This window comes from Eurosta solidaginis, chromosome 4, assembly GCF_040869045.1.
Source record: "Eurosta solidaginis isolate ZX-2024a chromosome 4, ASM4086904v1, whole genome shotgun sequence".
In the NCBI taxonomy this organism is placed as follows: Eukaryota; Metazoa; Arthropoda; class Insecta; order Diptera; family Tephritidae; genus Eurosta; species Eurosta solidaginis.
Genome location: NC_090322.1, coordinates 197,489,224 through 197,561,312, shown reverse-complemented (window position 1 = coordinate 197,561,312; position 72,089 = coordinate 197,489,224). Strand labels below are relative to the sequence as shown.

At 39.1% G+C, this 72,089-nt stretch overlaps 1 protein-coding gene across 2 annotated transcripts; it reads left to right on the top strand.

Annotated features, from left to right (window-relative positions):
- Window positions 1–36,119: 36,119 nt before the first annotated feature.
- Window positions 36,120–45,189, top strand: LOC137248907 (ubiquitin carboxyl-terminal hydrolase MINDY-3 homolog). Of its 2 annotated transcripts, none has more exons than XM_067779888.1 (8): window positions 36,120–36,323; window positions 36,761–36,910; window positions 36,988–37,121; window positions 37,185–37,589; window positions 37,670–37,961; window positions 38,021–38,180; window positions 43,606–43,765; window positions 43,831–45,189. In XM_067779888.1, the coding sequence occupies exons 1-8, from the start codon at window positions 36,281–36,283 to the stop codon at window positions 43,975–43,977; spliced, it is 1,491 nt and encodes a 496-aa protein (XP_067635989.1). In that variant the 5' UTR covers window positions 36,120–36,280; the 3' UTR covers window positions 43,978–45,189. The 2 variants fall into 2 exon arrangements, with proteins under 2 accessions (XP_067635989.1, XP_067635990.1); XM_067779889.1 differs by lacking the exon at window positions 36,120–36,323 and adding an exon at window positions 36,548–36,688.
- Window positions 45,190–72,089: the final 26,900 nt, after the last annotated feature.

Sequence of the window (72,089 nt, the reverse complement as noted above, 5' to 3'; positions counted from 1 at the left end):
GGTATTACGAAGAATCTTGCTGTTAATGAGTGGATCCGTAGTATTTTCCTAGCTGACCCTTATTAACCTAACTTCTTTAAGGGAGAAAAAAAAGTTCTTCCGATTTCATTTCCTTTCATGAGGAAAATTCAGTAGAAAAAAAGTCTGAATATATGTTTGTATTGTTCAATTTCCGACAGGTTAGATAATTGATGTATATGGGCAGGACTGTTCAAACATTTTTATATTGAAGTGCAGTACAGTGAAACTTTATTAAATTGACAAAGAAAAAACCTATTTTAAATTTTTAAAGAATTTCGCTGGTACCTTAATGAATAAATTTTGAATTAAAATTTGTCTCAGTGTTACAGTATTTTTGAAAAAAGGTTTGTTGTCAATTTGTTAGTGTAGATTTGAATATCATACCGAAGTGCCTTGGCTAGATATGGAAGTGATTTTTGTTTGCACTTTCATGTGAAGTTCAGGCAGTTTTATATGCATCGAATTTATATGTGCGGGCATATTGGAGTGCTTTGAAAAATTTTTGTTTACATTCGAATGAACTTTTATCTGTGCCTATTCTTCAGAGTGCTATAAGGGCATAGTGGTTGAGCAGCTCTGAATATTTGAATGATTTTCCATCCACGAGAACGAAAAATGACACTGAGGAAGGCACAACGCCAAAAACGGTTTGTCTCAAAACCAAATTTGATAAGGGATGACGGAAACCGTTTTAGTATACATCAATTTTTATTTGTTTTTTCCCCCTCGACGTATAGTCACTTTAGACACAAATTAGAGTACACAAATCTCTCTTCCACATTGTAGTAACACTAAAATATCGTTAAAACAAGAATTTTAGAAATTATTTAATAAAATTCGACTGCTGAGATTTCCTTAGATGTAAGCACATGCTTTGCATAAATTGTTTCCAACGAGATTGGGTTTCGTAACTTAATTTAAGGTACCTTCTTACACGCGCATAGAATTTTAATATTTTCTTTGTTTTTCACTGCTTGAATGATAAAAGAAAGGCGTTGGAATGAACAACAAAAAAATATAGCACAAGCACGTATTACAACAAAATAAGAAATAGAAAGAAATGTCAACGACCTCAGTTTGGTTGGCAGTCAAGAATCGTAAATATTTTCTATTTTAGTTTAACCCAAGCGCAGAACTTTCTTACTTAACAGACAATCGAAAGCTGATTTTATGTTCCTGCATACCATACGAACATTTTCAATACTTACTTTTTTTATTTGTGAGGTGTTGAGGTGGTTTACGAACTGGCAAACAAACAAACAGGCAGGCATCCTGTTGTGAGGTATTTGTGTGTGTGTGTGTTTGCGTAAGTCAAATATTTATTTGCCAGCATGAATCATTTCCGATGCCAATAAATAAAAGAAATACTAACAAATAAAATGAAAACAACATGCAATAAGAAATAAAATGGCAAAGCTTACCTACACATGCATACCCAAATTGACATTCACACATACATATATACATGCGAGCATAAAGCAAGTGATTTGTACGCAAATAAAAGTAAGGAGTTAAGGTGGCGAATGTAATATGAATGTGGTTTACCGTTAAAGTCAATGTATTTGGCCAATTTACATATTTGTACGTTTTTTATACCCAGCTGTACTTGTACACAGGGTATTATAACTTTGATCGGATAACGGTTGATTGTACAGGTATAAAGGAATCGATATGGATATTCTTCCAGATATCAAAATCATCAGTATCGAAAAACAAGTAAAGGTGTCTAGGTTCGCGTGTAACCGAACATTATATACTCAGCGTGAACTTCAATTGTACATTTCATATCAGACAAATTACTTTTCTACATAACACGTGGCACCGCCCGTTTAAAAGAAAAATTTCTCCCCATTTCCTATTACTATAAAATTTGATAAGTGAGATATCATTGATTCAAAACAATTTTTGCTAAGTTATAGCTTACTATTCTAGTCTACCCTTTTAAACTTGTTTTATATCTAAGTTGCCGTGGTCTTTAACCGATCTCGTCCATTTTTTCCAGAAATATTTCCTGATATAGGGAAAATTCGTGTACCAAATTTTATTGCGATCCGATAATTTTTCTTCGAGTTATGGCTCCCGAAACATAGAATATTGCTTAGTCATAAAAGGGGCGGTGCCACGCCCATTTTTTTAAATTTAAAGTTTTTGCTATTTATTGTTATAATTCCACTTGGGAAATGAAATACCATTGATATAAAGCTTTTTTTGCAAAGATTTGGCTTATTTTATTCGTCCACGACCCTTTAAATCTTTTATTTAAAAGTGGGCGTGGTCCTTAACCGATTTCGTAAAAGTAAAGGCAAACTCTCTGCCGAAGTTTTTTACGATATCTTTAAGGATTTTTGATTTATGAATAATAATATTTGTAAAACTGATTTTATCAAAAGTGGGCGGTGCCATGCCATTTTAAAAAACTTTTTCAAATTTTTATCAAGAGACTCAATATCAGTCCACACGTCAAACTTACTAAACCAAATTTGGTGAAGATATCTCAATATTTACTCAAGTTCTCGGACGGACATGACTCAAACAAATTTTTATACTCACACTTCCTTACTTGTTGTACATATATTTAGTTATGAAAGCATTAGATTGGTGTTGAAAATTAAAATTGAATGAAATCGATGAAAAACCATGCCTACTTTTTCGGTATCAAAAATTTCAAAAAATGGAAAATGGCGATTATTCGTTACCAAAGACATACAAGGTAATGAAACTTGATAAATGGGTTGACTTTATGGCGTAAATTTGAAGGTAAGTTAAACTTTGGAAAATAGGCGTGGTAGCACCCATATTCAAAAGAAAAAAATTTTAAGTTTTTCTTATATACACACGAAGTGAAAATTTATAAAATCGATTGACGACCACGTCCACTCAAAATTTTTTCTGTTTTTTTGCCTACTATGAGCAAAAAGTTCACTACTTTATCGGTTTACAAGTAAATTACACTGATTTTCACTTCAGAAGTGATTAGTGGAGCAAATAACGCCTCTTTTTTACCTACTCTTCTCTATAGTACAATTAATTCTATAAATCAAACAATAATCGACCAATTTTAACAAAATTTGGTAAAAGCTCTTTTTTTAAAACCACGCCGGCTATTTGAAAAAAATGAAATCGGTTGTAAACTACGCTCTTTTTTTAAACCTAGCCCCCCGTTTTTCTTCAGTCCATTCGTTAACACAATAACTTGAGCAAATGGAAATGGAGCGATCGAACCAGAACGACGCCCATCCACCTCGTTGATGTCGAAAATTTCGAAGAATAAAAAAAAATGCGATAATTCACTAACAAAGACTAATAAAGTGACGAAACTCTTCACATGGACTATCATTATGACGCGAAAAATTACTAAAGTTTTTCAAATGGGCGTGGCACAGCCCACATTTCTAAGAAGAAAATGTATCATTATCATATTGCAATTCGGCAGAAGTATGTTTCTTAAAAAAATACACGAAACGTTGCCTCTTTTTTTAATTTTTCCTTTAATTGGCGGGCGAACCAAGATGTTTATATCTACTCTGAACGGCGGCCGCAAGACCGATGAATTTTCCTGAGAAGCTCTTGATAGGAGTGTTTGCCAAACCACTGCCGATGGGCTATCATGCTTATAATTTAAAAACATTTCTTTTTTGTTCTAATTTAAAAACTTTTCTCCAAGATTATGATGCTGCTTTTCCCGGGCCTTGAACCAAAAACCTTTTGTTCGTTTAGAGAGGATGCTACCCCAAAAGGCCAGGGTAAAAAAAAATGTTTACAATTTTATGCTACTTTTTTTCGATCCAGTCTAATATGCATGCACAACGTTTCATAGAACGGAGTAACCGGATATCTCAAAGAACTGGCTGTTGCCAATATTGGTCAAACGTGGTTGTCCAAGTTTAACTTTGAAAGTTAGTCGTGTGTTATTTACGTCAGTTTTCGATGATTATAATCAGTAAATAGTACTGAGTTTTTCCCCGCAGAGGGACCCCACTTCTCACAGTCGATTCCAACGTTTCAAAGCTCAACTACTTATAGAGAATAGTACTGGTGTTCGGCACTTTTTAATGGTCTTCTTTTGGGCTTGTACAGGGTATTTTCAGAATTTTGTCTGAACCCATAAGCGATTTGTTAGGGATCTTTTTTGAGGCTTTATCGGTATTTGCTTGATTATAAACCGAAAATAAATCGATCTTTTTTTTAAATCGATATTTTTCCGATTACAAATCCATAAATTTTGATAACTTCGCGTGCTTTGCAGACAGAGTATATTAACTTTGATTGGATAACGGTTGGTTGTACAGGTATAAAGGAATCGAGATAGATATAGACTTCCATATATCAAAATCATCAGTATCGAAAAAAAATTTGATTGAGCCATGTCCGTCCGTCCAACCGTCCGTTAACACGATAACTTGAGTAAATATTGAGATATCTTCACCAAATTTGGTACACGAGCTTACCTGGACCCAGAATAGATTAGTATTGAAAATGAGCGAAATCGGATCATAACCACGCCCACTTTTTATATATATAACATTTTGGAAAACACAAAAAAATGATTATTTAGTAAATAATACACCTGGAATGGTGAAATTTGGCATGTGGACTGATATTGAGACCCTTGATAAAAATTAGAAAAACATTTTTTTTAAATTGGCGTGGGACCGCCCACTTGTGATGAAATCAATTTTACAAATATTATTAATCATAAATCAAAAATCTGTATACCTATCGCAACAAAATTCGGCAGTGAGGTTGCCTTTACTATAAGGAATGCTTTGAAGAAAAATTAGCGGAATCGGTTAATGACCACGCCCACTTTTTTATAAAATATGTTTAAAAGGTCGTGGACGAATAAAATAAGCTACATATTTCCAAAAAGAGCTTTATATCAATGATATTTCAAAGTGGATTTATAACAATAAATAGAAAAAACTTCAAATTTAAAAAAATGGGCGTGGCACCGCCTTTTATGACTAAGCAATTTTCTATGCTTCGGAAGCCATTATTCGAAGAAAAATTAACGGATCTTAATAAAATTTGGTAAACAATTTTCCCTATAGCAGGAAATATTTCTAGAAAAAATGGACGAGATCGGTTAAGGACCACGCCCACTTTTATATAAAAGATTTTTAAAAGCGTCGTAACTAGACGAAGACAATAAGCTATATCTTCGTCAAAAAGGGCTTTGTGTTAATAGAATTTTACTTTCAAAATTGAATTATAATTTTAAATTGGAAAACACTAAAATTTTTGAAAATGGGTGAGGCACCACCCCTTTTACGAGTAAGCAATTTGCTATGTTTCGGGAGCCATAACTCGAAGAAAAATTAACATATCGCAATGAAATTGTGTACTCATATTTTCCTTATAGCAGAAAATATTTCTAGTAAAAATGGACGGGATCGGTTAAAGACCACGGCAACTTAGATATAAAACAAGTTTAAAAGGGTTGCAGACTAGAATAATAAGCTAAAACTTAGCAAAAAATAGTTTTGAATCAATGATAATTCACTTATCAAGTTTTATTGTAAGAGGAACTGGAGAGAAATTTTTTTTTAAACGGGCGGTGCCACGTGTTATGTAGAAAAGTAATTTATCTGAAATGAAATGTACAATTGAAGCTCACGCTGAGTATATAATGTTCGGTTACACGCGAACCTAGACACCTTTACTTGTTAAATCTAACCTTACTTTTTAAAATAGGAAGCCCCTTCTCTATATGCGCCCTTGAACTTTTGTATGGTTAGCAAACAATCATAGGTCTACAATTTTGAAATCAAATATTTTCGAATAATATGCGACTAATATTGTCGGAATTCACTTGGAGCCGTACTCAACCGAAACGATTCAGGGAAAACATGAAACATCGGATTCGATGCCACTGCACTGTTTGACTCATGACACCAATCCGTCGCGCTACAAATACAGCCATCGCCGATATGAAAGGCAATATTTGCGTAGCATTGCTGAATATGCATCGCCATGTGATGTTGCATTGCGACAATACTATTCCTAGAGAAATTTCCTTTTACATAAAAACGCACGCACACACACACATATGTATTAGCGGCCACACATACACGCGGACGAAGCGTACGGCATCTTCTGTGGTCTTATGCATTCACTTAGTGGCATCACATTACCGCCAATGCTTATCGCAACAGAAAAACGCGAAGGAAATAAATTATTTGCGTTCAATGCACATTTCACATTTCTCATTTCGAACGAACTGCGTATTATATTTGTTGCCACAAATAAATGTAAAGGATATCGATGCGAATGCATAAAATTATGCTTAATGAAGAGCAAACAAAAGAAGGCATAACCCTTATGCGGCAGTTACTCACGAACGTACGTACCAAAAACGTGTCAGCTGACACAACCTATCTTATGAGTGTGCAATGTAAACTAAAAACTCACCGACGTGCAACGCCCGTACGTACGTAGCCCGGAACGTAGAAATCACAACAATTTTGATTTTTTCCGTAAGAATGTATCAGCTGATCGCTCTCTCACCAGACAGAGTTGCCTAGTAAACTTTTGTGCGCTAATTTTTGACCGTTTGCAGTTTTATGCAAAAAAACCTAATTAAAGTTTGAAAAATTGTGAAAATAATTCGAAATAATTATGTAAAAGTGCAGATTATAAATATGTAATCTATTTATATTTATTTAATATTAATTCCAGCCTTTTACAACATCAAAAATTTAATTGGAAAAGTTGATGTTTCCATAAGCATGCATGCAAAATGGTCAATGGCAACAGTGCTTATCTGTAAACAATACACACACAAATATGTTATGTACATGTACACAGACGCACACATTGATTCCTACGGGCTTGAGGGTTCGGTCAAACGTATTTCGTACGACAAACTTCCGTACGTACGGCACACGTCGGTGGGTAACTGCCGCTTTAGTCTTCCGTTTGGCTGATGTGTAAGTTGCTTTAAAACATTTATCAGCGTAATGCAGTTGCCACAAATTTTAATGAAGGAAAAATGTTGTAATTTGAAATGGGAAATTGCAAAATTGCCTGGTTTCGTTTTTCTGCGTTGATAATATGTGGAGGAGTGCACATGGAAAGTGTTTTTATTCTGAAATGGTGTGAACGTATTGAATTTCGGCTTCTTACGAAATCGGTGGTAGTATTCAGAATTTCCAAGCATGGAGTTCTCAAATATTAACTAATTTCGCGGAAGGACTATTGGGTTTATAATGGGATGATATTTTTCTCTCTGCGTTTGGTTTATGCCCTCGTGGATCCAGGAAATGTGGTGAAGCAAGGCAGGGAGACACATTGCGTAGAAAGAGCGAACAAAAAACCCAGTGACCGCAGTGGCACAAGGAAATTTTGCTTCGATTATCTGCTTACAAAACAGGCAGCTAGTGATTATACCACGCGACTTTCACACCTAACCTCATGTTTAGGCCACCAGCCTAAATATTTCGGACCACCTTAACACGCACATTAGTTATTTATTTATTATTATTACCGGTAACGGCTAACACCAGCCGAGAGCTAACTTTGAAGGGGAAAAACTCAACGAAAGTTAGCTATCGGCAGGTGCCGCGGACTTGTTCGCGGTTTTGAACTTTCTTTTCTATTTTGGAACGTCAACGAGCCAGCAGCTATCTCACAGGTGAGTTATCATATTACGTATCTTTTCATAGGTTGTGCATATAATTTACGCTATAATCGCACTTTGCTATTGTGATTCTTCTTAATAATTGCGATTTTAACATTAGAATTTGCACTTGGCAATTGTCTGGCAATCAGCCACCAATATTTCTATTTTTGAATTGTAATTTATCCAACAATTTGCGGTCGTCATATTACTAACATTTGCCGTGCACGAATGTGTAATTAACAATTTTAAGAACATTGAATTCGAATTAGTTTGAGAAGCAATTCCCTTTTTGATAATAAATAAAGCTGAGAATTTATATTGTTTATAACGTGAATACATTTGTTATTACTCGCCCTAATTCTTTTCTTTGCTTTCTTTTTATTTGCGACGCACACGCCCGACTTCCCGGGTCCACACTGCCCCGCAAAACATTGGTCCTTACGCGCCGAAGAAATTAATATTCAGACGCATACTCCAGAGAAAACAGCACCTTTTTTTTAAAATTTTTGCCAATTTTCATAGTTTGGATAAAGCGAACAAAGTCGAAAGAAGTTATTTATTATATCCAACAACATAAAAACCAGCGAAAACACAAAACAAGCGAGCACACATACAGCCACAAATCATCACATACAGTCTATTGACGTCGAGATCACATCATCATACAGTCCATTATCACTCATACAGTCCACTAATATCATCGTCACGACATCACATACAATCTTATCATCATCATACTCATCAGTCAAAGTCCATCACCTCATCTCACTGGAAGCAATATTCCACCTGAGAGATATATAAATATCGCCTGAAAAACCTGATATCTCTTTTCCTGACGGTGAAATATACGTTCCCGCCACCTGACTGGAACTTCATTTCGATCTACTGTGCTTGACCCTTCAGCCTTTTTTTTTGCATGTGGAGGCTTTTAAAGTATTTAAGTACCTTTTAGGGCTTTAACAGCATATTGAAAGGGCATTAAGAGTCACGCCACCTAGATGCGAGAGCCTATAACTTGCCAGAGCGACGCATTCACAGAAAATGTGTACCGGCATACAAAAGTATAAGATCTGTATCCGATAGATCCATCGTAGACTACATTGTCCCTTATAGTACTCAGTGAGAGTTCGTAGGTCCTCTGTCCTTAGATTAATAAGTTTGGCTGATACTATTGTTGCTGGAAGTATAAACATTGTAGCTTGTCTTTGCCATGGGCACTCAATCCAGTGTTGTCTGAACTGCTCTTATCCCAGTTACTTGTGGTTTCCCTAGGCTGTGCCTTTGTAAGTCAACAAAATGGCTCTGTACCATAGAATGCTGCTATAGCACCCATGTCTGTTTATTACTTTCATGTGTCTGATGCTCCGTAACCCATTCTTACAAAACTTTGTTTTTGGCTCCCAGATCATTGATGTTGTTGTTACTGTTGCAGCAGTGCTTCGCCCCATCCAATAGGTGCGACCGATCACAAATTGTCATCAATATCCTCTAACGGGAGTACAAGGAAACTTGCTGTTTCAACAGGAGTGGACCATAATGAGAGGGGTGTTAGGGGCTTTGGTTCCATATTACAATTAATGAGATGGTTTGTGTCATGTGGGGACACATTGCAAGCGGGGCATACATTTTGTATGTCGGGGTTGATTCTGGATAGGTAAGAGATTAACCTGTTACAGTATCCAGATCGAAGTTGATCTAGAGTGACGCGCGTTTCCCTGGGGAGTATGCGTTCCTCTTCCGCAAGTTTTGGGTATTGTTCTTTGAGTACTGGATTCACCGGGCAATTCCTGGCATAAAGGTCCGGCGACCCCATTTAATTGCAGTCTGATCATTATTGATTATGTTTATTAATTTAACCTGATTAATCCGAGTTGTTGCCATAACTTTATTTGCTTATTTAAAATTCCGTTACTTGACCGTCACAGTAGCTGTGACTAGAACATCTGAAGCTTACCACTAAGCAGGAAAACAAGAAGAAGAAAATGCTGTGTAAATTACAACTTTAGTTGTGGAAAGCTAAATCGTTTTCATTTTCCGCGAACAGGAAATCAAGAGGCGAAGTTCAAAATTGTGGAGGATAAAATCAAAGTTGAAAATTCAAATAACGAGGCAAAATGAGTATGTGTGTCTGTGTGTAAGTATGCAGATTAGACTTTATAATGCGAGTGTGCTCCATTTCTCCATTCGAAACTCATTAGACATTTAACATGTCTTTGAGTGCGGAATTTGTGTTTTCCGCTTGCCTCCCATATATTTTCAGCTTGCGCAGCTGGCTTTGGTTTTTACGTGCTTTACAATTTTGTGTTCGTTCAATATTTAATTTTTCGCACGCAGTGGTTAAGGGGATGGAAATTCGCTGTGGTTTAAATTATTGTGGTAATTCGTGAATTTATTCAAACACAATTTTCATGTATGTAAAGGAAAACCGTCATGCTGTGGTAAGGAGCTAAGTATTCTTAGAAAGCAGGTTTTTAAGCTGGCGAAAGTTGCCGAAAGCGAGGCATGGTAAGGCGAGGATGGAGATCTGTTGAGGATCGACATACCTAAAATAGACAGGCAAGAGAGTGCTATGATATGGGACGATGATGGTTTGATGACAAATACCAAAATGGAACGGACGATAAAAAAACCAAATTTGAATCGACGGATCTAAATGTGCTGGGGCTGTTGTGAAATGACTTTCAAATATTATTTGATGGTTGCATTAAACTAAACCACGTTCCATACTTTTTAATTGTGGCTCGAAGGCGTGAAAGAACCACTCATCTCCACCCCAATGACCATAAGCCCCTTCGTTTAACATCTTTTCTACTCGAAAGGCTTGATTGATAAATGAATTAGGCTGTGCGGGTTAGGTGGCTTAGTATTTACCCGCGGTATGTATGATTAGAGTAAGGGCGACTACGATTCAATTCCTATACTCTGTGTGCTTGGATGGGACACGCAACAGAACAAAAAAAAAAACTAACGCTGCCAATGAAATAATTAAACAAGTCTGGGAAGAAATCAATTTTTCTAGCAACGAACGCAAAAGTTTAAATTAATACGATTTCAGAGCATGAACCTGAAATGTCCGGACCCGTACAGGGGAAGTACCGATGTCCACCGTTTTGGCTGATTAAGGCCTCGTAAAGACATGGGCTAACATCACTGCCAAACAGGAAGCCCTATAGATGGGGAAAGGCAGAAGGACAATAGTTCCTTGCGACGTCTACCACTATGTTCAGTACATATGAGCAGATGCACAATTCGAAGCCTAGTCATTGGAAAGGACTTTTTGTCCTTAAGAAAATTCAGCCTCCACGATGAAGCATCGCCCAATGGGTTGATGTTGATTTACATCTGCGCGGCTCGAAATATGGTTAACTGTAGAGTCAGATTCTAACTTAAAAATTTACATCAAACTACTTGGCTGTCTTCTAGTCGAAGTATACGAAACCAGATCAAGAACGTTGTGATCGACGGCAGACATTGTTCCAATATCATGAATATGCGTATGCTGCTAGGTACAAATACTGACCCGGACCACTACCTGGTGGCAGTCAAGATACGCACACGCCTCTGTGCAGCGAGGAAAGAGCGCACAGCGAGGAGAATTGTTGACGAAACAGATCGCTGACGACACATCCACACGGCCTTATCCTGCTAACTGTGAGCAATGTTAGACCTGAATATGTAGCCAAGCAGTGGGAGCACATTTTTCTCTTATCACGTACCGCCACTGCGGAAACTATAAGTTCTCAGCGAGCCCGCTAAAGTCACTGGTATGATAAGGAATGATAGGACCACGCTGCGTACATGCGCAGTATTGCGAGTTTTGTGGAAGTATTATCGTGACGGGATATAGCAAACTGAGAAGAAGAAATCGTGAGACAACACTCACTTGTGAATCCTAGAAAAGTACTACAAAAGATTTACGAATACCAAAGCATTGAAGGATAAGAGTAGCGAAGAAAAACAGCGGTTACGCGGGCTGCTCCGTGGTTTAAGAGTGAAATAAGATGATATGGCCCAAAAGATACCACTATCGGATTCCACCAATGGAAACGAAGGATGGAGGCCGCATTCCGCTGGAATAACCAGGGAGAAAATGATTTAAATGCCCTTGGTGTTTTCAACAAGGCCATTTGTGGCAGCGGAGAAGCGACTGGTGCAATCTTTTGGCCTGCCAAATACGTTTAAGCGGTTAAGCTGAAATTAAGTAAGAATGTGGGATCTGGTCCAGAGGCAATTCCTATTCAAGTCTCATAGGAACACTGTTTCCTTTGAGACACCATAAAGCTTTGTTGATACTCTATACTACTTACCAGAGTTGCCAATTTTCAGAAGCCTATACACTCAAAAAACAAAATATTCTTTGAATTTTGTCTGGAGCAAAATGGGAACCCCTGATTGGGCTGGTTTGCCTATTCTACACACCAAAAATGTATTTATACATTAAATACATTGCGCATCAATTGTGAGAGCTCAGGCAGTCGAACAAAACTGAGGCGCCTAGTAAGGCTACATGCATTCTCATTTGCAACAAATCAGTTTTTTCCGCATACAAAATATCCATTCACGCTTCATTAGTTAAACGTGTAAATGGGTTCATATTACCATATGAAATTTATACTTACGAGATATCGCATAACATAAAATGGAACATTCAATAATCAAATAGAACGCCAACTTTGAATACTTCATACATACAAAGCCACTTACATATATTGGCAGATTTACTTAGCGTGGCATGGCTTCATTTATTGACTTGAGAACTTTTGCTGTAATAGGAAAACTTTTTTGCTCTAATGGCATCTGAATTGATTTTCCATATTGCCACACAATTGAATCCGTTCTCATCATATTACGTTTAGGAATATTTATTACACCTAGATTTTACGCATGTTAATACGGATTGCAGCTAAATTCGGTAACCAAGGCTAGAAGTCCAAGAGGGCAACACTTAGAGATATGTTAAGGAAGCAATGAAGAGGTAAGTAGGGAGGTCGTCGACGTCTATGACTAAAGCCTAGGGGCAGACGGCAAGTAGTAACATAGTGCTATGGAGATGCTTCATGAAATATTTGACTTGGCTAGCAAAACGAAAATATGATTAATTGAGAATAAGACCAATATTCTTTTGATTTGTGATTTATACTCAGGATACAGTTCAAACTAAAACCCATTGTCTCATATGTCTCACAGGTGTTGTTTTATGAAAACACTTCTTGAAAGTTTAAGAAGTCTTAAGGGCAAACCCCAAGACAAGTCGCTCATGAGGGTTTTCATAGCGACCATACACTTGCATCGTACAAAGGTAGCTCAAAGATACCAGAGGGCATTGAAGGAAGAGAACACGAAGAGAATGTCCATACTAATGGAACGGGCTCCGATAATTTTTCAGGCGGAATCATTCGCCATAAGTCCGTGTGCAGAGATAAATCTACAACGTTGATACTGAAAAGATACCATGTTGTTGTTGTTGTAGCACCAAGGACACTCCCCGAAGGCCTTGGGGAGTGTTATCGATGTTGATGGTCCTTTGCCGGATGCTGGCCCAGTACGTTCCGGTACCAAGCCCGGTCATCTCGGAAACCAATTTTTATGACCACATGCGACCTTCTAGGCTATACCGCCCTCCCACCCCCTAGATCCATGAGGAGTTCGTGGTCGCCAGAGCCTCGGCTGTTAATGAAACAGGATTCGCCAGGGATAGGTGAGGTTGACAATTGGGTTTGGAGAAGCTATATATTGCGCTGGCAACCTGAAGGGTTGCGCTACACAACCCCTTGAATCTATTTGGCAGTTTAGTTACCTCTTAAAATAGGCATACCTACCGCGGTTATACTCTAACCCTCCAACTCGCTGGGGAAACGAGACCATCGTGGTACTTAGCGATAGAGGCGGAAAGTCTTTGATTATGTGGAGAAACTGAATCACCTAACAACCTGTAACAATATCTGGAAGGGCTGAGTTTTCGGCCACAGAGGGGTGGAGAGCAATAATCAGGCAGACAACCTAGGCAAGAAGGTCGGTACAGCAAGGCTCTTATAGCAGTAGGTACTTACACAAAAGAGGATGAGCTAAGGAAGGAAGAGCTATATCTGGGAAAGCACCACTGCATACCATCCATAGGACCGAGGCAAGTAAAGATATTTCTAGGGAGTTATAAAACCAAGCGGTACAGATGTGCTGTGAACCTCTCTAAACATAAATTAACACAGGCCACTGAAGAATCAAAACTTACATGCACAAGCTGTCCATCTCTGCCAGGAGTATCCTTCTACTCTGCGACAATGCGAATGCCATATTTTATGTCCTGATTGTACTCGGCTTGGACAACGTACTATGAAGAGAAGAGGGTACAATATATTACCTCAAGCAATCCTATTCTAACTCACTCGTGATACCTGTTCTGACCAAAGGCTTCGCTGGCTGATTAATGTTATGGTAACGAATAAAAAAGCTGCTTCCGATAAACGATTCCTACCGACACACGAATTTCGCAGAATAGGAAGAGGAAACCTCCACTGAGTCGTGACGATTAGGTATGCGAAGACTAGTTATTTCCAAGGCTCTTCGATTTTGTAGCTGTGAGCAAAGTCGTAGCCGTGAAGGCGTAGTATACACTTTTTTTGGCCTTCTTATACATAGCATAAAATGCAGATTTCCAGTCCGGAGCCATTTTGCTGCTCTCTATTTTCTTTCCCAATTTGAGGCTAATGAGACCGCAAGAAAGAGAGCTTTATCTGAGAGTTCGTTTGACTTCGAATTTCCTTAGAGCTCCTTTTCAAGCCGGACGAAGCTGATTATTGTTGTTTTTGTAACCTTAGATTGCTTCTCGAAGGTTATGGGGCCTTTAAGAATATGAGTAAACATGTGGCGCATTTGAATCCAGCCCGTTCGGTTGCCAGCCCGACTGTAGCTTTAGAATCGGCTCACGTTCCTTATATGTTCTCCAAAACATGTTTAACATTAAAGGTGGCATCTTTCGTGAGGGGAAGAAAGAGATTGTTAGTGAGAATTACCAAACAGTGCTGGTGGTGTTGCTACATTTCACGTTGCATAACCGTATTAGCTTTGAAAGGAAACCAGACTCGGATGAAGCACCATACAGGAAGCTTCACGCTTACATGGTGCGAGTCAGTTATCTTCTTGCGAGTCGCCTCAGTAGTTGACTTTTTGAATAGATCTATACAATAGCGTACACTACAGCGAATTGCACTAGTCTCGAACTGCCGCAGAACTATTGCTTTAGGAAACGATACTAGTTCTAATTCTGTCGCCTCCCAGTGCTTTCAACTGGCACTTTTAACATTGCGATGTCCTATGAAATGGGCAAAAGAAACGCTCTGCAGATCGAGGGCTGTGAGTCTGTCGGAGTTGCTGCAAAGTAGCTTAATCTCTTGGAATATAGACTAAACTAAATGTAATGCAACTTAGGCCGGATTTCAATACTTATCCTGTCTCGTTGCTCAGCTTTGACGGCGTCAATTTTAAAGTTGACTGTTTTTTGAAAAATCCATCACTTAATTTTCAAGTTGGTTTGACCGTGAAAAGTTTTTGCTTTCTTTTTTTCCAGGTACTTGGAATTTTAATATTATATAAAACATTCAGTGCTTATCACACTGAATCCATTAACTCGAAATTGCAAGAAAGTGCTGAGAAAGTGCAAATACGGCGTTTTTAACAAAAACTGTGTACACATTAGGGTGGGTAAACTTTGAAATCTCCATATTTCGGCTGCCATTTCAAAAACTCCATATCTAAATTGTTTTTTTTCACAATTGCCCTTTTTCAGAATTTATTTCCAAAACGTCCTATCTCATAATTTGTTTCATAAGCGCACTATCTAAAATCAAAATGTATTGATGTTTTGCTCAGATGGGGAGATTTTGAATCAACGTGTTTTCCGATTTAGGTCGATTTGAAACAGCAGTTGAGATGGGGTGATATTCCACTCAGCAGGCAATATGAAACTTGCGAAAAGTTGGAGGAAGCTAACTGACTGAGATGATATACTGGTCGATATATCGGAAGTACTTTTAGATATCGAAACTTTTAATACTTTCTGCTCTTTTTCGAACTGTATGTGCCTAAAATTCGCAAGATTTATGGACCTCTTCGCTTTGGCGATGGCGAGTACTGAAGAAGATTTAATGATGAATTGTACGAGCTCTATGCAGGCATCAACATTTATATTGCATTCTTCGGGTTTGGCCACGATAATCTCCTTCTTGATTAGTCCTCGATAATTAACAGACGTAAAATTTGTTAACTTGTTTTATATTCATTTATTGTAAGCATTTTCATACATATTTATCAATAAATATAAATAAATCTGTTAGCTTACGAAAAATATCCAAATTGAATTCAAACGCAGCGGCTGCGCTGGCTAGGCCATTATGCGAAATATGACAGTCCGGCCAAGTAAGTGTTTCTACCGGACCCCCTATGGAAGCAGAAGTAGGGAGCGGCTCCCACTCCGCTGTAAGGACCAGGTGGAAAACGCTTTAAACTCCCATGGTGTGACCTATTGGCGCCGGTTGGCAGAGAGAAGTAGAGACTAGCGCTCCTTTTTGGACAGCCATAATCGTTTAAATGGTTAAGCGCCAATTAAGTAAGTAAGTAAATAAGTAAGTAATGTGCCTAAACGATCACTAGGATACATAACTGTTGAGGATTGCACTGCCACCATTAGTCTATTGTGCCCTCATCTCCTTCCAAGCCAACTTCTTTGGTGAAACTTAGCAGTTCCCTTGGAATGATAAGAAGTTTGAATGTGAGAATGCTTTGGCGATGGCGAGCTCATAAACTTAGCCCTACGTCTTGAGATTACGTCGCTTTCCAAAAGGATATGTTCCGCCGTCCCCGCTGAGCGCTTACAGAATCAGGTGTCATTCGATTGTATGTCCAATTTCTGCATTGGCTGTTTAGTGTGCAATGTCCTGTAAGAATAGATGTTACAATTCTTAGGTTATTTTTCGAAGGGCCTATGATTGCCCTGTGACCCAGGCCAGCAGTACTACGTTGTGTGTTCCTAGTTGGTTTAGCTTTTTCACTATTGCTTACTTTATTTCGAACGCCGAAATTGCGGCATGAGTGTTCGTTGGAGTATACGCATTGAAGGTTCAGCTCAGCACACTGACTTATGGACTTATACAACATGAAGACGCGACAACCTCCGAAGAGACTTAAGGCCGAGCTTCTCTTCCAATTTGTATGGTGCTCTTTTTAACTTTGCCCACAAATTAGCAGAACAAGACCTACATGGTTTCTGCCGACTCCGAATGGCATCTGCAAGGCAGAAGAATTTTCACTGAGAAGCTCTTCATAGTAGAAATGCACGCGGAGTGTTTCCCAAATCACTGCCGAGGGGCGACCTCGCTTATAAAACCTTTTTTCTAATTGAAAAAAATAACTTTTTTTTTTAATTTTCGATGTTATTTTCCCGTGGCTTGAATCCAGGATCATCGGTGTAGGCGGCAGCAGGCGTATACTTCCGCTTGAAGTATAGTCGGGTGTACTCCCAGAGGTACTGATACTTTAGCGCTGGGTTCAAAGGCTCCAGCTCCAATCCCCTGGTGTTTTCGAGTCATCTGTATACCATACGATGTTGTGTGGGCGTTGAACGCTCTCCAGTCCAGTTTCATTCTATGTAATCTTGTCTCTCAATTCCAATTATTGTTCCTCTTAATTCGGGATAAGATTACATTTCTTTTTCCCGAGCCCTAGTTTGCAGTACTCAGGAGGGCTCGTTTGGCTGACTGCTCTATCACTATGTGTAGCGGAGTTATGTCGAGGAGAGCTTTTTGCGCTGTTGTGGGGCATGTGCGCATAGCTCATGTGATGTATACACACGCCCGATTTTGGAGTTTTGTCAGCGCTTGCCGTATTGTCACTCGAGTTGTTTTCGATGCGCAGACTATCGATTATCATGGGTTTTACTATCATGGTATACTCAGGGCATGTGAGCAGCAACCCCATCTTTTGCCTGCTCTTCGTGACCCTAGTTGTCATGGAGTCAAAGTGTTGCTTCCATAGAAGCTTGGTGTCAAAGGTGACCCCAATTATTTTACTTCGGTTCCGTATTCTAGTGCTACGCCATCTATTGGTATTGTTCTTTGGGCTGGTTGGACCTTTCTTCTGGTCAAAGGGATGATGACCGTCTTTGATGGGTTGATGTTAAGCCCCGTGCTGGTGCACCATCTCCTTGTTATATGTTTACTATCAGGCTCTCTATAAGCTCTCCGTAATATATCACAAAGCGTGATCTCGAATTCACCATTTGCAAATATTACTGTATCATCCGCCTAGTCCTGGCATTTCATGCCATTGTTTAAGAGCCTTGCAGGAGTCCAACCACTACTAAACTTTACAAAAGAGGTGACAAAATTCCCCTTGGTATTGACCTGAACTGCGCTGTTCCTGTGCTTCAGCAACTCTCGTGCGAAGCCAAGTGTCTATCAATCTTTGGATATTCTTCTGAATTCTTCTTTTCTTCAGTGCTATACTTACGCTTTCGTGAAAGGTATTGTCGAATGAACCTTCAATGTCAAGAAAAGCGCAGAACACTGTTTCCTCTACTTCCAAAGACCTCTGGATTTCGGTCGATAGATTATAGAGAACTGCGTCCGTGGACCTGTCAGCTCTGTAGGTGTGCTGGCTATGATGTAGGGGCCAATTCTTGAGGGCGTTCGACCTGATCTCGTGGTCTATTATCTTTTCCATTACATTCAACACAAAGGAGGTTAGACTAGTTGATTTTGAGTAGTCCTTTTTCCTATTTTTGGTATAAATACCCCTTTTGCTCTCCTCCACACCGTGGATATGTGGGCAAGCGCCAAGCTATCTGTCATGGTCCTGAGCACGATTCGATGTAAGTATACTAAAATTACAAACAGCGCTGCCCTCTTGTGATGCTTGAAACTATGTGTACACAATTTCATTTAGATGGCTAAAGGAGTGTAAGCATAAAAAACATACACACACACAGAATTTCGCTTTGGGTCAGGTACAATAAGCTTCTTTCAAAGAAGTTGATGTAGAAACCGGATTAGTAGCAATATCGGAAATAATATGACCCACCCTAATGTATACAAAGGTAAGTGTGTACGTGAAACGAATTGCGAACGACATTAAAATAAATTAGAAAATCAAATAAATTGCAAAAATAAATTAGGTAACCGAAAAACAACAAGTCCTTACCACTGAACTAAGACTTCAAAGTGCAGTTATTTTATTAATCGCATTCTATTTCCTTTGAAAAATACTTGACTGCGACTGCCTCAGGTGGTATCAATCGCGCAGCCCAATCATTGTGCCACCCATCAAAGGTAAATGACAGGAAATGCACCAATTGAAAATATGTACGAGTTTTTTTTAATAAAATCAGTGAAAAAAAATAATGAATGCTGCAGTAAAAACATACTTAGCATCACTAAGCGGTTATTAAATAAAGGAACAACAACAATAAAGCAAGCTGCCACTCTTGTGGACGTAAACAAATCAATAATCATTTACGCACATACATACAAGGCAACGGAGAGATACTCATAAACACATGTAATCATCAGTCGAAGTAGTACTCACATATACACACGCATATTGCTACAAACTACAAATATACATGTATATGGCTGGTAACCAAGCATGAAGTTCGCGAAATTACTAGACCTTAGGATAAATGAGTGAACGAGGAAACCGAGAGTATAAAAGCAGCGCAAGCTGAGGCATGACTAATCAGTTTTGATTTAAACACGCAATTGGTTGCGAAGTATAAGGGTTATTGTGAAGTACTTTCAAAGTAGTCTAATAAAGACCATTTTGCATTATTGAATATTGGAGTTATTTATTCAACAGTTTAGCGATTCGAGCGTTATCAGAAAGTTTGGAATAAGCGGAATTTCCCTAAATTCTTTACAATTGGTGTCAGAAGAGGAATTGTTGAATATATTCCGAAGATTTTGAATACAACTTGGACAGGGCAAAGTTAAGTGAATTAAGGATCCAGCAACTGAAAAAGGAGTTGGAGAACCGTGGATTGAATACAACCGGCAATAAGTTCGAACTTCAAGCACGGCTACGAGAGGGAATGGAGTTGGAAGGAATTAATTTGGACGATGATGTCTTTCATCCTGATGGGGACGAGACAACAACAAACACTGAAGAGAAAACCGAAACACCGCAGACAATTACGAGCACAGACTTGAACATGATTTTGACTCCAATATCTGCTCATACATCGACAGTGTCATCTCAACTGGAAGAACAAAAGACAAATATAACATCTCAACTGGCAGAAGAGAAGACATACATATATGGCATCCCAACTGCAACCGCAGGAGGCACGCATAACATCAAAGATGGAAACACAACTGAAAGAACAAGAGGCACGCATAACAGTACAACTCGAAGCGCAAGAAGCGCGTATATCATCAAAACTCGAAGCGCGTATGGACGAGAAAATAGCGCACTTTGAGGAAAAAATCGAGGCCGAGATGGATGCTTTGAGAGGTCGTATACAGGAGTTGCAACTAAATCGAGTAGCTGTTTCAGCAAGCAATACGAAGGTAAAAGCTCCATCGTTTAACGGCTCTGTTCCTTTCCAGGTATTCAAGCTTCAATTTGAGAAGACGGCAGCAGTGAACAACTGGAATGTCGAAGATAAAGTCGCTGCACTGTTCATGGTATTGAAAGGGCCTGCAGCTGAAATGTTACAAACTATTCCAGAGTACAAACGGAACAGTTATGAAGCATTGATGGGCGCACTATAGAGGCGATACGGAATCGAGGATAGATACAGATATACAAAATGGAGTTACTGAACCGCTTCCAGAGGCATGGTTAAACATTGCAAGAGTTTGCGTCGGGTGTTGAAAGGCTGGCACATTTAGCGAATGCGGACGCACCCGTGGAATACACCGAAAGGGTAAAAATCCAGAGCTTTATTAATGGAATACGCGATATCGAAATGAAGTGAGCGACATACGCAAACCTGTAACCTACATTCACATGCTCTGATTCAAGAAACAGCGTCGCTTCTGTATAAGCCATCGTTCAAAGCACGCCGTGCGGAGGTAGAAAGGCCAGACTGCGTGAACACAATATTGGAGGCGCTGAAAGGATCGCAAAAGCGAAGTGAAAGAGTTATCAAATGCGGGAAGCCAGGTCACATTGCACGTCATTGCGATCTTGATCCTAGTTGTTCAACAGCATGGGTGGTCTTAAGAACAAAGCTGGAGGAGATGAGCAAAAGCTTCGGATGTCCCGTTATCTCTGTATCACAAATCGGAAGAAAATCGAGCAGTCTTACCGTCAGAGGAAATGTGGGCGGCAAAGAACGTGTACTGAATGTAGATACTGGCGCACCTCATTCCTTAATCTGATCTGATTTGGTCAACAAGAGAGTAAAGCCATTACCTGGAGCAAGATTGCGTACGGTCACTGGCGAGTATAACCAAGTCCAGGGAGAAGTGATATGTGAAGTATTAATTGGAAAGGTCACGGTTCTACACAAATTCGTTGTGGCGGAGATTGTCGATGAAGCTATATTGGGTGTGGACTTCTTGGTTGACCATGGCATGAAGATCGACATGCAAAGAAGGATTATGCAATATAAGAACAAGGATGTACCTCTTAATTATAGTTTTGAGAAAGCCTTCAGCAGTAAGCGACTGCTGGTGGAGCAGGCTCGACTGAGATCACGAAAGTCAAAGCCAGAAGGCGGGGCAAAGATTAGTGGAACGAATGGAACACACAAATCAATACCGAAGGTACCTGCGGGAAGAAAACTTGCATTTACACCCCGAAATAGACGAACTAAAATGAAGGAAATAATTTCGCAAAAACAATGCAAGGGTGGTTTCAAGCCAGGGCGCACTACTATTGAGAACCGTCAAGACGATACTGATGATGCAAAGTCAATCCGTCAAGATCAAGCTCTGTGAAGTAGTTCATTGGCCAAACAACGGAGTGTGAGGGAACGGTCCAGGATAATTAGTAGCAAGAAACACAGGTACGACAAGAACAATAATTCGGAAGGTTGCCTGGAGGGAGATTTGGTACTGCTATACAACCCTCACCGGCGGAAAGGTGTTGCATCCAAATTTTGGTGCAGTTGGGAAGGCCCGTACAAAGTTGTGAAGAGGATCAGTGATACCATCTACCGCATACAAACCAATGGGAAACCACGAAATAGAAGGGTGGTTCATTTGGAGAGGCTAGCAGAGGTTAGATCGAGAGATTTGTCTGATCGGGACGATAAGTGTTATTGTGAAGTACTTTCAAAGTAGTCCAATAAATACCAATTTGCATTATTCAATATTGGAGTTATTTATTCAACGGTTTAGCGATTCGAACGTTAGCAGAAGGTTTGGAATAAGCGGAATTTCCCTAAATTCGTTACAATATGAATGTCATTCGTGGTCCACAACTCAATCAACCTTTGTTCCATATTTACCCTATACTTAGCTGTGATCGCATTATTAAAGAGGAAGTAGACGCCACTCTAGGGGTCAGGAAAGGGTGGGTGCGCCTTGTTAGTACAAGGCTAGGGCTGGGAGCTACAAAATTGATGCAGGGGTACCTAGTGTAGCAGCATGTTTAGCTTGGCAGCACTGCGCCATAAATTTATATAAGAATATACCGCTACCCGTTACTAAGCCTAGAGTATCTTGAAAAGTGTTAAGAAGGTGTAAAAATGGGAGACGGGGGAGATGGGGACTGGAGATCAAATTTGCTACGGAGATCGTAGTTTTGAGAAGCACCGTTTGGGATGAGTAGTTTATGTGATGTGGCTTAGTGGACCGATTCTGTGTACCTGATCGATTCGGGATTTTTTCTCCCAAACAAGGGCTGTCATTTCAGTGTAACCCCATTTTATTTGTTGTGTCGGTCCCATCAATTGTCTTCCTCGGAGCATCTTCTTCCAGCTGAATTTCTCCATACCCTCCTGCTCCGGGAAGGTACTAGACTCAAACCAACTCCAAGGAAGTGTTTTTTTTTGCATTTGCAGGAAAAAAATTTATTTAGGATTGTCATACTTTTGTCAGTGTGTCACTTACATATTATGGTTGCATCGTTCGGGGCTTAATGCCAAGAGTCGGCGACCCGGAAATTTTTATAAAACTTTTGCGTCTCTCTGCTATTCACCGTCTAGCAGCCACGCTGCTCAGCAGGACCCATTAAATGCCCGAACAGCACGAACCACAAAGCCTAAATGTATCAAGGCGTTTCCATCCATCTCTAACCACCCGAGCTCCTGCGGCATTTCAGGATTCTGCAATGTAATTGCAATAGGTTATCCGCAAAGATCGTAGAGATAACCGACTACATGAATGAAAATAATAGTCGCGATTCCGGAGACGAATCCAACTGCCAGATGAGATCTTCGAGCTTGCGATGGCCATAACATTCTTAGGAAAGATCGCAAAAGTGGTCGATTTTTTTTATTTATTTATCTTCTACATATTGTGGCGAATTTTCACATCACTAAATAAATGCACAATAACAAAAACAATAAAGTAAGCTACATAAACACATTAATTATCATTTACCCACATACATAGAGGGCAACGAAGAGATAACTCGCATACGGATGTAGTTATCACCATTTTGAAACTGTGGCTGTGTGAGTAAAACTAAAATCATCTTATTCATATTATTAGGTAGGACGTAAGCACGCATGTTTGTTAACACACAAAAAGTTATTCGTAAATATGCCATATAAATACTACTTTATTGCTTGAGTCTAAGGAAAAATTTTAACAAAATAAATTGTTAACATGAAACAATGAAAACATTCTGCGCATGAGCGTTTGTTTGCAAAATAACTTTTCGCAAATGCGCAAATAAACAATAGCATTATCCGATGTTGCTACTCCGCTTGTTCAGCGACAACTAAAGCCGAATAAAAACGAAAGAGAGTAATAATACGTGTGAAGTGGCACTTATAATTATTCAACTAAATGGTTATCCCTGGACTAGACCTTCGGACAAATGGATGAATAAAAAACAGAGAGTACAAAAGCACAGCAAGCTGAGGCATGACTTAATCAGTTTTGATTTAAGCACGCTATTAGTTGCGAAGTGAAGTTTAAGTACTCTCAAAGTAGTCTAATAAAGACCACTTTGCATTATTGAATATTGGAGTGATTTATTCGACAGTTTAGCGATACGAACGTTAGCAGTAGGTTTGGAATAAGCGGAATTTCCCAAGATTCGTTACAATATCAAAGCAATTGTCCCCACCAGAAGGAGTTACTATCATTTCCTATGCCGACAACTGCACAATAATGGCAACAAGACCTGGACCTTCTACAGACGAATAAATAGCTATCTCCCTAGTATTCTTAGTTCTACCACCGACGAAGTCCAGTACCACTCTGTTTCCAAAAAAACTGGACCGAGTTGAATTTGTACTAAAAAACCGGGCCATGAAGGGAAATATTTTGTGAAAGGAATACACAATCCTACGAGGGGCTAACAAGAATCAATAGGGCTGCACTATTTCCAAAAAAGTAAACGTCATAGACCGTTATGTCCGATTTATATAAAATGCATGCCGCGTTGCTTAGCTTTGAGTTTTGGCAGCGTCGCCGGAACGATGATTATTTTCATTCATGTAGTCGGCTTTGCGGCTAACCCATTGCAAATAAATTGCAGAATCCTGAAGTGCCGCAGCGCCTTGGGGGGTTACACATTAGAGGTTTACGCCGGTCACTTAATCGGCGGCGGCGGCGAAGGCTCTATTACATACCAGCGATGGCGGCGTGGCCGGCGCGCCGACAAAGTGATCGGCGTAAACCTCTAAATTGAATGGCTGGACTTCAGAGTATCACATTGTCCACAGCTAAGGAATATGGAAACATACTGCGGACGTCAATGGTATGTTTGACGACCTGGAACAATATCATTAACTTGCGGATGAGTATCTGGGAAACTTGTAAAGCGAAAATTAAAAAAAAGTAATATTTGGAAAGGTTTTGTTTATATGTATATTTCGGAAAGATCCGCGGTTTTTGCCTCAAAATCTCGTGGATCGTTCAAAAAATTTCTGGAGTAGCTCCTTGCGCAGAGGGGGAGAAATACTGAAAATGGTCACACTTTTGTAGCGTAGTTTCTCCGAAGGAGACGTTCTTCGCGAACTCTAATGCCCGTCGTCGCCACGATATCTTTAAATCATTTGTGGCTACATGTTGGTCACGCACAAAGGCGACTTACGGTTGCTATCAATTATCTACTCATAGTCATGACTTGTGGCACAGTTTAAACGATTAGCATCAATGCTGGCATATTGCTGATCGCGCCAAAGGGCGCCTTCAGTTTTTTCGGCTGTTGTTAAGAGCTACAGTTCTCGACGTGCGAACAGTAGCAATCACGACCACCAGTCGCTCCACGCATCCTGGCCCTTATACCACATGCGAGCACAGAAGCCATAGGACTGCGAATTCGAACTCATACCTTCGTCGACGTCACTTTCCTAGAATGGATAGGATGTTTTTGTCGCGATATGCCTCCGAGTTACACAAAAAAAAAAAAAAAACACCTTGAAACGTGAGGGAGTAACTATTCGGTCAGGGATGCCGCCCTCGAAATCATAAGCAGTCTAAGTGAATATTATTACGTAACTCATGGGTGAAAATCGTATAATCCTTGGCGCATCTATATAATTTAAACTTTACAATGACCGTCGATAAAAGTTTAAAAACGTAGACCAAAATTTGTAGACGTTTGTGTTCGATAGACTGACCTCAATAGTCTTCGTTTCCGGCTTTATGATATAAGAGCTCATTAGGGATGACCGCCTTCAGTTTTCAGACAAGTTCGACTATCCCCAACGTTAGGGTAGTAGAACACCCGGTAATTTGTTCGACTGTCTTGAGAAAGCTTTTGCTTCACCACTTTGAGTGTTCTTGCGAAGGACAAAGCCTAACCTGGCTAAAAAATGTGCCTACGTATTAGAGGTTTACGCCGATCACTAAATTGGCGGCGGCGGTGTGGGCGGCGTAGTTTCACCGAAGGAGATATTCTGGTCTAACTTCTAATATTGGTTATCGACACGATTTCTTTAAAATATTTGTGACCCTTTCCTGGTCACACACAAAGACGACTTACGGTTGCTATTAATGGTCTTTTAATACTCTTGGCACAGTTTTAGCGATGAGCACCAACGCTGGCCTATTGTTAATCGCGCCAAAGGGGGCATCTAGTTTTTTTAGCTCTTTTAAGAGCTATAATTCCCGAAGTGCGAACAGTAGCAATCCTTTCCACCACCAGTCGCTACCACGCATCTTTTTTTTTTTTACAAGGACCCTGGATACCTCAGTTCGAACTGTTGTTTTCCGGACTTTTGATACAATAATTTATTATGAATAACGCGTAGCTTCAGTTTTCAAACTAGTTCGACTATGTTAGATTAGTAGCACACCCGGTCATTTGTTCGACTGTATGGGGAACGCTTTTGCTTCACCACTTTGATTGTTCTTGCGAAGGACAAAGCCTCACCTTGTAAATATATGTACCTACGTATTCACATATGTAACAGGAGCCGAAACGTGTAGTTGATATTTAAACTTGGTTGATAGGCTAGAATCACTGTGATTCACTCCAAGGGACTAGTTGGGATAGGGCCGCCAACTTTAGGAAATGTCAAAACGGGAGACTTGGGTGTTGAATGATGAAGTGTGAAAATCAAAATTAACACATCGGACGCTTTTTAAAGTTTCGCAAATAAACAACAGATGTTTGAATATAAGGCCAAGTGATTTTTCAAACCCTTCTATCTTCAACTTAAGTATGAGGTGAGAATCATTTCAAAGGGGAGTTGAAACCCCTGGGACCTACTAAAGGATTTTGCAAAACTGATTTCGCTTATTATTACCAATCGGAAAATAGAATTTTTGAAAAAATCAGCATTTTTTCGGGTAACTTACTTTTTTAACAACAGAAGGACAATTTGAAAAGATGTTCGACTTGGGTCATTTTATTTGAATTCATTGTTCCTTCTTAATTTTTTTTTAAATTATGCTAAGTGTGCATTTAAATTTTTTATATAATTTTTCTTTTAGTGTTTTGTTTTAATAAATTGGTGAATTGGGTAATGCAAAATCCATTTTGCATTGGCATTGAAAGCGCCAGTTTTTTTTTAACGTGTAGAAAGAGTTACATTACGCAATTGGATTCTTATAACTGGCAGTGATGCGCATCCGTTGATACCCTTTCAACCATATCCGTCCAATTTTCGACATGAACAATAAATGGCCTAAACAGTCTGAAATGAGTAGAAAATATAGTACCCCGCCGGACGCCGGACGCCGCCGCCGCGCCGATATTTTTGATATTCGGCGGCGGCGTGCAAAAAAGTGCGACAATCGGCGGCGGCGTATATCTCTACTACGTGTTCACATTTGTAACAGAAGCCGTCACGTGTTGGTCATATTTAAACATGGTTGATAGGCTATATCCAATGTGATTCACTCCAAGGGACTAGTTGGGGATAGGGTAACTTGCTTTGAAAATATGTTCGACTTGGGACATTTCATTTAAATTTATTGTACTTTATTAATTTTTTGAAAAAATTATGCGAAGTGAGCATTTACATTTATTATATAAATTTTCTTTAAGTGAATTCGGTGATACGAAATCCGTGTTTGAAATCCGTGTCCGCATTGAAATCGCCTGTTTTCTCAAATAACTTTTGAACAGTTAGAAGGTATTAAATTTCGCAATTGGATTTTTATAACTGGTAGTGATGCGCATCACTTGATACCCCTTTCGACCATATCGGCCCAATTTTCGAGATGAACAATAAATGGCCTAGACAGTCTTAAATGAGTAGAAAATATAGTAACACGCCGAGCGCCGCCGCGCCAATATTTTTGACATTCGGCGGCGGCGTTTATCGGCGGCGTATATATCTATTACACATGGATGGAAACGCCTTGATAGATTTAGGCTTTGTGGTTCGTGCTGTCCGGACATTTAATGGGTCCTGGTGAGCAGCGTTGTTGCTAGGCGGTGAATAGCAGAGAGACACAAAAGTTTTATAAAAATTTCGGGGTAGAAGAATCTTGGCATTTAGCACAGAACATCCCGAACGATGCAACCATAATTATAAAAAAAACTAAAAATATCTAAAATATTTCTACAAATTGTACAAAAAATAAAAATAAATTATAATTAATCCTACCAAATACCTATATTCCTTCAAATAAATCCTATTAAGAGAGCTAACGGGAAATCTGAGAAATGTTAGGCAATATTAACACGATAACCATAGTACAGGCAAAGAGGATCAGCACGCACATACACAGCCTCGCTCACCTGATAAAATGCTTGTTCTTGTTCGTTTTTTTTGTGGATGCTATTTGGCACTGTTGTACTTCTTAGGACGAAAAAAAGTTTAGTAGCTGCTATCGAAAACTGCTTAAAATTTGTAATGTTATATTGTTATGGAGTCACATCTTCGTTGGAAGCAGTAAGGAAGGCGGTCGGCATGATGTGGTGGTGCACAGTGGCTAGTCATTGTCGGCTGGGGCGGGTCCTTGCCAACCTTACTGTTCCTGCGCCATAAACAGAAAAAAAAATTTCTATCATGCCTATCAAAACTAACAGCTGTCAAATTCAAAAAACCTGACAGAAGCGCAGAGACCGACTCAAAACGCTTAAAATTCAAATAAAACGACATCCGGTCGAACCGGATGCCACGGACAGACCGTTAAATTCAAAACTTAAAATTCAAATTCAAAAAGAAATCTAACGCAACAAAAAAATACCGAGCCGGACATGACCGGTTACTACTCTGAAATCAAATAACAACAAGTAAGGAAGGTTAAGTTCGGGTGTAACCGAACATTATATACTCAGTTGAGAGCTATGGTGGCAACACAAGAGAAAATAACCATTTAGGAAAATGAACCGAGGGAAACCCTGGAATGTGTTTATATGACATGTGTATCAAATGAAAGGCCTTAAAGAGTATTTTATGAGGGAGTGGGCCATAGTTCTATAGGTGGACGCCATTAGGGATATAGCCATAAAGGTGGATCAGGGTTGACTCTAGAATGCGTTTGTACGATATGGGTATCAAATGAAAGGTGTTAATGAGTATTTTAAAAGGGAGTGGGCCTTAGTTCTATAGGTGGATGCCGTTTCGAAATATCGCCATAAAGGTGGACCAGGGGTGACTCTAGAATGTGTTTGTACGATATAGGTATCAAATTAAAGGTATTAATGAGGGTTTTAAAAGGGAGTGGTGGTTGTTGTATAGGTGGTCGCCTTTTCGAGATATCGCCATAAAGGTGGACCAGGGGTGACTCTAGAATGCGTTTGTACGATGTGGGTATCAAATGAAAGGTGTTAATGAGTATTATAAAAGGGAGTAATCATTAGTACCATAGGTGGACGCCGTTTCGAGATATCGCCATAAAGGTGGACCAGGGGTGACCCAAGAATTTGTTTGTACAATATGGGTATCAAAAGAAAGGTGTTAATGAGTATTTTAAAAGGGAGTAATCCTTAGTTCCATAGGTGGACGCCGTTTCGAGATATCGCCATAAAGGTGGGCCAGGGGTGACTCTAGACTTTGTTTGTATAATATGGGTATCAAATGAAAGGTGCTAATGAGTATTTTTAAAAGGGAGTGGGCCTTCGTTCTATAGGTGTTCGCCTTTTCGAGATATCGGCATAAAGGTGGACCAGGGGTGACTTTAGAATATGTTTGTACGATATGGGTATCAAATGAAAGGTGTTAATGAGTATTTTAAAAGGGCGTGGGGCTTAGTTCTATAGGTGGACGCCTTTTCAAGATATCGCCATAAAGGTGGACCAGGGGTGACTCTAGAATGAGTTTGTACGATATAGGTATCAAATTAAAGGTATTAATGAGAGTTTTAAAAGGGAGTGGTGGTAGTTGTATATGTGAAGGCGTTTTCCAGATATCGACCAAAATGTGGACCAGGGTGACCCAGAACGTCATCTGTTGGATACTGCTAATTTATTTATATATGTAATATGTGCCAAGATTTTAAGGGTTTTTTATTTCGTCCTTCAGAACTTTTTCATTTTCTTCTAATTAATATGGTAGGTGTTACAACCATTTTATAAAGTTTTTTCTAAAGTTATATTTCGCTTCAATAAAACAAGCCAATTACCTTACCATGTTTCATCCTTTTTTCGTATTTGGTATAGAATTATGGCATTTTTTTCATTTTTCGTAATTTTCGATATCGAAAAAGTGAGCGTGGTCATAGTCGGATTTCGTTCATTTTTCATACCAAGATAAAGTGAGTTCAAGTAAGCACGTGAACTAAGTTCATTAAAGATATGTCGATTTTTGCTCAAGTTATCGTGTTAACGGCCATGCGGAAGGACAGACGAACGACTGTGTATAAAAACTGGGCGTGGCCTCAACCGATTTCGCCCATTTTCACAGAAAACAGTTAACGTCATAAAATCTATGCCCCCACCAAATTTCAAAAGGATTGGTTAATTTTTGTTCGACTTATGGCGTTAAAAGTATCCTAGACAAATTAAATGAAAAAGGGCGGAGCCACGCCCATTTTGAAATTTTCTTTTATTTTTGTATTTTGTTGCACCATATCATTACTGGAGTTGAATGTTGACATAATTTACTTATATACTGTAAAGATATTAAATTTTTTGTTAAAATTTGACTTAAAACAAAAAATTTTTTTTTTAAAGTGGGCGTGGTCCTTCTCCGATTTTGCTAATTTTTATTAAGCGTACATATAGTAATAGGAGTAACGTTCCTGCCAAATTTCATCATGATATCTTCAACGACTACCAAATTACAGCTTGCAAAAATTTAAACTACCTTCTTTTAAAAGTGGGCGGTGCCACGCCCATTGTCCAAAATTTTACTAATTTTCTATTCTGCGTCATAAGTTCAACCCATCTACCAAGTTTCGTCGCTTTATCTGTCTTTTGTAATGAATTATCGCACTTTTTCGGTTTTTCGAAATTTTCGATATCGAAAAAGTGGGCATGGTTATAGTCCGATATCGTTCATTTTAAATAGCGATCTGAGATGAGTGCTCAGGAACCTACATACCAAATTTCATCAAGATACCTCAAAGTTTACTCAAGTTATCGTGTTAACGGACGGACGGACGGACGGACATGGCTCAATCAAATTTTTTTTCGATCCTGAACTGAACTGAGTATAAAAAAAGCTGAAAATTAAAATAAAAGAAGGGAAAGGAAAATAAATAAAAGGGCCGAATATATATAGGGGGCGCCGCGGGTGCTGTTGCGACGCCCGGTGCTATGTCCCACCCTCAAAAAAACCATGGCCACCGACGCACCTAAATTTCGGTGGCCCCTTACCTGATTTACCTAAGTGCCTTCTAAAAGAATGTAGACGCCAGCATTCCCATTCTAATTACAAGTTTATTCAGATATCATTATTACTAAAGTATGTATGCTATGAAAGAAATATTTAAAGCTATACCTATATTTATGTCACCTCCTTTTTTTTTGACAAGGGTTATAAGCGCTTGGTGCAAAAAAAATTTTAAGTAAATGTGCTTATGAATAGTAGATAGATTACATACAAAGTAGAAATTTGGTTAAATGCCCTTTCACAGAAAATTGTTATAAACGCAACTAAGACTAAATTTGGGGTAAATCATACTCCTCGAAGAAATTGTTTCACATGTTCAGGCAAAAAGTGAACTTTTAAATTTATGGTAAAATTAACGAAATCGTTTTACTTGTTCAGGTGAAACGTAAACTGTTTTGCATGTACCAGTCAGTGCTGGTATTGTTTTGTGTTTAGTTCAACTCAGTCAAAAAAAATAAAATTAAAATAATAAAATGAAAGAACAAAGAAAATAATTCAGATTTGAAAGGTTTCATGTATGTATATAATAATATGACTTTAATATGTATAAATTTATTTTTGACATATATTCATGTAGAATGAAGCAATTTAAGTTCCACTGCAAATTTTATGATTTGTAAGTTAAACTCGACAATGCATTCACTTCTTGAGTTGAGGTTGATAATGAAAAAAAAGCAATAAAGTAGATGCCATATTAATTATTCACAATTTACACGGGCATGCTGCTGTTAGTAAGATGGCAGCAAGCAATAAAAATTTGCATGTACTGTAACTTACATTATCACTAAATTTAACAGTTTATAGATAAAGATTATAGAAAATAGTAGATATTTTTTTTTTTTTGTTGATAATGTAAGTTAATTTGCATTACTCGTTAATTGCATCCCTTAATATAAATTTAATGCGTTTTAACTGATAATGCAATTGAACTTGAATTACCAATAAAACTTTATTCCTTACAGAAACAATATCAATACCTTTTGCTCATTCCAAAAACATATCCGCAACAATTGCATTAATTAAAAAGTAATAGTAAAATTTTACTGTAACGCAAAGCAACTTTTAATACCTGAAACTTTTTTTTGTTTCACGGGCAGTACAAATTGCCTACCTATGACCATTAAGATATGTTTTGTTTTTTTCTTTCTTTATGCTTCTAAGTTAATTAAACCTCCTTACTTCACTTTACGTTACGTCTACTTTTTTTTTTTGCATGGTATAATAAGTTAACTTTACTACAAGTGGATGCAGCTTGCTAAAGAACAAGGTTGAGGCTACACATACGTATATTTAGTTTAGTATTGGAACGAACTCACCGCTTTAACCGCTGATATTCGTTGTCGCAATTGGCCTGGCCGCAGGCCTATGTTCGCTGCCCTGTGGTTGTCATTGTAGCTGGTATATTGTAGCCCGTATGGTCGTAGCTGATAAAGATGCGGCTAGTATTGTTGTAGCCGTTATGGTCGTAGCTGATAAGATGCGGCTAGTATTGTTATAGCCGGTATGGACGTAGCTGATAAAGATGCGGCTAGTATTGTTGTAGCCGTTATGGTCGTAGCTGATAAAGATGCGGCTAGTATTGTTGTAGCCGTTATGGTCGTAGCTGTTAAGATGTGGCTAGTATTGTTGTAGCCGTTATGGTCGTAGCTGATAAAGATGCGGCTAGTATTGTTGTAGCCGTTATGGTCGTAGCTGATAAAGATGCGGCTAGTATTGTTGTCGGTGGTACCGCCTGTTGTAGGTGTTAACATTAGTGGCCGCAAGCCTATGTTCGCAGCCCCGCTGTGTGCGTTGCAACTGGTGGTGGCGGTACGTCTGGTGGTTGTTGCGCTCATGGAAGGGTTGGGGGAGGTACTACTGATGGTGATGCCCGTGATAATAGTAGGCGCCGTTGGTGGTGGTGGGCGCTTTGGGTCGAGGTAACCGAGTGAACCGGGTGGCGATAAAGCTTCGCGCTACCCTGTACGAGCCGGATGACTTGGCTCTTTGACGTTGACTGTATTACGTGGCAGCGTACTGCTGGCCCTGGAGGCGGACGTGGTGTCGGACTCTTTTCCGCAGGTGGTAGTGTTCTTCGTAAACGTAGAGGAAGAGGTTTATCTCACTAAGTGTGACTGCGAACGCCGACCTACTTCAACTGGACCTTGGGTCCACACAACACAACCGGTGCAGAGTTTATTACCACCCAAAATAGACGCGTAGAAACGAGATTTGTCGGAAAGAACGGTTTCGGTGCTTTGCGCTATCGACTCTTTCCTAGTTTCTGGACAATTACCTGCGTATGTGCACAGCCGGCGAGGATGTTTTGTGATCACCAAATTTTTCCACCCTTCCACTTTTTTATCTTGCCGGAAACTCATCGCAATTTTCGCTAGTGATCGCAAATCTGGTTTTTCCTTGCTTTCGATACTTTTGATATCGCCACTTTCGCCCCATCACTAGGTGTGCTCGCGCGAACACGCTCCTAAGTGGACCGTAACCGTAGACCATAACAGCAGACCGTAACAATATTACAAAGAAATATACTTATTTACTTTCAAACGAGCACTTAATTACATCTCTCTTTAATATCCAATATTTTGGACAATTTTAATTAACAAATTGTGATACTTTATTACCGGGGACGATTGCTAAAACACGACCAAAACCGTCGGGAGAGGTATTAATAGAACCGTTTTGCCTCGCTTCCAATAATTCGAATGCCTTTTCTCTTTGGACTCTTGATAACAGGACAAAACGCGTCTTTTCAATTATCTTTCCACATTTTTGGACGGGTTATTGCAGTCGACCACACTTTCAAACTGTTTTTCGCGGAGAACTTTTGAACGGGTAGAAAAACTTAGCACCCGTGTTTGTATTCTTAATGCTGGAAAAACTACGGGTTCTCAGATACCCTAATTCAAGACTTGTATAATTTTCTGTAGGACCCATATAGGTGCACAACCTTTTCATACTAAATTGGTTCCAAAAAATTTACCATCACAGCAACCCATATCTGATATTCCACTCCATTTTTTGTTTCCCTGTGTCGCTTTCCACGACATCAACCCCGGTAATTTTGACACTTGTTCAGTGTCAAACGCAAGTTACACGCAGGTTCCACTGAGTTCCACAATAGTTTGACACTGACCGAAGTGTCAAAGTGCAGTGTGTTAGAAAGAGAAGGAATTGTTTCCTTCTCATACATATCATACTTTTTAACCTGTACTATGACGATAACATTTGATTTCTCATTTTTGGACTGAAATTTGATGTGTGTGGTGAAACTCAAGACGAGTGTGGTGATACTCGAGAAGTGCACACGCAAAAAGTTGGAAATACAAAACTTCTGACTGGCAGCACCTAGCAATTTGACAGCACATTTGCAGGCACAGCGACATCTGCCGGAAAAGCAGCGTGAAGTGTAAAATGTTGCCACAAAATTAAATTTTTGTAATGGTCGTTTTCACCACCTTCAGTTTGTCACTTATCTATTATCGTGTACGGTGTACTCACAATAAATAGCTTTTCCGATTTATTCTACAAAATATTTTCAGTTGTCGATTTAACTGGGGATGGTGAAAGCGAAAATGTCAAACGAGGTTTTCTGACAGATTTCCATCCTTCAAGGAAAATCTAAACTAACTGAATATAGTGAAAATAGTTTGACCGAAAATAGTTTACCATAAGTTTCACTAACATGTCTGTCTGACTCGGGAAAACCAAAATTTGTTTGATATTGACGACGATTCAAGGGGTTGATAAGCGCAATACAAAGCTTCAGAGCTTCCGCAACCCAATTGTCGCCTTCACCTACACGAGGGGAATCCTGTTATAATTCTGAATGTATCATACGCAAAATGAGCAGGCAAGGCTCTGGCGACCCCAGGTTCCTTATGGAACTAGGGGGTGTGTGGCGCGATGGCCTAGAAGGTTTATTGTGGTCATATTAATCGTTCCTGATATGGTCGGGCTAGTACCTTAATTGTGCTTGTTACCGGAACGTACCGGATCTATATCCGTCAAAGAAACATCAACATCGAAAACACTCCCCAGAAACCCATGGGAGTGTTGTTGTTGTTGTAGCAGTGCTTCGCCCCAACCAATAGGTGCGACCGATCACTAATTGTCATCAATATCCTCTAACGGGAGTGCAAGGAAACTTGCTGTTTCAACAGGGGTGAACCATAATGAGAGGGTTTTAGAGGCGTTGCTTCCACATTACAATTAAAGAGATGGTTGGGGACACATTTACTTTTGCTCACAACTATTAAAATTCGTCTAAATATCCATATCGTGAGGGATGTCAAAATATGCGTTTTAGATCCAGGACGACGAATCCGAAAGCGGAAATTAAAAATTTGGTAACGTTTTGCACCACCTAATTTTTATCAAAAATTATCAAAAGTGGTACCAAAAGGCGCGTCTCGACCTCCGTTTTTAGAAGGCGAAAGAGAAAATTAGAATTTTTATTACTGTCAAAAGATATAAGCAAAACATTGGTTCAAATTTTATTGTGGTTGTTTTATTTTGTCAGATTTGTTGTACACACACACTAATGCAGAAAGGTGTTCTGTGCGCATTTAATTTTGATCCCCAAACCGGTGTTGGACTCACCCAGGGTTATTTTTTTAAATTGCGGCCGAAGGCCGCCAACGCTGAAAGATGTTCTGTGCAAAAAAAAAAAATATATATGGATCGGTCCCCATATTTTGGACCCTCTTGGGTTCATTTTATTGTTTTCTTTTAATATCTTTCGACCGAAGTAAAATTTTTAATTTCCGCTTTCGGATCCTAAAATCCTAGGTAGAGACGCGTGTTTTGATACCAACTTTGATAATTTTTGATAAAAATTAGGTGGTGCACCGTCTTGTAAAACGTTACCAAAAATTTTATTTTATATACATACATATTTCCGAAAAACCGCATTCGGATTGGTGAACCTTGGTCTAATGCGCATCTTTTGACATCTCTCCCGATATATTTGGACGAGTTTTAGTGGTTGTGAGATAAGTTAAAAAATTGCCTTAAATTCCTATAAAATTTCGATTATGAAATCGTTCCAAAATCTCTTACATTTAAAATACTCCTATTTATTCCATAAAACACCCAAACATGCAATATATCGACAAAGTTTTCCTTATGGCATCACTTCGTTGCACTGAGCTAAATAGAATTCGTGACCAATTTCGGAGTGCATTTCATAAAAAAGTTGAGTGTGTTTTCAATTAATAAACAACAAAGCAAATTCCAACTGAAATGGTGTAAATAGGACGAAAAATAAGTTGCCTTTGCACCGATTACAGTGTTAAATGCCTTCCAGTGAGCCACAGTCAATAATAATAATGGAGAGCGGTGGGTATTTTTGGGTGCGATTTCTGGATTTACTCAGTAGAAGGGCATATTTGGCGAAATCATTTTATTGTCTTTTTGTGTGGTTTGTGATCCTTTCTACATACTTTGGCTATCTTTAATAATTCAGTCATTTTGTATATTCTCTATGCGTACTGAATAGATGTTATTGATACTCATAGAATTTGGTAAATTTTCATTAGTAAAATTTGATTTCTCCTGCATTCGGATTAGCCTTGAGGGAACTTAACCTCAATTTATGCAAAGGGGCAGCTCCGGAGAAAATTTGACAAAATACTGATTGTGTACATTCGTAAATCATTAATGGCAATATTTTCCACATTGCAATATGGCCAGTAACAGTAAAAGTATTCATTTGAATGCATTGAAAGATGACACCGTTTTCAAAATTTCTAATTAATCACATTCTCTATTTACAGAAACAGTACGTAGTGATGTCAAAAAGGAGCGTACCCCCAATGCGAATCAGACCGAAGAAACGCAGAATACTGCACAAGAACTACAGGAGATACGCAAATTGTTGTGGGGCACGGCTATACGGACGGATGTGTTCCGTCGTTGGTCGCAAGGTTAGTAAGTGGCAAAATTTATCATAGGGATTTAGAAGACGCAGCAATAACATAATAATAAACAATTTTTCTTGCAGGTTTTGAATTTTGTGATACCGAACCATCCGCGCTTGTGCAAAAGGAGGGTGGACCATGTGCTGTGATAGCGCCTGTACAGGCAAACCTTTTAAAAAATGTTATTATGGATACGCCAGGCCATTCTCTCAAGGACGTAAGCAAAGCTATATGTATACATAAGATAAACAGATTTATTAACTTATTGTTATATATACAGCTTACCGAAGATAAATGTCGTCGCCTTCTAATTCAGGCGCTGTGCACAATACTAACCAAATGTCGTGCACAATATTTTCGAATTGTTACCCTACCCATGGAAACATGTTCGGAAGTCAAAGAGGTGATTAATGCAGCTACCGACATTCCAAATGTGAAGCTTAGTACAGCTACATTGGAAGAGGCTGCTACACTTCCTGCTGACGCTACTAGTTTACCAACAGCAACAACAACAGTGTGTGTAACAAATGCACGTGAAGTCTCATCGGATGCATATCATGAGGGATTGCAAGTGTTAAATTTTGATACAAGTGACGAAGTAGAGAAATTTTATACGGAAAACTGGCAAGTTCTCTCTGGCCAATATGGCGTAATGCTCTTCCTTTATAGCGTGCTGCTTACAAAGGTTAAATGGCATGGAAGTTCCACATAAAACATTTTTTTATAAATACTTTTATTTTCTATTTTTTTCGCGATTTTCTATAGAAAATTGAAAATGTTATATCGGAGTTATCCGATACATCTGAGCCGTTAATACACAACACATACGGATATGGTTCACAAGCGCTTATTAATTTGATGTTAACTGGGCGTGCAGTTGCTCATGTTTGGGACAATGATCAAGATGTTGGTGGTTTGAAATTACGTGGCATTAATGAACAAAGTGATATTGGTTTTATAACTTTAATGGAACAAATGCGCTACTGTACTGTAGGCTCATTTTATAAAAATCCGAAGAATCCAGTGTGGGTGATGGGTTCGGAGACGCATTTGACAGGTATTTGTATTTTTTTTGTACTTTTTTTGGTTTTTTCCTCTTAATTTCTTTTAAAACAGTACTCTTCAGTAATGAGAAGCGATTGGTGTCACCGGAGACTCCTTCAGAATTGGCAAGGCGCGTTTTCAAATCATACGATCCAGAGGGCAACAATTTCATACCTACAGATGTGTTACAAGATGTATTGGCAGCATTGGATTTAGTCAGTGAGCCGGAATAGTAAGTATTTAACAGAATGTAAATAATAATCTTAGCGTGAGCTTTAAATGGCTATACGGGAATTTTTACCCCCAGCGGGTTAGGTGGTTAGAATATACCCGCGGTAATTACGCCTGTCGTAAGAAGCTTCTAAAATACCAGATTCAAGGGGCTGTGTAGCGCAACCCTTTCAGGTTACCAGCGCAATATATAGCTTCTCCAAATTTATTTGTCAACCTCACCTATCCGCGGCGGATCCTGTTTCACTAAGAGACGAGGCTCTGGCGCCCCAACCTCTTCATGGAACTTGGGGTGGGGAGGGAGGGAATGGCATGGAGGTTTAATGTGGCCACATAAATCGTTCCCGAGATGGTCGGGCTAGCACCTTAATGGTGCCGTGGTACCGGAGCGTACCGGATCTTTATCTGGCAAAGGGCTATCACATCGATAACACTCCCCAAAACCTTCGGGGAGCAACCTTATCGCTACAACAACTACAACACATCCTTCGGGGAGTATCCTTATCGCAACAACAACAACATACGGGAATTTTTTAAAATCGACGAAACGCTAGCAAAAGTGATACATTGGAATTGATCAAAGAATACACACAATGCTGTTAGATCAACTCATCAACTTTACATCATCCAATACGTAATCTACCCTGTTCCACCGTAAACCGCATGTACGAATTATCTATGTGGCTGTGACGATCCTAACTTTTTTACGGCACTGAAGGAAGTGATGGCCTAGAGGCCGCTTCCCAAGGCAGTCGGTTCTATGTACCGGAGCGACTCGGGATTTTTCCCGACCAAGGACTGTCATTTCAGTGTGACCCCATTTAATTTGTTTCGTCCCTCCCACAAATTGTCATCCTCCCAGCAGCTCCTTGCAGCAGGACTGCTACATATTCTCTTACTCCGGGAAGGTATCGAACCCAATCCGGGTCCGTCTCCTGACCCCGGTCCTGAGAAATGGTTTTGCTGCATTTGCCAGAAAAGAATCTTTTTAGGACGGTCATACTCTGTTCAGTGTGTCTCGTGCAAGGGATGGTTGCATCGGACAGGTTGTTCTGGGCTTGATCCCAAAACCCGACGTCCACGTAACTTTTATAAATCTTTTGTGGCTCCTTGCTGCTCACGCCCAAGGGCGTCCCGTAGTCTACGCCTAAGCGTATCCCCACTACCTTCCAGCAGCTTCGCTGCTCAGCAAGCCACAACAAGTACCCGCTGCTGCTCGCGCCCCACGGCGCCAATAACTCAAACAGCTGATACCACTCATAACTACTACCTTCGTAGTAGAGCTGGTAGCAATGCTGAGCATCAGCCCCTGCCCCCGTATTCTTCTCCCCCCCTCTTTTCTGGTAGCAATCGTGCAGGTCAGGGAAACAGACTCTTAGTCCCTGCCTCCGTTTGCACCGTCTGCCAGCACAGAATATATAGGTTTGCGACATCCGCTCAATGCAGCTCCTGCCTTGGGTGGTGCCACTTTCCTAGATATTCTGGTCTCCGCGACGGCAACCCCTCGACGGGTTTCATCGCGCCATGTTGCCAGGTCGCAAACCCAAATCATCCGGGTACCCCAATGCTTGCCCAAGGGCGCCCAGTCCCAAGGCCACAACAGCAATTGCGTCCTGGCCTTCCACAACCTAGGCGTAGTCACCCCTCACTTACCCCTAGAATGGCGGCGTCACCCCTCATGCACTTCAGAATTCTGCAGTTCAACTGTAATGGACTAACTGGGAAGATTACGGAGATAGTCGATTTCATGAAGCGGCACAACATCCGCATTGCTGCGATTCAAGAGACTAAACTCACAGCAAGATCTGCATTGCAGACCTGCTCTGGTTATAATGTCCACAGGAAAGACCGCGAGAGCGGAAATGGAGGCGGCCTCGCGTTTATTATACACCACTCTGTGCAATATCATATATTTGATCCTGGCATCGACCGCAGTGACAATGTCTTAGAACGTCAAGGCCTATCTGTCCGGTCAGGCGATGCAAATCTAGAAATCATCAACATCTACATCCCTCCTGTCACATGTTGCCCCAGTGGATACCGCCCTAATATCGAGGCCTTACTCACTGGCAACAATCGCATTATCTTAGGCGATTTCAATGCCCATCACGACCTATGGCATTCAAACTTGCGGGCGGACAGTAGGGGTGAGATGTTGGCGGATCAAATAGACGAAACGACGTTCTGCACAATAAACGGAGACGCCCCCACACGTATGGTAGGAAGCTGTCATAGCTCGCCAGATATCTCAATCGTGAGCGCAGAACTCGTAAATTGCGTCAACTGGCAGCCGATGGTAACATTGGCATCCGACCACCTGCCCATACTTATTTCGTTCGAGCGTACCGCCGACTTCATCGTCACCGAAAAACGCACTTTCATAAACTTCAAAAAAGGAAAGTGGGAAGAATATAAATCTGCAACAGACAGCAGCTTTGCTGCCCTCCCTATCCCGACTGATGCCCGCCAAGGGGAGCGTGCCTTCCGTAAGGTCATTGAATCCGCCTCGGCACATTTCATTCCCGCCGGGAGAATTCCCGAAATCCGGCCCCACTTCCCGGCGGAGGCCGCGAGCTTAGCGAGGGAACGCGACCTTATAAGACAGCTTGATCCAGGCGACCCCCAAATAAGGGATATAAACCAACGCATCAGATTGCTTGTGGACGAACACAAGCGGGCGAAATGGGAAGAGCACCTAAGAGGTTGTAACCTCTCTACCGGTGTATGTAAACTTTGGTCCACCGTAAAGTCCCTATCGAATCCGACTAAGCACAAAGACAAAGTTTCCATCGCCTTTGGCGATAAGGTGCTGTCGGATGCGAAAAAATGCGCGAGCGCTTTCTGCCGACAATATATAATGCATCCTACGGTCGACAAAGATAGACGGAGAGCCAATAGACACGCACATAAACACAAACTCAGCGCGTCACCAATTACCATCACCGCTAGAGAGGTTGAGGACGCCATTGGTCGCGCTAAACCATCCATAGCCATGCCGATGCTTAAAAACCTAGGGAAAGAGGGTTTCAAATATTTAGCGCATGTCTTCAACCTGTCTCTTTCCACCTTTGTCATACCCGAGAAATGGAAAATGGCCAAGGTGGTCCCGCTACTAAAGCCTGGGAAACCAGCTAACGTAGGTGAGTCATATCGTCCGATATCTCTCCTATCGCCAGTGGCAAAGACGCTTGAAGCCATTTTGCTCCCTTATTTCCAAGCACATTTGCAGCTAGCCCTCATCAGCATGGCTTCAGAAAACTCCATAGCACAACCTCCGCGCTAAATGTCATTAGCACCCAGATAAATTGCGGTTTGAATCAATATCCCCACCATAGAACAGTACTCGTAGCGCTAGACCTATCAAAAGCTTTTGATACGGTCAACCATGGCTCGTTACTGCAAGACTTGGAAGGGTCTACCCTTCCCCTATGTCTTAAAAGGTGGACCGCAAATTATCTGGGTGGTCGGCAGGCATCGGTGCAATTCAGAAACGAAACATCAAAACAAAGGAGAATTAAACAAGGGGTGCCACAGGGTGGTGTCCTATCCCCGCTTTTGTTTAATTTCTACATATCTAAGCTACCTTCACCACCGGAAGGAGTCACAATCGTTTCCTACGCCGATGACTGCACAATAATGGCCACAGGCCCAGGCCCAAAGATCGATGAGCTATGCAATAAAATAAACGGCTATCTCCCTGATCTCTCCAGTTTTTTCCCCTCGCGAAACCTGGCATTGTCACCGACTAAATCTTCCGCGACCTTATTTACAACATGGACGCCCCAAATGTCGATATTGAACATCCACGTCGATGGCACTACGCTACCGACTGCCCTACACTCCAAAATCTTGGGTGTGACGTTTGATCAGGATCTACATTTTGGTGCGCACGCAACCGCAATTGTTCCAAGAATTCAGAGCCGTAATAAAATCCTCAAATCCCTTGCTGGCAGTACCTGGGGAAAAGATAAAGAAACGCTCTTGACCACATACAAAGCAATTAGCCAGCCGATTACGTGCTATGCGTCACCCATATGGTCGCCAAGCCTAAAAACCACCCACTGGAAGAAACTACAGGCCTGCCAAAATACTGCTCTCAGAATCGCCACGGGCTGTCTTCTTATGTCCCCAGAACACCATCTGCATAATGAGGCGAGAATACTCCCCATCAGGGAGAGAAATGAGATGCTGACCAAACAGTTTCTGTTGAATACCCAGAAACCTGGGCATCCCAACAGACATCTGATTGACGAACCAGCACCGCCTAGGGGCCTAAGGAGTCATCTCCGTAAGCATTTTGAGGAAATACGGCACCTGAGAACCCAGCCGTATGAAGCGGAAAAACACAAGCAGGTCCTTGGTGAACTCCATAGACAGGCGTCGGACCTTTATGTCGGGAATTGCCCGGTGAATCCAGTACTTGAAGAAAAATATCCAGAACTCGCAGAAGAGGAACGCATACTCCCCAGGGAAACGCGTGTCACTCTTGCTCAACTTCGTTCTGGATACTGTAACAGGTTAAACTCTTACCTATCCAGAATCAACCCCGACATACAAAATGTATGCCCTGCTTGCAATGTGTCCCCACATGACACCAACCATCTCTTTAATTGTAATGTGGAACCAACGCCTCTAACACCCCTTTCCTTATGGTCCACCCCTGTTGAAACGGCAAGTTTCCTTGGACTCCCGTTAGAGGATATTGATGACAATTTGTGATCGGTCGCGGCTATTAGGTGGGGCGAGCATTGCTACAACAACAACAACAACATGGCCTAGAGGCTTCCTCCAGCGGGTTAGGGGGTTAGAATATACCCCCGGTAGGTATGCCTGTCGTAAGAGGCGACTAAAATACTGGATTCAAGTGGTTTGTGTAGCGCAGCCCTTTCAGATTGCCAGCGCAATACATAGCTTTTCCAAACCCAATTGTCAACCTCACCTATCCGTGGCGAATCCTGTTTCATTAACAGCCGAGGCTCTGGCGAGCCCGAACTCGTCATGGATCTAGGGGTGGGAAGGCGTGAGGTTGACAATTGGGTTTGCTATGGTCATAACAAGTCGTTCCCGAGATGGTCGGGCTTGGTACCGGAACGTACCGGATTTGTATCCGGCAAAGGACCATCAATTTGATAACACTCCCCAAGGCCTTCGGGAAGTGTCCTTATCGCTACAACCACAATATGGCCTAGAGTCACTAAATTAACAAGTACCAGACGGAGATAGTCATGCTCGCTACACTTCCAAAGTGAAGTACTCGCAGCAGCATTTTTAGCCTCATATGTATGTGAAAACCCTGCCAAAACTACGCGGTCTCATGGTCTATATATAGATGAACGATAGCTATTTAAGCCTTTCTTTAGCAATTATAAAATTACTCAATTACTTCAAATGTGAAATATAAAAATTTCCAAATCTATTCTTTCCAGTGTTGAAATTATGCAAAAACGTCTCGATCCAGAGGGTTTACACATAATTCTCTTGAATGCCTTTATGGATGAATTCTTCCCACAAGAACAGCGTTCAACTCCTGATACATTTGATTTAATGCATTACAATGGTATACCTGGATCAAATGAAGGCAATAAAGTAAACTTCATATTTAAATAAAGAATGTATGTTCATGCTAATCACGTGCATATGTTCATTTGTAGGTACGATACTGCAAAGGAACTGCCATATTACTTGAGAGTGATCTAAAATCCGTTTGCATCTCGAACCCAATGTTAACATGTTTACAAACAAAATGGCCAAACATTGAAATCAATTGGCATGATATGCGGATACCATCGTTGAATTGACGAAACAATTAGCCAATATCATATGCAATAATGCATTACCACAAACACAAATGTCGAAAAACTAATTGAAATGTAAAATGAAATAAAATTCTATTTTTGTCATCTAACCATTTTCTAACCCATTGAAAAAGAAAAGCAATAGAGAGCTACAGTTGTAATGTTACTAAATTTAAAAGTACATTCATAAATAATAGTTTTTTTTTGAACGCACGCACTAAAAACAAGAATATTAATTGTTTCGTTAGTGACAAAATGTAATTTTATTTTTGTAAAAATTTATCTAATATCTTTTTGAGCACAATTAACGCTTCTTTGTCTGTAATTCCTATTAACTGTACTAAACAAACAAAAAACTGAAAACCAAAAAAAAAAAAAAAATAAAAGTAGTTTTGCAAGAAAACACCTGAAAAATATATTATTGTTCAAAAATATACAATTGAAATAGATTAGCAACAGCTTACGAACATATTAAACCGAATATTAAAATAACCAAACAAAAATTTGCGCGCAAGCAGAAAATATATGCATTCTTAAACAAAGCAAATAAGAAATATTAGAACAAAACCCACAAAATGATTGAACTTCATTATTATTACAAAAAAAAAAAAGCACAAAACAAAAATTTTTTAGTTGTAAACTAACAAAACTTTTATTAAATTAACTTTTACAAGCACTAATTGTAGTTCATTAATAAACAACCATAAAACGAACAGCTCAAAATAAAGCGTTTCAAGTTGAAATAGACACAAAGAGAACCTTGTAATTACAACACAATTTAGAACATAAACAGAAAAGGAAAATAAAGGAAATTTATTTTTAAATACAAATATTTGAAAAATATTAAAAACTTCTGTTAATAAAATTTGCGAAAACCCCGAATGCCATACTACTATACTAATATATTTCGTAAATATATAAAAAAAAAATATTAAGCATGAAAATTAATTAATAGGCTATTTTAAATTTTCACTTTAATTATACCTTTGATGCACGTGACTATTCTGTGAAACTAAAGTTGATTCTGAACAAATTTAATTTTTGAATCGAATTTATTTAGAATCGTTTTACAGAAGCTCCTCGCATTTGATCTTTGAAATGTAATTAAGTCAACGTGTAGCAAAAAAACAAAATCGATTCATTGTTGCATTTGTAATTAAATAAAAAATGTCGGTATAACATTTGAAATGTACCTTTATTTGAAAAAAAAAATAATAATAACAATAAAAGAATAATGTTAATTAACAGTTTGTGGTATCTATTTTTCCAATTTGATAATATTCAAGAATTACTAATATAATAAATGATATTAAAAGTTTTAAAAACAAAAAAATTAATTTAAAAAGTAATCTATGGCAAATTAAAAAGAATGTGCATATTACCTTAAGTCTTAATAAAATACATGCGAAGTAATATAAAAAATAATAGTTAAAAGCAATTCAAAACAAATAGTACACACACTTTTTACAGTGGGCAGCTAACATAGACATGAACTAGCTTCTTCCCATTCATCCCAAACATATTTCAAATAGAGCAAATTTGTTCACAGCGGGGTTGGCAATAGTTTGCCCAAGTGTATTTCTGCCATGAAAAGCTTTTAAGCGAAAACTCATCTGCTTGCAGATTCCTTTCAACTGTCGACTTCAAACAAACTTTAGGAAAAGCGAAATGGATTTGCTTGTGTGCTGCTATGTTTGAATTTCAGCTTTCTTTAAAGCTTATAAGGCTTTGCCAGTGACGTTAAGCGACACCACCAGGGATTCAAGCGGTTGTGTAGCGCAATGTATAGTTTCTCCAACCCAATTGTCAACCTCACCTTCGAGCGGCGAATGCCATTTCAATAACAGACGAGGCTCTGGCGACCCCAAGCTCCTCATGGAACTTGGGGTGGGGAGGTAGGGATGGCCTGAAGGTTTAATGTGGCCATATAAATCGTTCCCGAGATGGTCGGGCTAGCACCTTAATGATGCTGTGTTACCGGAGCGTACCGGATCTGTATCCGCAAAGGACCATCACATCGATAACACTTCCCAAAGCCAGGATTGAGAAGGACGTCTCTGAATCCCTATTGTGCGATTGCTTTAACCTGATGCTGCTGAATTATTCTACCAGTCGTTATTGTTCAGTATTTTATAAGATCGTACAGTTTCTTGCGTAGACTCATAATATTGATATCACTGGCTGTAACGAATGAATGCACCTTAAAACCTGTCTTCTCTGGATTGGATAATGAGTAAAATGTGAGTCTGGCGGGGCGTGAGGACAGACAACGTACTTACTGTTGTCAGGAAATAATCAACGAATTCGCACCTTGACATTCGAGAGATTTCGTTTATCTCGGAACAATAACAGCTTAGAAATCAAACGGAGAATCACTATTACCAAAAGGTGCTACTTTGGGCTTTGTATTCAAAAATAGATGGAATGTTTATAGGAATAGCCGAGAAATGTTCAGCGAAGATGTATTGTTCTTTGCATGGTGACAGCGGAGTGTATCAAAAGAGGTTTAGTGATGATATGAAAGACATGACAATAGTGTAATGAACAAAAGCACAAAGGCTTCGCCGGTTGGTCATGTTATGATTAAGAAAGAAGACGCTTCTGCTCAGAACATACCTATACCTATCGCCACAAGCATTTGCAAACAGAAAAGCTGCCACCGACTGGCGTCAGTTATTGCCAAACCAAATACGCTGGCGTCGCTTATTAAGCAACAAGTTCTTAAATTTTACGTATCGTTCTACAAGAAGGTACACCAGATAATTTTTATCAAAAATTATCAAAGGTGGTATCAAAAGACCCGTTTCGACCTCCGTTTTTAGAAACCGAATACGAAAATTTAAATGTTTATTTCTATCGGAGGTCGAATCGGATCTTTTGATACCGCCATTGATAATTCTCGTAAAACGTTACCCAGTTTTAATTTGAAATTATATAGGTATCAATTAACTGTTTATGTTCAATTTTGAGCTGTCACTTGCGCCGTTTTTCCACTTTGCAGAGATAATTTATGAATCAAAATTTTCTTGGAATTACCTGTGCTGCAGCAATTTTTGGTGGCTTCCTTTGTGTTTATCTTTTTATGTACCCACTCGCACTATATTTATACCTTTCAGTAGCCAATTATCACCATTATTTGTTCTTTTTAACTTAACTCTTTCACTTAGCACTTTTACTTATCACTTTTTAATTTTTTCATAGTCTTTGTTGATTTATTTATCGCGTCACTAAAAAGCTTTCATCACTCACTGCATATTTCTTACTGTATTTTATTCGTCAGATGGCTCGTGCACATTGCGTTGCTATACCGTAGTGTGATTTTAGGCGCATGTGAATTCACAGTGGAGGTCGCTTAAGTTTTACTAAATTTATGCTGATCAGTACACGAACCAACTGTATGAAATCTGGCAGCTTAAATGAAGTCAGGCTCCCGCCAACAAGGTGCAAAACTTTGCTGCCATAATGTGTGGACATTATTACACTAGTGGCTAGATCGGTTATTACCTACAGGGAAACACAATGAAAGGGAACTTAAAAAATTACAAGTCACAATAAAAAGATTTCGTTTATTTTTTTTGTTTGCTTATTTTTTACCTTTTTTTTTACTTTTTAGTTAATAAATAATCTAAAAATTAAAAATGGGGATTTAAAATTTTGTTTTGGGATATTGATTTGCGTGAATGCAAAAAAAACTTTGATTGTTTGGTATTTCTTTCTTAATGCTAAATGGAGTATATAATCAGCTTCCATGGGGATCATAAATTTCCCACTGCTCACATACATATGTATTTACATATGGATGTGTTTTGTGGTTCTTTTGGTGGTTAACGCTCGCTCTTGCGATTTTGCGAAATAACCAGGATGAGAGTAAGGAAACACCGACTACAGGACATTCATTCCTCTAAAAGGTATTCTGCTATCTCGTCTTTGGCAGGACCCGTCTTCAGTTTTGTGTGCCTGTCTTATAGAGCAGAGGAAAAGAGGCTGTTGGCCTCGGATGATAGATTTCTGAGGAATTATTTTGATTCTATGGCACCCAGATCAAGTCTCATAGACACTATTTCTCTGATTTATAGTACTCTTAGGAGCTCCTAGATATCTCTGAAGCAGTAAACCTGTCTGTATTTTCATCGCGGAACTGTGTAAAAGATGAATGGTAGGAGAAAGTCCTAGATATGTCGAAAGGAGAGAGTATCCTCAGCGGATCATTTGGAAAACAGGCTTGGATAAGAAGATATTTTACCTACATATAAACCCAAAACTTATACTTTTTATAATTTAATCGCCACAAAGCCCAGGACTAGCAAGTAAAGTATCTAGAATTGTGTAAAACTGGAAATTGCTTGCCAATTATATGTCTTTGTTTTGTTTGTCCTCTTGAATATTCGTCGTTGGTTAGTATATTTTTTTTCAACAAAACAGAAAACTGCTTCAGATTGGTCGATTTATGTGTAGTTCATTAAGTACAGGAACAAAATAAGAATTTATTTTCAATTTTACTAATTTATTCCTAGTCAATCCGCTGAAGGAATATAAAAAACTAAAAAACACCACATTGGCATCCGACCACCTGCCTATACTTATTTCGCTCGAGCGCACCGCCGACTTCATCGTCACAGAAAAACGCACTTTCATAAACTTTAAAAAAGGAAAGTGGGACGAATACAAATCCTTTACAGACTACCGCTTTGCTGCCCTCCCTATCCCGACTCATGCTCGCCAAGGGGAGCGTGCTTTCCGTAAGGTCATTGAATCCGCCTCGGCTCGCTTCATTCCCGCCGGTAGAATTCCCGAAATTCGGCCTCACTTTCCGGCGGAGGCCGCAAATTTAGCTACAGAACGTGACCTTATAAGACATCTCGATCCCGGCGACCACCAAATAAGAGAAATAAACCAACGCATCAGATTGCTTGTGGATGAACACAAGCGGGCGAAATGGGAGAAGCACCTAAGCGGTTGTAACCTCTCTGCCGGTGTAGGTAAACTTTGGGCCACCGTAAAGTCCCTATCGAATCCGTCCAAGCACAATGACAAAATTTTCATCGCCTTTGGCGATAAAGTGCTGTCGGATGCGAAAAAACGCGCGAGCGCTTTCTGCCGACAATATATAATGCATTATACGGTCGAAAAAGATAGACGAAGGGCCAACAGACACGCACATAAACATAAATTCAGCGCGTCACCAATTACCATCACCACCAAAGAGGTTGAGGATGCCATCGGTCATGGTAAGCCATCCAAAGCAGTGGGCCCAGACGGCATAGCCATGCCGATGCTTAAAAGCATAGGGAAAGAGGGTTTCAATTATTTAGCACATGTCTTCAACTTGTCTCTTTCCAACTTTGTCTTACCCGAAAAATGGAAAATGGCCAAGGTGGTCCCGCTACTAAAGCCTGGGAAATCAGCTAACATAGGAGAGTCGTATCGCCCGATATCTCTCCTATCGCCAGTAGCCAAGACGCTTGAAGCCATTTTGCTCCCCTACTTCAAAGCAAATTTGCAGCTAGCCTGTCATGAGCATGGCTTCAGAAAACTCCATAGCACCACCACCGCGCTAAATGCCATCAGCACCCAGATAAATTGCGGTTTAAATAAAAACCCCCACCATAGAACAGTACTCGTTGCGCTAGACCTATCAAAAGCGTTTAATACGGTCAACCATGGCACGTTACTGCAAGACCTGGAAGGGTCTACCCTTCCCCCATGTCTTAAAAGGTGGACCGCAAATTATCTGGGTGGTCGGCAGGCATCGGTGCAATTTAGAAATGAAACATCAAAACCAAGAAGAATTAAACAAGGGGTGCCACAGGGTGGTGTCCTATCTCCACTTTTGTTTAATTTCTAAATATATAAGCTACCTTCGCCACCTGAAGGAGTTACTATCATTTCCTATGCCGATGACTGCACAATAATGGCCACAGGCCCAGGCCCACAGATCGATGAGCTCTGCAACAGAATAAACGGCTACCTCCCTGATTTCTCCAGTTTTTTCGCCTCGCGAAACCTGGCATTATCACCGACTAAATCCTCTGCGACCTTATTTACAACATGGACGTCCCAAATGTTAACAATTTTGAACATCCACATCGATGGCGCTACGCCACCGACTGTCCTACACCCCAATATCTTGTGTGTGACGTTTGATTAGGATCTATATTTTGGTGAGCATGCAGCCGCAATTGTACCGAAAATCCAGAGCCGTAATAAAATCCTCAAATCCCTTGCTGGCAGTACTTGGGGAAAAGACAAAGAAACGCTCATTACCACATACAAAGCAATTGGCCAGCCGATTGCATGCTACGCGTCCCCTATACGGTCGCCAAACCTAAAAACAGCTCTCAGAACCGCTACGGGCTGTCTTCTTATGCCCCTATAACACCATCTACATAATGAGGCGATAATACTCCCTATCAGGGAGAGAAATGAGATGCTAACCAAACAGTTCCTGTTGAATACCCAGAAACCTGGGCATCCCAACAGACATCTGATTGATGAGCCAACACCGCCCAGGGGCTCAAAGAGTCATCTCCGTAAGCATTATGAGGAAATACGGCACCTGAGAACTCAACTCAGCCGTATGAAGCCAAAAAACACAAGCAGTCCTCAGTGAACTCCACAAACAGGCATCGGACCTTTATGCCAGGAATTGCCCGGTGAATTCAGCACTCAAAGAACAGTACCCAAAACTTGCGGAAGAGGAACGCATACTCCCCAGGGAAACGCGAGTCACTCTAGCTGAACTTCGTTCTGGATACTGTAACAGGTACCTATCCAGAATCAACCCCGACATACAAAATGTATGCCCCGCTTGCAATATGTCCCCACATGACACCAACCATCTCTTTAATTGTATTGTGGAACCAACGCCTCTAACACCCCTCGCATTATGTTCCACCCTTGTTGAAACAGCAAGTTTCCTTGGACTCCCGTTAGAGGATATTGATGACAATTAGTGATCGGTCGCACCTATTGGATGGGGCGAAGCACTGCTACAACAACAACATGTCAAGCTTAAAAGTATGCAATAAAAAAAAGTAGTACACTTTTTAAGTGAACGTTGTAGGGTTCTTATTATTTTTATTTTACTTTGTATTTTAGTTACTTTGAACTTTTTAATTTTTAAATGTATTATCAATATTTTAAGTTTCAATATTGATTTTCAATTTTCAAAAATTTTCATTATGGTGAAAAATATAAAAATAAAATAGACGCATCCTAAAAGTATGTGTGTTTAAAAAAATATAATTTAAATTTTTATTATAAAATAAAAACGTAGTTTCAATTACTACATTGGCGATCAGCCAGTCTGTGAAACAAAAACATTGCAGTGCAGTTAAATTTTTTCATTTTAACAAATCACAATAAGATACAAAAAAATACGTGAAAAGAACGAACAATACCAATGCCAGTGCGATATTTGTAAAAAAAATTTTAAAACAAAGTCGGTTTTAAATAGACATAAACTATATAATAGCGGAGAAAAGGCCAATAAATGTAATCTTTGTGATAAGCGATTTATATATGCTGCGTACTTAAACCAGCATATGCGTACTCATACCGGTGAAAAACAATATAAATGCAAATATTACAAAAAAGTGCACTGAATCCGCATTTACGTCTACATCTGGGTGATAATATACACAGATGTAAGTTTTGTCCCTTAGCCTTTCGTTTGGCTTCGTAGCTACGGTTACACTCAACTACACATAAAGATGAAGGTCCAGAGACGCGTGAACAAAATATAGCAGCTTTAAGGGAAGAAGAGGTTAAATTGAAAGTATATAAAACAAAAATATAATTTATAAATCTTGAATACTATATGAAGTAAATAAAGAGATTGTTTAGCTGAAGTGATAAGATATTGAGGAATTAAAGCCAGAAGATAAGGAGTTGGAAGATTTATTTGACAGTTACTTTGATCCAATAAGCTAAATGTAAAATCAACAAATTCCACTGTGAAATTATCAACAGCCAACACAATTTAAAAGTACTCAAGTGGCGTCAAAACATTATCATCAAACCAATTTCAAACAATTGCTACCGTACATTATCATCATTCATAGGCAAAACCTTCAAACGTTTAAAAAACAACCAAAGGAATTATTATCCTCGAATAACTTAAAGAAGAAGCAGTAGCAACGGGAACAACTGCAAACACAACACCATCAAAAGCCATTGCATAAGTATCAGTTATGGCAACAAACTAAATATTCGCAAGTATTTGAATAAAAATATCATCTTTTATGTATGTATACTAAAATATAGATATATTATTATTATTATTATTATTGTAAACTCTCTTTTCATAGAATTACTAGTTAATTTTACTGTTTTGCTAGTGAACTCTCTTCATTTAATTCAATAATGTTTCGTTCACCACAACATAATACACAAACATCTACACTTTCTAATAAACTAAATGATTCATTTATAAATACACCAAATGACACTCCTCAACAACAAATTACAAATCCATATACAAATGTTACTCAAAATGAAATTTTGGCAGTTTCAGTAAAACTACCACAATTTTGGACTAATTGTCCGGAAGCATGGTTTATTCATGCCGAAACACAATTTAGTACTAAAAACATTTCACAAGAAAACACTAAATACGAACACATCATTACAGCACTTCCGCAGGAAGTGATAATAACTATTTTGGATTTTATCCAAAATCCCCCCATTAATAACAAATTTACTGAACTTAAAAAAGTGTTGATAGAAAGACACTCACTTAGCGAAAATTCGAAACTTGATAAAATTTTAAACGATTCTGAGATGGGTGATCGTAAGCCATCAGAATTTTATCGTTCATTAATTATATTAGCCGGATCAAATTTTAGTGAAAATATTTTAAAGAAAATTTGGATGCGTAAACTTCCTAAAAATTTGAGTATGATTTTGGCTAGTTCGAGTTCTAATAATATTACCGAATTAACAAAATTAGCAGATAATATTTGGGAAGTGATAAACAAAAATGAAGTATTTTCGGTTAATAATTTTTCGGATACAAAAGCACAAAATTCTGTTGTTGAAAACTTGGTTAAAACCACTTCTTTAATGTGTGAAAATTTTCAGAAACTTTCTCTGGAGTTAGCTGAAATTAAAACAGAAATGTATCGGAATCAATCTAGGTCGCGTTCCAATTCTAGGAACTATTTTAGAAATTCTTTTAGGCGTCGTTCTAGCTCGCGTAATAATCCAAATTGGTCGTGTAGATTTCACTACAAATTTGGAAATTATGCTAGAAGTTGTGAACAACCTTGTTCTTATAACAAAAAACAAAGATTCAGCAAACAAAATTCTTCCGATGTTGCAGCGACGAACAATGGAAATTTAGAATTTTCGACGCGTCGCTTATTTATTTTTGACAGAGAAAACAAACAAAATTTTTTAATTGATAGTGGAGCAGAAATTTCGGTATTACCCGCGTCTAAATTTCCTCATACGAAACTTTCAGACATAATTCTCACTGCAGCTAATGGATCAACAATTGCCACTTACGGGAAAAGGCTTTTAAACGTAAATTTGTGTTTAAGACGTGAATTTCCCTTTACATTTTTGATTGCGGATATAGCCAAGCCAATAATTGGCGCTGATTTTCTTTGTAAATATGGTCTTCTTATAGACATTAAACATAAATGTTTAGTAGATCCATTAACCAATCTCTCAGTTAATACAGTATCTTACTTTTGTGATATTCCATTACCCAAATTATTTGTGATTGAAAATAAATTTACAAAATTATTAAAAGAGTTTCCGTCACTTATTTCAGAGCCAGATTATACTAAACCTGTTAAACATACAACAGTACATCGACTTGTAACAGAAGGTAGTCTTCCATTTTCTAAGCCCAGGCGCTTAGATCCGGTAAAATACAAAGTCGCGAAAACGGAGTTTGATTTCTTAGTTAAAACAGGCATTTGTCGGCCTTCAAATTCTTCAGTAGCATCACCACTTCACCTTGTACCTAAAAAGAGTTGAATGATTGGCGTCCATGTGGTGATTTTAGAAGATTGAATATTGTAACTGTTCCCGATCGTTATCCCTTACCTCACATTCAAGATTTTAATATGAACCTTCATAATAAACATATATTTTCAAAATTAGATTTAGTTAGGGCATATCACCAAATTCCTATGGCTGAAGAAGATATTTACAAAACTGCTATTACAACTCCTTTCGGTATGTTTGAATTCATGAGAATGCCTTTCGGACTTAGAAATTCTGCACAAACCTTTCAACGATTCATAAATGAGGTAGTAGGTGACTTAGATTTTGTATATGCTTACATCGACGACTTACTTATTGCAAGTACAGACGAAGAACAACATTTAAAAGATTTACGTATCCTTTTTCAACGCCTTACAGAGTACGGTTTAAACATTAAACCAAGTAAATGTACTTTTGGTGTACCTAGTATCGATTTTTTAGGACATAACATTTCTGGAAGAGGTATTCGACCTTCCGATGAAAAGGTATCAGCTACTCGCAATTTCGAACGTCCAAAATCAGTTAAGCAGGCACAGAAATTTATTGGTATGGTAAATTATTATCATAGATACATTCCAAAACTAGCAGAATTTACAAACAAAATTTATGATCTAATTAACAAAGTAAATAAGAAACGTGACAAAACTTTGGTATGGGATGAGAATTCGAATGAAGCTTTTGAATGCATTAAAGATAAATTTGCATCTACGATATTGTTAAATCATTTTAACAAAGATGCTAAATTATCTTTAACAGTAGATGCATCTAACACAGCGATTGGGGGCGTTATACAACAAAATTACAATAATAAAAATGAGCCCATTGCATTCTTTTCTAAAAAACTTTCTCCAACTGAAATTAAGTATAGTGCTTTTGATATGGAATTATTGGCGATTTATTTAAATATAAAACATTTTAGATATCTTTTGGAAGGACGACAATTTACAGTTTATACGGACCATAAACCTTTGACTACTGCTTTAAATTCAAAAACAGAACGAAGTCCTAGACAAACGAGACACTTGGAATTTATAGCACAATTTACTGATGACATACAATACATTAAAGGAGAATCCAATGTTGTAGCAGATACGCTATCTAGAGCTTTTGAGGTTAATGCAATATATAATACAGAACTGAATTTTAAAATTTTACAAACTGAACAACAAAAAGATGATGACTTAAATCAACTTGTATCTGATTCTCAATATCTAAATTTAAAGTTAATTAATATTCCGATTTTAAATTTTAATATTTGGTGTGAAATTTGGGGAGAAACTCCTAGGCCATTTGTACCGAGTAATTTGCGAAAGACAGTATTTGATATTTTACATGGAATAGTACATCCGGGTACAAGAGCTACACGACGGCTCATAGTTAAAAAATATTATTGGCCTAATATGAATAAGGATATTAATATTTGGTCAAAAGAGTGTCTTAATTGTCAAAAGTCTAAAGTTTATCGTCATACAAAATTCCCTGTTGTTAAAATTCAAATTCCCAAGAATAGATTTGAACACATCCATTTAGATATAGTTGGGCCATTACCTATTTCAAAAGGACATCGCTATATTTTAACGATTATTGAAAGATTTACCCGTTGGCCTGAGGCATATGCATTAAAAGATATTTCAGCAACTACAATTGCAAATAAGTTTTTTAGAGAATATATTTCTCGGTTTGGAGTTCCGTTAAAGATAACAACTGATCAAGGTAGCCAATTTACATCGAAATTGTTTTCAGAGTTAACTAAATTACTTGGTAGTCACCAAATTACAACATCCGCATATCACCCTCAAGGAAATGGTATGGTTGAAAGGTTTCATAGACAATTAAAGACTACTATAATAGCTAGAGAGGACACAAATAATTGGTATGACGAGTTACCTGTCATATTACTTGGTTTGCGATCTATTTACAAAGAAGATATTTCGGCTACACCAGCGGAAATGGTTTTCGGTCAGAATTTACGTTTGCCAGGGGAACTTGTTGTGCCATCAGCTAAAAATTTCTCATCAACTGAAGTTTTAAGTAATTTACGTGAAAATTTTCGAAATGTTAGATCAAATTTAAGTCATCATAAAGATGCTGATACTGGAATTTATGTTCCAAAAGATCTTCAAACTTGTAAATTTGCATTCGTTAGAGTCATTAATAAACATTCATTACAACAACCATATGAAGGACCTTACAAAATTGTGGAAAAAGACCAAACATGTTTTAAACTTGAAATAGATAGTAATATTAAAACTATTCCTATTGATAGATTAAAGCCTGCAATAATTGAGACAACAGACACAAACAACACCAAGAATTTACATAAAAAGAGAGTTACATTCAATTTGTTTAATGATAAATTTTCTTGAAGGGGGAGTAATGTAGGGTTCTTATTATTTTTATTTTACTTTGTATTTTAGTTACTTTGAACTTTTTAATTTTTAAATGTATTATCAATATTTTAAGTTTCAATATTGATTTTCAATTTTCAAAAATTTTCATTATGGTGAAAAATATAAAAATAAAATAGACGCATACTTTTAGGCGTGTTTAAAAAAATATAATTTAAATTTTTATTATAAAATAAACACGTAGTTTCAATTACTACAAACGTATTGCAGTTTTCATGTGACGTTACCGTATCTTCATCAAATGCAAGGTTTAATTTCCATGGCAGATAAGAAAATGAAAATCGTTAAAGTTGACTCTAAAGTGAGAAATAGTTTATCTGCCCCATGTTAATTGAGCTTTATTTGGTGGATGAGAAAAGGGTCCTTAGTTTAATAATCTATTTGGCAGGGAAATATGTTTACCTCATTCAAAAATTGGTAAATTTTTGGGCTTTGAGGGTAGAAGTGTTGGAATTCAAAATTTAGCTGAAAATTTGGTAGAAAAGTAGTTAAGTCCGTGTCTGAATGTCATCCCGTCGCAAAAATCCTAAGCCAGATAAATAATTTTGCATGTAAATGCAACAACAATGATTTGAGCCAGATAAATCCAGATAGAAGTCTGGTACAATTCGTGAGCCAGATAATTTGTTCGTATGGTATGTGTTAAATGGAAAACAGTGCAGCATTTGCCTATCATAACTCATATGCCCAAAAATATCACGACTCCTAGTTCTCAAGTCTCGCAATTATCCAGAGCAGTTCCGTGAGAATTGAGCGTGATATGGAGCTAGAAAACTCACTTGATGATGGCTGGTATGAAAGTTGCGAGCAAAATAATAGTAGTTTCTTAAGTGAGATACTATCTACCTACCTCTGTAGTGATATTATTTTTGAGTTTTAAAGAATTTTATTTTATTTTTGCATGAGTTTCGAAAGAGATCTTGAAGCCACAACAGGTTTAAAGGGTTGGCGCAAGGGTTCGGATATGGCAGAACATTCTAAACACATGTTTATCGATGTAATCAATTTAACAGACAGTGTTGGGTCTGCCGTTTACTGTTTCGATCGAGAAATAAATGGATTGGACAGCCAGCTATTGTAGTGTCTTTCAGGCGTTTATTTTAGCCGTTGAGGAAGCGTGCTTTAACTGCAGTCGAGTCAATATATATATTGCGATTAAGACAATAATCTCACACAGCACTTCATCAAACGGTATGCTGGAATCCAAACAAGAATTAAAGAGGTGTCGGCAGCGGATTAGCGTGTTAGAATATATCCGCGGTAGGTATGCCTGTCGTAAGAGGCGACTAAAATACCAGATTCAAGGGGTTGTGTAGCGCAACCCTTTCAGGTTGCCTGCGCTATATATAGCTTCTCCAAACCCATTTGTTAACCTCACCTATCCGTGGCGAATCCTGTTTCAGTAACAGCCGAGGCTCTGGCGACCACGAACTCCTCATGGATATAGGGGTGGAAGGGCGGGATGGCTTAGAAGGTCGCATGTGGTCATAACAAATCGTTCCCGAGATGGTCGGGCTTGGCACCGGAACGTACCGGATCTGCATCCGGCAAAGGGCCATCAATTTCGATTACACTCCCCAAGGCCTACGGGGAGTGTTCTTATCACTACATCAACAACAAAAACAGGCGTCGGTCAGGCCGTACCTAACATCTAAGAAAGGTTCCCGCTCATAAAGGGATAACAAGTAACGAAAGTCCGATGAGTTGACAAAGGAAGGTGCACAACTCAATGAACCAAAGGCAGATTTCCCAATCTTACTTACTTAATTGGCGCTTAACCAATGGCTAATTCGCTACGCCAACCGGCGCCAATTGGTCACACCAAGAGTTTAAATCGTTTTCCACCTGGTCCTTCCAACGCAGTGGGAGCCGCCCTCTACCTCTGCTTCCACAGGCGGGTTCCGATAGAAACACTTTCTTGGCCGGAGCATCTTTCATTCGCATAACATGACCTAGCCAGCGCAGCCGCTGCGTTTTAATTCGCTAGACTATGTGGATGTCTGCGTAGAGCTCGTACAGATCATCATTAAATCTTCTTCGGTACTCGCCATCGCCAACGCGTAGAGGTCCATACATATTTCGAAGAACTTTTCTCTCGAACACTCCCAAAGCCGCTTCACCTGCTGTTGTCATGGTCCATGCCTCTGCCCCATATAGCAGGACGGGTACGATAAGTGACTTGTAGAGTATGATTTTCGTTCGCCGAGAGAGGACTTTACTTTTCAATTGCCTACCTAGTCCAAAGTAGCATTTATTGGCAAGATTGATTCTTCGCTGGATTTCAGTGCTGATGTTGTTGCTAGTGTTGGTGCTGGTTCCCAAATAAACGAAGTCTTTTACTATTTCGAAATTATGGCTGCCAACAGTAGCGTGGTTGCCAAGGCGCGTATGCGCTGACTCTTTGCTCGATGACAGCAGGTACTTCGTTTTGTCCTAATTCACCATCAAACCCATCTTTACCGCTCCTTTTTTCAGTTTGGAGTAAGCAGAACTAACAGCACGGGTGTTTAGGCCGATGATATCAATGTCATCAGCATATGCCAATCTGCTTGGGATAAATTGAACAGGAGGCAGGAGTTACATATTATCCATGAAGCTAGAAAGGCGTAGATTTATATACAGAAACGAAAAGCTATAGCAAAATGTCTATATCAATGTGTAAAACCTACCGATATTAGACTTAACAAGTAAGGAAGGCTAAGTTCGGGTGTAGCCGAACATTACATACGCAGCTGAGAGCTTTGGAGACAAAATAAGGGCAAATCACCATTTAGCAAAATGGACCTAAGGTAACACTGGAATGTGTTTGTATGACATGGGTTTCAAATGGAACGTATTAAAGAGTATTTTAAAAGGGAGTCGACCATAGTTCTAAAGGTGGACCAGGGGTGACTCTATAATGTGTTTGTACGATATGGGTATCAAATTAAAGGTATTAATGAGGATTTTAAAAGGAAGTGGCCCTTAGTTGTATATGTGAAGGCGTTTTCGAGATATCGACCAAAATGTGGAACAGGGTGACCCAGAACATCATTTGTCGGGTACCGATAATTTATTTTTATATGTAATACCACGAACAGTATTCCTGCCAAGATTCCAAGGGCTTTTGATTGCGCCCTGCAGAACTTTTTCATTTGTTTCTACTTAATATGGTAGGTGTCGCACCCATTTTACAAAGTTTTTTCTAAAGTTATTTTTTGCGTCAATAAACCAATCAAATTACCATGTTTCAACCCTTTTTTCATATTTGGTATAGAACTATGGCATTTTTTTCATTTTTCGTAATTTTCGATTTCGAAAAAGTGGGCGTGGTCATAGTCGGATTTCGTTCATTTTTGTACCAAGATAAAGTGAGTTCAGATAAGTACGCGAACTGAGTTTAGTAAAGATATATCGGTTTTTGCTCAAGTTATCGTATTAACGGCCGAGCGGAAGGACCGACGGTCGACTCTGTATAAAAACTGGGCGTGGCTTCAACCGATTTCACAGAAAACAGTTATCGTCATAGAATCTATGTTCCTACCAAATTTCACAAGGATTGGAAAATTTTTGTTCGACTTATGGCATTAAAAGTATTCTAGACAAACTAAATGAAAAAGGGCGGAACCACGCCCATTTTGAAATTTTCTTCTATTTTTGTATTTTGTTGCACCATATCATTACTGGAGTTGAATGTTGACATAATTTACTTAGATACAGTAAAGATATTAAATTTTTTGTTAAAATTTGACTTTTAAACAATTTTTTTTTTTAAGTGGGCGTGTTCTTCATCCGATTTTTCTAATTTTTATTTAGCACATATGTAGTAATAGTAGTAACGTTCTTGCCAAATTTCATTATGATATTTTCAATGACTGCCAAATTACAGCATGCAAAACTTTTAAATTACCTTCTTTTAAAAATGGGCGGTGCCACGCCCATTGTCCAAAATTTTACTAATTTTCTATTCTGCGTCATAAGGTCAACCCACCTACCAAGTTTCATCGCTTTATCCGTCTTTCGCAATGAATTATCGCATTTTTTCGGTTTTTCGAAATTTTCGATATCGAAAAAGTGGGCGTGGTTATATTCCGATATTGTTCATTTTAAATAGCGATCTGAGATGAGTGCCCGGGAACCTACATACCAAATTTCATCAAGATACCTCAAAATTTACTCAAGTTATCGTGTTAACGGACAGACGGACGGACGGACGAACGGACATGGCTCAATCAAATTTTTTTCTCGATACTGATGATTTTGATATATCGAAGTCTATATCTATCTCGATTCCTTTATGCCTGTACAACCAACCGTTATCCAATCAAAGTTAATATACTCTGTGAGCTCTGCTCAACTGAGTATAAAAATATCATCTCTAGAGAATGAATGGCATACTAATTGGATATTGCTGTAACATGCTTTTAAGTAAGGCCTCGTCAGTAACAGTAGATAAATGCTTAACAGGAGTACCTGTCTCTGTAGACCTACCTCCGGTGTCAAACATAGATCAATGTCCGTTGATCTTCGGCCCAACAAGTTGGTACCAATCGGTGAGCTGGGTGTTCAAGTCCACCAGCCTTGGTTTGGCCGAGGAGGACTATCAACCCTCCTCTTCCATTTTCGGCTAATGGCACCCGGTTGCACGGCAACTCCACCGCGAGTTCCGTGCTTGTCTCAGTATCCCTCTTTCATTGATTTTATAATATCGAGTATCTAATTGACAAGTCAATCAGATCGAGATTTGTGTTTTGTCGCAATTTAGGAATGTGATCAACCTTTTCTGTCCTGCAGTGTTACAACAATGTTTAATACATTGTTAACGACGGAGCTGATTTTGCTCAGACATTGCTTGAAGGCGGCACCTCCCTCCAACGCTATGCACCACATGTTATGATCAAAAACGCCCGTTTGCCGTGAACCAACCACCGATGTAATCTATCAGCGCAAGTGTCTTTCCTTAATGAATAGCTACTTAAATGTTCCATAGAGTGAGAGCGTCATATAATTCTTTGTGAATAAAACTATCTGTTGTTTGGTCAACAGACAGTGATGCTCACAAGTACTTACGACACAAACACTCACAAGATACATCTTCACTAATCATGGTACTAAACCACTTGCGCAACAAGACACATCTCGCTAGTCACAGGTACTTGTGCGTTTAAGATCATGTTGCAACTGAACCCAGCTAAACGCTCTATTCAGTTTTATGCAACTTTGTTCTGCATTATTTGCTACTTTATATATTCCCACATATTCCTCGTTATTTGCTACTGTGGTATACAACTTCTAATAACTCGCTTCGTTGTATAATCTTCCTCATTATTCTTCAATTACGCTTCGTTTTATTCCACAATTTAGGGCTGTGGCCAACCTCTTCAACCATAGACTTGTGTTGGGGGGCTTTCCCGCCTCAGCAATATCTTTGCAACAGCAGCTCGCCACACTGCAGTGATTTTTTTTTTTTTTTAATGGAAGTTGTGGCAGCGCGCTGCCCTCAAGTGGCCCAATGAAACCAGGCTAATCCTGTTCACGCGATCGATTTATATATATATATAATAACTTTTTTTTTTTTTTTTTTTTTTTTTTATTTTGCCGAGTCTTTGATGGGCAGCGGTTTGTCAAGCGTCACGATCTGAGACTGCTCAGCTACAGAAGAAATTTCATCAGCCAAGCGTAATACTTAAAGAGAACAGAAGCAAACGTATTATACATTAATTTAGAGAGGTGAGAACAATCTTTTTTATAGAAAAAAGGGAGTCCGAGATATCAAATGTGTTTGAGTGAGTGTTATAATCTTGGCATAAACGCCGAAAAGGTTCATTTTGTTCGAAATTCGTTCTACATTGTTTCAGCAGAAGAGGTTTGAAGTGTCTCGATGTCCGAGAGGGAACGCAAAAGTTCACTTCATTGAGAAGGAATGGGCTCGAAATTGATCCATTTAAAAGTTTTGTCATAAATATTACACCAAGCATTTCCCTTCGACTAGCAAGAGTTGGAAGATTGATAAGCTTTAATCGATTAGTATAAGGTGGAAGATTAGTTAAAGAGTCCCATTGGAAATTTCTTAAGGCAAATAGTAAAAATTGTTTTTGTATTGATTCGAGACTGTCTGCATGGACTTGATAACGCGGATTCCAAATTATCGAGCCGTATTCTAATATTGGCCTAACTAATGTTGTAAAAAGTGCTTTAGTTATGTAAGGGTCGTTAAATTCTTTTGACCACCGTTTAACAAATGCAAAAACACCTTTGCGTTTATTCACTGTAGCATTAATATGAAGATTGAAACTAAGTTTGGAATCCATCATGACTCCCAAGTCAATAAAATTATTTACAGTTTCTAGACTATAGTTGTTAATTGTATATGAAGCTGGTGGCGAAACTCTCCGAGAAAAACACATGAATTTACATTTTTTGAGATTGAGCGGCATATAATTTACATTGCACCAGGTAACCAAGTGATTTAAATCCATTTGAAGCAAGGAATGTTCCTCAACCGAGGCACATGATTTGAAAAGTTTTACATCGTCTGCGTACATCAAGATTTTTGAGTATTTAATTGTACCAGATATATCGTTTATGAACAACGTTAAATCTGCCACATTTTTGGATGTGTCCATCCATTCTGCGAACGCCTCCTATTCGCTACGCAGTCTAAAGTAGCCTCAAACATCTCAAAAGACGAGATGAGCACCGGCCCACTCGTACAATTATCGATTGTTTTTCGGCTGGCGATAGACATACGTTTCTTCACCATCTTTCACCGTTTTTCACCATCTTTCCCCGGTTGCCACAATTATGGGATGTGACCAACTCTTTCATCTGCCCCTCAGGGTCAGTTTCTCAATGAAATTGGGTATCAGTGACAAGCAAGAGACCGAATTCCCTTGGGTCTTGGGTCCCCAAAGGAAAACAAGTCTACTTAGGGCTGTCATAAAGTGAACTCTTATTTGAAACTACAGCCACCGCGATGCTCCCACAAGGGGGCCATCCCAGGACAGGAGGTGAGACCTAAGTACAAAGCATCATTCGATGCAGTGCATCAGGTCACACTGGCTTCTCCTGCTCCTGCGGTAGCAGTATTTATAAAGACCTTGCCTAGGATCCCACAGGGTGATACCCGCGTCCACCCTGCTACCTTTCGAGTAAAATCACCTTACTCATGGATTGGGTACTCATGGTATTATGGTCGCCTTTTACGACCGATATACCTATCGTGGGCATATTCTAACCCCTAACCCACAGGGGGAAGTAACAGTAGATGTAGGAAGTCCGAGCTGCAGCAATTGAGCACGTTCTGTTTTCGTGTCCAGCGCTCGCGAGGTCAAAGCTTCGCCTACTTGGGGCGCCAGAGTTGTCAGATTTCGAGGCAGCAATTAATCTAGTTCCCAGAAAATTTAAAGTATTTACCAAAAGAACAGAGTTATCGTATAACATAAATGCTGGCCCCTAATTGGGGTATTCCTGATTAGTCGTCAAACAAATTCTGATAAAACCACGGACACATTCATTCTATGTGAGGTGGGTCGGGTCGATTTGTATGGACGAAAGTTCACAGATATCGCGCCATCGATTTGGGTATGCGTAGTGGAACTTTTTTTCCTGAGCCCAAATCCTATCGAAAAATCGATGGCGCGATATCGGTTAATAAATCGACCCAGTCTAATGTATATACGTACATATACAATGCTAACAAAAATTAGTTTTACGCATCATCCTATCTCGACTTAGGCGATTATGACTTGTGACCACATAATTTTAACCCGGTATTTCGAAAATTAGTGGATGGTTTGCTTGCTTAGTGTAACTGACAGATTCTTTCCTTGAAATACATTTTGCTTGCGACGCATCAATATAATTGCGTTGTCAGCATTGATTTTGTATTAATTTTAAATAATGTTGAACATCAGCGTAACACCGACGTTTAATTTGCATAAAATTCTTATATTAACATGAAAAAAAAAATGTAACAGCAAAAAAAGAAAAGAAAATGAAATTTAAGAGGAAATATACTGTCATATTCGTAGTCGATCAAACGATCGATGTGTACACATATATACCCGCTATAGCGCTTTGGTTTCATATTGACACGATCAACTGTTAGATCAAAAAGCAAACAAAAAAAAAAAAAAAAAAGGAAGGTTAAGTTCGGGTGTAACCGAACATTACATACTCAGTTGAGAGCTATGGTGACAACATAGGGGAAAATAACCATGTAGGAAAATGAACCGAGGGTAACCCTGGAATGTGTTTGTATGACATGTGTATCAAATGAAAGGTATTAAAGAGTATTTTATGAGGGAGTGGGCCATAGTTCTATAGGTGGACGCCATTTAGGGATATTGCCATAAAGGTATCTCAGGGTTGACTCTAGAATTTGTTTGTACGATATGGGTATCAAATGAAAGGTGTTACTGAGCATTTTAAGAGGGAGTGGGCCTTAGGTCTATCGGTGGACGCCTTTTCGAGATATCGCCATTAAGGTGGACCAGGGGTGACTCTAGAATGTGTTTGTACGATAAGGGTATCAAATTAAAGGTATTAATCAGGGTTTTAAAAGGGAGTGGTTGTAGTTGTATATGTGAAGGCGTTTTCCAGATATCGACCAAAATGTGGACCAGGGTGACCCAGAACATCATCTGTTGGATACCGCTAATTTATTTATATATATAATACCAAGAACAGTATTCCTGCCAAGATTTCAAGGGTTTTTTATTTCGACCTGCAGAACTTTTTCATTTCATTCTACTTAATATGGTAGGTGTCACACCCATTTTACAAAGTTTTTTTCTAAAGTTATATTTTGCGTCAATAAACCAATCCATTTACCATGTTTCATCCCTTTTTTCTTATTTGGTATAAAATTATGGATTTTTTTTCGTTTTTGGTAATTTTCGATATCGAAGAAGTGGGCGTGGTCATAGTCGCATTTCGGCCATTTTTTATACCAATACAAAGTGAGTTCAGGTAAGTACGTGAACTGAGTTTAGTAAAGATATATCGATTTTTGCTCAAGTTATCGTGTTAAAGGCCGAGCGGAAGGACAGACGGTCGACTGTGTATAAAAACTGGGCGTGGCTTCAACCGATTTCGCCCTGTTTCACAGAAATAAGTTATCGTCCCAGAATCTAAGTCCCTACCAAATTTCACAAGGATTGGTAAAGGTTTGTTCGACTTATGGCATTAAAAGTATCCTATACAAATTAAATGAAAAAGGGCGGAGCCACGCCCATTTTGAAATTTTCTTTTATTTTTTGCTCTTTGTTGCACCATATCATTACTGGAGTTGAATGTTGACATAATTTACTTATATACTGTAAAGATATTAAATTTTTTGTTAAAATTTGACTTAAAAAAAAATTTTTTTTCAAAGTGGGCGTGGTCGTTCTTCGATTTTGCTAATTTTTATTAAGCATACGTTCCTGCCAAATTTTATCATGATATCTTCAACGACTTCCAAATTACAGCTTGGAAATTTTAAATTACCTTCTTTTAAAAGTGGGCGGTGCCATGCCCATTGTCCAAACTTTTACTAATTTTCTATTCTGAGTCATAATTTCAACTGACCTACCAAGTTTCATCGCTTTATCCGTCTTTGGTAATGAATTATCGCACTTTTTCGGTTTTTCGAATTTTTCGATATCGAAAAAGTGGGCGTGGTTATAGTCCGATATCGTTCATTTTAAATAGCGATCTGAGATGAGTGTTCAGGAACCTACATACCAAATTTGATCAAGATACCTCAAAATTTACTCAAGTTATCGTGTTAACGGACGGACGGACGGACATGGCTCAATCAAATTTTTTTTCGATCGTGATGATTTTCATATATGGAGGTCTATATCTATATCGATGCCTTTATACCTGTACAACCAACCGTTATCCAATCAAAGTTAATATACTCTGTGAGCTCTGCTCAACTGAGTATAAAAATAGTGGGCGATGCGGGGGGATTGACTTATTCGACCATCCCTTTGCTAGGTATTCGGGAAATATGTATTTAATATATGTATGTATGTATAAAGAATTTGATTTGCATTCTCTTGTGTCATATTAGTGTTCGATCGTTCGTTTTGCCTTGCGACTATTGCGGCAAGGCATGAAAAATTAATGATGAAAACTGAAGCTAATTTGTCATTTCCGTAAAATCGGTCACAACATGCCAGGCAGTGATGTTGCCATAAAATGTGTGCAGCTAATACGTGTTTTTTTTTAGTATTGGTGTAATGATATGCCGTTGACGTTAGTAGGTCAGCGAGTGTTCGGTTTTACTTGAGCAACTGCCAACGTAGTCATGATGCACCAAAGCACACGAGTCAATGAAATGGTTGACCAACGCCCAAGGATAGCTAAACTTGGTCTCAAGTGATGATATGAGTAAATACAACATCAATTTGGTGCTGTTGGAGGCCTATTAAACACCTCTTCCCTTCAATGGTTCATGGCATTTGCACTGCAAGTCCACATTTGAGTTAACTTTCCGCATTCGAATATCAACCACAGCCAACACGATGCTCCCGAAAGACTTATCCAATTGAGCAGAAATGTAACAAGCTTCTAGGGCTTGCCTATTTTTCGTGTTTACCAGCTTCAAAGTCTGGGACTTTAGCAGCTGAAGCTGCTGCTGATTGAGAGTACACCTACTTCGGACCGGCGTCCTCGTGAACCCCTGGTATACACACACATAAACTCCCTTGATCGCGATGAGTCATCCGCCGTCTTTTCTATATAAACAGCTCCGAAGCATACCTGTAATAACCCGCTAATGAAACAAACTATTTAATTATTAATTTGTACTTTTATTTCTTCTGATTCGCACGCGGCACTCTTTACATACAGAAATCAACTGAACTCAAATGTCATTGTTTCTCTCAGCAGCATCAGTGTTAGTGTTGTTCAATTCGGGTTGCCACATCCCTCCTTTATTCACCAGCTTGATTTTCAACCCTTGGCCTGGAGATGGAGTTATTTTAGCCGGAGTAGGTGCGTGTCGATCATCGTCCGGGTCACCTGTAGAAGAAACAGATTGCGGTGGCGTGGCCACTGGTATGCGTATTTCGGAGGCTGAAGTAGTATCGAGGGAACGTTCCTCCATTCTGGGTGAAATGGGTGGTATTTTCTTCAAGTGAGCTACATTCCTCATCAGAGTTCGGCCTCCCCCAACTACCTTTACTATGTTGCCTTTCCTTTCCATGACCTCGTATTCTGTTGGGTCGAAATTAGGAGTGAGCTTGTGTGGAAACACGACATTCTTCAAATAAACTTTGTCCCCCACTTCTATGTCTATTTCCTTCGCCCCTCTCTTTATGTCAGCTGCCTATTTCCCTTTTTGTTTAGCCACACAATCCCTTTCCTTCTCCACTGAATCTGAAAACTCTCCAACTAAATCCTGAATGCTCGGTATTTTATCCCTGATGACCCGGCCTAACATTAATTCGGATGGAGCGGTACCCGTGCTACCATGTGGAGTCACGTTATACATAAGCATTACATTTTGTATTGCTTCTTTGTAATTTTCCTTATTCAGCTGGGATATCTTCAATCGCTTAACCAGATTTTTGTTCATATTTTCTTCCTCTCCATTGGCCTGGGGCCAATATGGAGGTGTTTTAATTTGCTGTATCCCGCACGTTTGGCAATATTGCTGAAATTCCATGCTTATGTATTGCCTCCCGTTGTCGGTTCGTAAGTATTTAGGAAACCCAAGCCTACTAAAAATTTCTTTCATTGAATCGATTATGGCGAGAGAAGAAATTGACCAAAGAAATTTAAGTTCCATATACCTTGAGTAATAATCTATTAGTACCAGTATATACTCGCTGTTTGGTAAGGGGCCTAAAAGATCTGTAGCTACACAAACCCACGGTCCCGTAGGGAATGGGGTTCTATCCATTAGAGCGGGATTTGGATCTTTCGAAACTAAAATTCAGTCCCGACAGTTCTTTACAAACTTTTCTACCTCACGATCTATTAGTGACCACCATACTTTCGATCTCAACCGTCGTTTCATGACGGATTCCTCCGGATGGCTTTCATGTGCCAATTCAAGAACTTTTCGTCGCAAAGTGGACGGAATAATTATCCGCGCTCCACTCAAAAGAATGCTCCCTACCGTCGAAAGCTCAAATCTAAAAGGATACAGGCTATTAGAAGATGCCGCTTCCCAGGAATTATTGCTCATGCAAGACATTGCATCAACTATCTCCTCATCGTACGCGCTCCTTTCTGCCACTTCTGAGATAGCCATTGACCTTGGAACCGAACTTTCAATCACTCGCAGAAAATTGTGTTCACCTTCGAAGTCCAGACAATGCGTCTCTGTGGGTTGACATAGCCGGGATAAAACGTCAGATATGTTTTCGTTCCCAGTCTTGTAAATCACCTTAAATTTATATGCTTGGAGGCGTAGGAGCCACCTTTCAATTCGGGCTGGTGGTTTCGAAGTGGGCTTAAATATTGTCTCCAATGGTTTGTGGTCAGTTACGAGTTCAAATTCAAGACCTGCTAAGTAAAAGTAGAATTTTTCCACGGCCCACACCAAAGCTAGACTCTCTTTTCCTGTCTGGGAGTATCGCTGCTCTACTTTTGATAGACTCCTACTTGCAAATGAAATAATACTTGGCTTGTTTTCTTCGGTTAATTGAACCAATACAGCTCCCGGGGCTACTTTACTAGCATCCGCAATTAAACGTGTACTTTTTTTCGGATCGAAGTATGATAATTTGGTGACTTCAGCCAAACGCTGTTTAAGATCTTCGAATGCCTTTTTCTCGACATCACCCCACACAAATTTATTTTCTTTGATTAGAAGACGCCTTAAAGGCTCAGTACGGTCAGCTAGATCTGGAATGAACTTGCCCACGTATGTAATAAGTCCCAGAAAACTTCTGGTCTCCTTTTTAGTTACCGGGTCACGAAATGAAGTTATTGTAGTTACTTTTTCCGGATCTACTTCAATTCCCCTGTCGGATAAAATGTGACCAAGAAATTTTAATTTACTTGTTTTCCAAATGCACTTCTGTTGGTTTAAGAGAACGTTGTTGGCTTGAAAAATTCCGCAGACTGTACTAGCACTTTCGTCGTGCTCCTTCTCGTTGTTACCGAAAATGATTACATCGTCTATGTAGTTCATGACATTTGAGCAGGGTGCCAATAGCTCTTCAAGCCTTCTTTGGAAAATTTCTGGGGCGGAATTAATACCAAACATCAGCCGCTTATACCGGAAAAGTCCTCGGGGTGTAATAAAAGTTGTGATCTCTCTACTTGCCTCGTGGAGCTCGAGTTGATGGTATGCATCTTTAAGATCTAACCGGGAAAAGAGTTTGGCATTCCTCAGTTTCGTCATAAACGAATCGAATGTGGGAAGTGGATAGTTTTCTCGTAAAATCGCTCTGTTCGCCAAACGCATGTCTAAACATAGTCGAATGTCGCCGTTCTCTTTAAACGCCAATACCATCGGCGATATCCACGGGCTGTGGCCAATCACCGGTTCGATGACATCTTGGTTTAGAGCTTCCTCAAGCTTAGCTAATACTTTTTCTTCTAGTGCTACTGGGATTCGCCTCATGGGTTGCTGTACCGATTTCACTTCTGGGTTAATCGATAATTTAATTAGTACGCCTTTCATTTTGGGAAGGGCTTTAAGGGCTCAATGTGGTTTACGTTGGACCCGGGTCGTAAAACGTTCAATTTAATCGCGGTTTCACGACCAAGTAATGACTGTTTCCCATTTTTAATAACGAAAAATGAGGCAATCATTTCGGGATTATTCCCCACAGATATGGGAGCCTCAAAAACGCATGTTACCTTAAGTAATTAGTCAGACGCATAGCTTCTAAATTGATTATGTGAATTTGGTCGAACATTGAAAACAGTAGCCTTTTCTTGTTGTAGATACAACCAGTCGATTTGACTTATCAGGTTAAACCGGGATCCAGAGTCGATTATTAGGGAAATCGCGTAGCCCCCATCCTTGGCTTGTATTGTCTCTTCTTCGTCATCGCTCAGTATTTTGAAACAATTACTTTCAGGTTTAGCAATCTCGGCATCAGAACCATCATCGCTGACCAAACGAACATTGTTATATCGGCGTTTGGAATCAATATTCTTAGATTGAAGAGATTTTCGTTTAAGATTCGTCCTACATTTTTGTGCGAAATGACCTACACGCTCACATTTATTAAATTTCTTCGATTTGGCGGAGCACGAAGAGCTGTTATCAATATGGCCCTTTCTACCGCATCTACCACATTCGCTACCTTGAGAAGACGGAGCCCGCGACTGATACCGGATTTTGTTTACTGAGTTGATTGCGTTTGAATCAGATCTCATTGATTCTGATTGTTTATTTATTTGTTCATCAACCTGACACGCCCCGATGACTTCATCTAAAGTAAGTTCCTTTTCCAGAAGCTTCTTTTTAAGCTCTAACGATGCCCATGTGTCAATAATCTTGTCCTTGAGACAGATTTCTTCTATTTCCCCTTTTGTTGACCCGAAAGAACATTTACTCATTTGCTGACGCAACCTCAATACAAACTTTAAAAATGTCTCACCCTCGGTGGGACAAATAGTTCTAAATAAATGTCTCTCAAAAGTTGAGTTCTGCTTAGGGGAGAAATATGCTTTGAGTTTATCAACTAAAACTTTATAGACGTCGTTCTTTGTTTCCTCATCATATTCTTTAATAGCGCACGGCAAAGAGTAAGCTACGGTTTGTAGTTGCGTGCCGGCTAAATGTAAGAGCTTATTCTTCTTTTGCCGTACTGACTTGCTATTTTCACATTCTACATAAATTTCAAACGTTCGGAGCCATTTCTTCCATTCAATACGCAATAATGACTTTTCAATTGTGTCGCAAAGAAACGGTGCTTAGGTGCCTAAATAATAAAAGAAATAACATTACTTTAGGCCGATAGAACAAAACAAGAAATGACTTTATTTTTCTCTAATTCAGCCACTGGCTGCCAAATATTGTTCATGTGATCATAATATACATACATATGTATATCACAAACGGGTATACCTATGTGTTTATTTATCAACACATCAACGCTTTTGACCTTTGTCAAATGATTAAATTCCGTACACAATTTGTGTCCGCATTTTTAATGCATTAAAATTTTCATTTCGACTTGTATTAAATACACAGCCCCTGACATTTGTCAGATAATTCTTGTCCAGCTCGCACTCTGTACGCAGCTTCTGACCATTGTCAGATAATTCTTTCCAGCTACCACTGTGTGCGTAGCTTCTGACCCTTGTCAGATAATTCCAATTTACTCTCAGTTTTGTTTTCTTTTCCTTTGACACACTATACCTTTCGTTATTTTGTTTTTTTTTTCTTTTTTCTTTTTATAGTTGATTCGGGCACTGATGACATGATACGAAACTTTTATTCTATCTCAATTCGTTTCCAGGAATGGGTCTTGAAGTTCATTCGATTGTAAACAAAAGTTTGTTCGTTTCCAAGAATGGGTCTTGAACATCAGATGGCTATAGAGTTGCCTAAACTACCCAAAAAAAAAAAAAAAACTCCAAGAAATCCGTTCGGTTTCATTATTTTCAAAAAATCAGCAAGTAAGGTGATAAAAACTTATTAAAATTTATAAAAAAGGCAAAGCTTTGTAGAAATATTTTGTGGTAGATAAGTGAAAAAATATGAAATAGTATATTTCGATTGCGTTGCTTTGCTTTGTTGCGCTGGCACCGCCATAAGATAACAAT

What these genes read in the sequence shown, in the direction of transcription:
- LOC137248907 (XM_067779888.1), top strand. Translation starts at nt 36,281, where the DNA reads ATGCCTTCCAGTGAGCCACAGTCAATAATAATAATGGAGAGCG. An exon ending in TTCGGAGACGCATTTGACAG is followed by an intron (nt 37,962 to 38,020) that starts GTATTTGTATTT and finishes CTTTTAAAACAG; the next exon opens with TACTCTTCAGTAATGAGAAG. An exon ending in GATCAAATGAAGGCAATAAA is followed by an intron (nt 43,766 to 43,830) that starts GTAAACTTCATA and finishes GTTCATTTGTAG; the next exon opens with GTACGATACTGCAAAGGAAC.